Source organism: Chenopodium quinoa, unplaced genomic scaffold, assembly GCF_001683475.1.
Source record: "Chenopodium quinoa cultivar QQ74 unplaced genomic scaffold, ASM168347v1, whole genome shotgun sequence".
Classification (NCBI taxonomy): Eukaryota; Viridiplantae; Streptophyta; class Magnoliopsida; order Caryophyllales; family Amaranthaceae; genus Chenopodium; species Chenopodium quinoa.
Window position 1 is genome coordinate 3,512,304 of NW_018743894.1, and position 72,089 is coordinate 3,584,392.

Here is a 72,089-nt window from a genome sequence, read left to right on the forward strand (position 1 = left end):
TTTATTCTTAAATGTGCCTATTTTCGTGTTTATTATGTTTTAGTTGTATTTGATCAACCTAGATTTAAGAGTATAATTTATGTACCTCTTCTATGGTTTAAAAAGAAAATCCCGAGAGCTTTACTTGGGATGATTGCCTCACACACAAAAAAATAGAGAAATAGAACGAAAAAAAAAAAGAAATGTCGTTCTTAAAAAAAAAAGAGTATGATACAAAAAAAAAATATTATTCTCAAAAAAAGGAGAGAAGATAATGAATGATAAAACCGAGAAAATGATTTAATTATTTCCTGGATTTTACATTCGGAGGCCATCATTCTTTTTAAACAAATAGTAATATATTATCCTTTAAAGATAAGCAATATGAGAATCATAATTAAAAAAAAACGATATTGATCTCTATTGTAATCTAAATGATCAACAAATACTATAGTATTTTTGATCATTTTAATGACTGTGTTCGGGTCGATTAATATTTCTAAAAATTTGATGCGGACTTTCAATCCAACTTTCTTCTCTTTTTCTTCTACCTTTTTCGAAAACAATTCATTTAAAGTAAAATCCTTAGATGATTACCTTTTTGAAGTCAACACAAATCATGACCTTCCATTAATGGTTGTTCGTGAATTTTTTGACATTCTTCATCAACAAACTTGCTTAAAGTGAATTCGTATTACAAGGATAAAAAAAAAATCCTTTTTGACTTTGGATCATTGCTTGAATGCTTGGCAGAAAAGGTTTAAGTGAACGCGCTCAATTTCTCGTGACACACATTACTAGGTCATATTCCACATTCGCATACTAGTCCAATCATGGGTGACAAAGCAACATTGGAGAAACTTAGACAGGAACTCCAAAACCTAAAGGCCCTACAGGAAGAAAAAGCGCAATTAAAGGCTCATAAAAAAACCAGAAAAGGCTAAAATAAAAGCAGAGAAAGTAAAAGAAAAAATTCTGCAAGAAAAGGCAAGAGCCGAAAGACTAGAGGCCTTGGAGAAACTCGTCCTTCGAGCTAGCTCAGGGACTAAGTACTTCAATTATGAGCTTGCACCACAACCTAATGGCAAGACTCTTCCAAAAAAGTTCTGGACTACGGATTTACCAACCTTTAAGATTATGGACAATCCTAGTTCTCACTTAATGAGCTTTATTGGAATCATATCATTGAAAGGGGTTGAGAAAAGTCTATATAAATGTACTTTTCCTCTTTCATTGGACCCAACTGCTAGATCATGGTTTTATATCCTCAATGAAAAACAAACTTCCATTGGGAGTGACATTGTAAAAGCGTTTTTTTAACTCAATATGGGGATAACATCGAGCTCACAAATACCTTGCGCGATCTTGAATTGCTTAAGCAAGGGAGATAAGAAGGCTTCATTGACCTCTTTTCAAGGTGGCGATCAAAGGTTGCTCTTCTTTCAAAAAAACCTCCAGATCATGAACTTGTCCCAAAGTTCATAGACAATATGTCTCCGCCATACAAGTGCATTTACAATACCTTGGTTTAGACACATTTTAAAAAGTCAATACTGTGGGAATATTAATTGAAAGGGACTTGATAAATGAAACCATGAATCATATAGATGGACTTGATTTTAAGAGAGGATTTCACCTACGTCGGATACGGACAAAGCTCGAAGACGCGATCTTAAGAAGTTGTCAACAATTCAAGATGTAGCACTCTAGGTCTTGTTTTGTTTCTTTCCTTTGTTTTTTATGATAGACTAAGATATTCATGCTGTCGAATCTACTTATTTTTTACTGTCATTAATTAATGAATAAAAAATATATTTTCAAGTACGTCTATCTTGTTCCCTTTTCAATCTCTTTATTGTTATTGGCTCACATTAAATAAAATGTATACATACAAATAGGCAATATCAAAAGGCATATATACGCAACACTTTAAAGAATCTTGATGAGCTTTGGCTTACAATATGTATTAAATGAAAAGAGGCCCATCTTATGCCCACAAATAAAGGATATGATGATTTCACCAACACAAGAGGCAACTTGAAAATCTACAAATATAATCCCATGTTTTTAACCTTAGAGAAAATCCATGTTTTTGGCAGCCCTTTTGAGCCTCGTCAATTAAGCCTTGGTTATTCAACCTACATTATTCCATACCTTGGGATGGGAATGGTGCAAAGATACAAATAGGAAATTGGGCGAACGAAGCATAAGAGGGGGACACAAAATTAGTCTAAACCCAAAAGAAAAGATAAAAAAAATCGTTTTAAACACAAAAACAAAACTTGTCGATAAAAAAGTGAGAAAGAATAAAAAAAAAGAGAGAGAGGACAAGGAAAAGGCACCTAATGTAGGACATTTCCACACAAAGCATAAAGGTTTTAATTTAAGAAGCACCAAAATTAAGGGATTTTGGGAGTATAATTGAGCCTATCCATTCTTCATAACCCCAAGCCTAGCCACGTTACAACCTTGGAAAGGCCCTCCTTGAAGTAGACCATAATCATGTACCAAAATCATCCTTCCATGAAAATATGGCCAACCTTAGGCCTTTGCACATATGGACCTACTATTGAGTAGTCATGCCCATATATAAAATGCATGAAGTGTTAAGTTATGATTATAAAATCATAAAAAAAATCAAATGATTTGGATGATTTGATAGCCATTGGCTTGATGACATCATGTTAGTAAAGCAATCGAATCAAACCAAATTCGATGTCCATATCTTTTGCCAAAGAAAAATGAGATGATTATCAATTTTAAAAAAACAAACAATCATCTTATTTTCTTTTAATAATAGGGCTATTTATTACCAAGGTAATTCAAGTTCTATATACATTTCCTAAAAGAAAAAGAGTTTATACAATAAATTGATTTGATATATCGACAGCCTTGACGTCAACTTTAGATATATTTTACAACTCTTGAGAATTGGTCTTTTCACTTGTCATGAGCAACTAAAATGTCTGCCTACGTGGGATATCTCCATCTTCTCTAAGCGAGTAATATTGATTGAACATGATAGCAACATGAAAAAAAATGATCGTTATTTCTATCACACGTAAACCTCACTGCCAAGTCATCACGACGATTCAAATATTAAGTCAATAATCCTTGATTTTCGAAAACATGTCTAATTTTCTTTCTTTATTCTTCTATGGGAAAGTTGGATTCCCCTTCCTTTTTATACAAATCCATCTTTTTTGTTCATTTCTTTTTTAGGGGGAAAGTCGGGATGATCCCTCCCATTTGGCAAAAAAAATACTAAAAAAATAGTATAATTTTTTGCTCTTTGCATCAAACTGAGGGCTAAAAAGCCAAGACATCCCCACTTCTCTCTATTTACAGATTTGAACATACTATTTATGCTGTGAAATCAATGTCATGCAAAACTTATTACGAACCATCTTAATAACTTTAAATGACAAAGGGAAGAATACGACTTCCTATTATTTGACCAAGATAATTAATTATGATACTTGATCAAACAATTCATGATAAACATATACAATATTCCACAAATTAAAAATACAAACCTTGGGGCTTCAAATAAACATGAGAAACATCCCCTAGCATGTGTATACATGTATTGTAAAAGCCACCTAATGTTACACTTGGGGGATACAAAAATATAGGTCTCACCTCAACTTTCATTTTGAAATAAGACCATATTTTGGAAAGTGATTTGAATGTTTTTATAAATTATTCTAACACTCCATCAAACCTAAGTTTGGTAAATATTCATTTTAAAACTGCGACACTTTTTAATTGGAAGAACTTCACTTTCAATTATCAAAGTATGACAATGATGACAAACGCTGAAAAGGGAGAGATGACAAAATTGGATATACAAAAGTTTGCTCACATTTTCATATCTTTGTTGAAATAAGTTGCAAATTACAACTTACCTTCATCAATATTTGACAAAAAAGTCACACTCAATTACGAGCTAGACTTTTCTTTCCATTTTCGGTCCAGTTTTGAAAATAATATGATTATGATTTTTGCCTACTAGAAAACGTTGCTATTCAAAACAAACTATTGGACACATTTAAAATTTTGAATTCTTATAAAAATAGTATTTAAAATTTCCTTTCTAAATTTTTGTTTTCTCAAAATGAATAAATTTTCAGATTCTCAATAACCGTTTGGATAATACATATATATACATAAATATTTCCAAAAGGAATGAATTAAGATTCGACTTCATCTTGACTCGAACTTGTTCTCGCTTATTGGCTAAGGGATGGTAAACGAACCACCTACAAGACCAAAATCAAAGATTGACAAGAAAAAAGAAAATATTTGATGTTCTAAATCAACTTTGAAGAATAAAATCACCGCAATGATCTTTACAAACGTTTAGACATTAGGTAAGATTACTAAACCTTAAACACAATTGTTTTTGGTCTATAAACAAGCAAAAAACTAACTTGCTTTCTTGAAAACAACTTTAACAAAAATGTGAAAGCCATATCACTGTCCTAAATATTTCAAAAATAAAAATAGGATATATACACAGGTCCATCTCAATATCATAAGAATGGCCTATATGATAGAAAGTCATTAGAACTACCCCAAATTGGGGGACCCAAGACTTGTGAAATAGAAAGAATGCGCATAACCCGACACATGGGGGCTCCAATATCAACAAAAAAATAAAATGAGATATTTATGCCATTCGAGCAACATTCGAGAATCGCCTAAAATACAAATGGTTTACGTAGATCTCGAGCCTTACAATTCTCAAATGTATCAACATGATATAATAATTATGTTGTTCCTTTGAAAACTAAGTTTGCAACTAACTTGGCCATTAAACAAATTTCATACTCGAGCCATTTTTAAGTTCAACTTCAAAAACTAATCTTAGTGCATAATTGTTGTTTCAATACTTCAATTTACTCTAGAGATTAGAGAGTATGACTAGTATAAAGCAAAAGAAACAAAATCATACTTGCTCATACGAAAGTTTAGTACTCAATAATTCATCATGAAAATTGTATCAAGACACATTATTAATATAAGACAAACAATTTCATGAGTTAGAATGTAAACAAAGACTCCTAAATACGAAATTAAAGAGTCTTCATTTCAAATTATTCTCCATTGTTGCACACATTGGAATTTCGCACGGAGGATAACATATTTTTTTTTTAGCTTCAAAACAGTGACAAAATTTGAACTCAAAAGAAAGAAGTCAAAAATAGCAAGAATAGACGAAAATTTTATTAAACAACATTTCATTTTTCCTCTTACTTGTTCTAATGAATGACCAATATTACTAGACTTAGAAAATTTCTTTGTTAAAAATAAGAATGGTAAAAAAACAATTTAAACACACTAGTTTAATAATCGTTTCCAAGATCTTAGTTAACACGGGATTTCTAGACCCATTTCAAGAAACATAAAAGGGTCTAATTGTTAAAAACAAACAAGTCATCGAAGTCACCCAACATTGGGGGCTACAATATTCGATAACATAAAATGGGGGCTCAAAAGCCCGAATTATAGCCAAACTACTCTAGTTCGATGTTGTCTTCAAGAATTTTCTAAACCAACTAGTTTTGTGCAAATCTTGAGATCACATTTTTATAAGTGAATAATAATAACCATTGGTTATTTTTATCATTGATAAAACTAGTTTTGCAACTTACGCATGAAAAAAATATATAATAATAAACACGAGTCACAAGAACAAATTCATGCTATTATAAAAGTTCAAAATTTCATTGATAATTCTAATACATAATTGTTGTTCTAAACACTTCAATTTACATTAAAATTAACAAGTATAGTCTATGCAAGCGATTCTCTTTTTGATGACTTAAATGTCGCGCGCGACTGAATTAGTTATGCGTAACAGACCAACGCAACTCAGAAAGATGCGCGCGCCTGGCCACCGCGACCTACTGAGTTGCGCGCAAATACTGGTCACTAAAATGACCAATATCCGGATTTTGATCCGTTTGATCATTTTTTCAACGGTTTTTTGCTCGTCATTAGACATAGTGGCGCGCAAATTTTTAAAAACTTTTAAATTGCTTTGCATTCTGTAGTTTATTTCCTTCTTTATTAGTTTTTTGCATCATCTTGCATGCACACTGTGCTTTGTGCCTTCCCCAAGCATACGTTTTAAACGTTTTTCATAAGAGTGCCTTAAGACGTTCCGTGGTGGTGCTTTACGTAAAAGCACCCATAGACAGGTTTGTCATTTTACTATACTAACGTTACAAATGTTCGGGTTTTCTTCTTTTTTCACGTTCGAAGCAAAAAGGAAGGCGTTTTCATGCAGCGTAAAAATGCAAATGGTGTATCGTACGACGCAAAATTGTACGGCGTAGGTGTTGCGTAAAATTTCACTTTAGCCCAAGCTTTGTGAGATCTACCTCTCGGAACTAAAAGGTAGAGATTACCGTAGGCGTTAGCTCACAAGTCGACAGGCGCGCCGAACCTTCAGGAACATGCACTTCTTTAATGGGTGCAGATACGGTAGTTAGTGCGCTTACTAATTTACTGGACAGTTAGGTTGTCGAATCCATCCCCCGTATAAAGAAGCGACGAGACGATATCGCGCCTATGTAGTCACATACCCCCAGTCTTAAGACACGTGTACTCATCTTGTGGACAAAACTGATGAGAGAGTTTCTGACTTTCTTCCCTCTCACTAAATTTGGATATAAGCGTCCAGTCCTGAGACATGTATTTCTATCTAGTGGACTTCCGGCTCGAATACCGGACCATTTCGGCTCTAATACCGAAAACCCTTTATAATCCTTTACTTTGTTAAACTAAGGATAAAGTTTCAATGACATGTCGAGGGACTTTAGACCAACGATGACACGTTTGAGAGGAAATCTTCCCCTTGTATCCTTTTAAAACCGATCTCTTCTCATGACTTGACATCACCCAGAACACCTTTACTTGTAAAAGCGTTCTACAATTGCAAAGGATCAATCTAGATTCTTTAGCGCGTTAAGACTAGGAAGAACTTTTTTCTAGCCTTAATAGTTACTTGTTTCAAACACTTAGTGAACCAAGGATTGTTTTACATCCTTAAACATTGCTGAAAGATTCTATATCCTTAGAGAACTTCGCAGAATGAGTCTCGGATTTATTTCCTTGACTACTTTGATCATTATATATTCTAGACTCGATCAAAGTGGGGGCTTACTGTAGACATCTACTTTTGGCCTCCTATCCCGATAGGAAATGCAGTGACGATAAATAAAACCATCTTCATGTTGGATCAAAGTTAAGAATACTTTTGGATAACTAGTTAAGCCACAAAACACAAAAGACTAGCCTAAATTAAAGAAAAAGCAAAACAAAAAGGTCCAATTAACTAAACCCGATCATAATTAATCTTAATCCCGTGCTTAAACCCTAATAATGATGGATTTAGGACCGCCTAGGTTAAATCTTAGTGCTACCGCAAAAAAAGCTGCGCACATCTCAAAGAGTCGCGCTGGGCTGCCGCGCGCAACTAATTCAGTTGCGCGCGACACCCAGCGCAACCCCAAGAGTTGCACTGCAGAAGATTCAGAATTATACGGAAATATAAAATCGAATCTTACCATAAAGCCGCGCGCAAGACAATTAATCACTTGCGCTGGGATGCCGCGCGTATCTCATTCTGTTGCGCGCGACACCTGCTAGGGCAGAATGCTCGAAACCCTTAACCTAATCATTCCTTATATATACGATATTAGACCGTGGCTTAAACAGACAGAAATTAACCTAAAACTCTGGCAAAATACTTGGGAACTTGTGCAACCTAGCCCCTCTTGTCCTAAACACTCATCCTTTTGATACTTTATTACTACGGTGGAGGTTCCCCAACAAGAAGGAGTCCATAAGTGTTCCCTAAGAAGAAGGAGTCCATAAGTGTTATAAACGGAAATCTAGCAATGAGAAGTGGTAAATTCCCGAGCACTTAGTTAAATCACCTTTATTTTCTTGTTTAAAAGAACTTTAATTAATTCATTAGTGTTGTTTGATCACCTTTACAATAATTAATTAATCAATTCCACATAGTATCTTGCAATAAATAAAGATTAGAATTGAATTAAATAATTGTTGGTTGATCACTTAATCTAAGGCGAATCTTGTTTATTTTCTTTTTCTTTTCTAGAATTTGATTAAATAAGAATAACGACATTACGATGTAATTCCTATGTGAATTAATGCGTGTAAATAAAACCAATTCACATAGTTTTAGGTATCATGTTGTATATATTTTTTGGTGATGAAATTGTAAAAAAGGAAGAGTTAGTAGAGGCCGCACTAGGGCTAGGATAACGATTCCCCTCTAAAAGGAACTTTATTTTAGTAGCCTTGCTCCCGAACTCATTTGTGGTTTATAGACCAATTTGGGCGTGGTTAAACTTATGATTTGTGCTAATTATTCCATGAACTTCAAATGGAAGAAAGGTATGAACGAGGTTTATGAGTTTTTTCTAAAACTTATTGGCGACTCCTACTTGTTTCTTACAAAAAAGCGTAATGATAGAATCAATTCTAATTTAAGGTCCCCAAAATAGTAAGGAATTTAAATCCTACTACACCATAACAAGTGTAAATTCCTAGACTTTTAAGTGTCCATGGGCATCTAATGAAGGACCCCCTACGATAGAATCACCCTCCTTACAACAAGGCTGTCGCCATACGCCAAACGTGTCGCCAGATGCCAGGTCTGTCGCTAGGCGACAGATGTGTCATACGGCGCTGCAATAATTTTTTCCACGCGTTTCTTATTTTGATAAAATTTAAGCGTACGAGAGGGCAAAACTGTAATTTCCTTTAAAACACTTCTTTTATTCTAGTTAAAACTCTTAAAGTCAATTTATCAATGCTAATTAAATTAGGATTCAAAAGAACCTTCTAGAAGATTCTAGAAGACTATAATCAATCCTAATTACATTAGGAATGATAAATCATAATAGGCCCTCCTCTAGATCATTGGGCCGCATGTAAGAATCAAACCGGGTCCAATTTAGTAATTTGGCCATAACTTCCTCATTATTCATCGGAATTGGGCTTATAATATATCGTTGAAAAACTCTTTTCGAACCCGATCAAAATACACTATTATTGGACCCTTGCCATGGACCAAACTAAACTGAATTGGATATTTTCAGATAATAGGTTTTCAAAAATAGAGAGAAAGAAGAGAATTAAAAAACTAACGCAACACTAGACTTTCCACACTTTCACTTCATTCGATTATGATTCGACGTGAAAGGTACTCATCACTGGGTTTGGTTTTTTGAAGACACAAATGGGTGCCTACACACATACTTAACGATTAACCTTGAAGCGGTAATATCGTTTTCTCCGTATGATATTGCTCGTAACGAGTCAAAGTCAACGTAGAACTGGGGCGCGCGTAAGTGATCCGTGCCATTTATGGCACCTTTAGTCTATGTTTTCTTTTTGTATTTATGCTCGTATTTAGTCATTTATGTCGTGTTTTTAGGAAATAATGCTCGATTTGCGTGTTTGTGTGTTAGTTTAGAGAAATGCGTGCTTTTAATGGTTTTGTTATTATTTTATTCATTTCTCGGCTATTTCTCTCGCTTCTCCGTTTCTTTTTCTTGTTTTGTAGGTATGTCGAGTTCCCCGGAATAAAGGAATTTAACGGAGCCAAGTTAGGGAAGCCAAGCACGCAAGTCAAGCTAATCCAAGCAAGCTCCGCAAGCACGATTTCCAAGGTAGCGATCCCGAGCATCAAGGAAGAAAACCTGAGCTCCTAGCCGCAGCAGTCCGAGCGTTCTTGCACGTAGCACGAGCAGCCATGCACCCAATCGCGCAACAGCACAACCACAAGCTCGCCGCATGCGCGGGGTTTGCCGCCGCGGGCGCGGGTTGCTGCAGTCCAAAACTGCCCTATTCGAGGTAGGGACTTCCCGAGGGCTGGCCGCGGGCACCCCGAGGGCGCGTGCCTAGCCCCGTGGGCGAGGGTTCCAGCCGCATGCGCTGGCTTGGGGGTCTTCTCCTCCGCGGGCGCGGGTTTCTTGGTTTTACTTGGGATTTCATTTATTTTCTCTTTTAGTATATATATTGTACGACTTTCTTTATTCTTCATACATGAAATATTTTAGATTAGAATAGTTTCTCTCTCCTCTAAGGAGGATTAGCTTATAATAGGAGTTTCTCTCTCTAGAGTAGAAGTAGTTTTAGAGATAGAAAGTAAGGGATTTCAATGGTAATTGAGTGATTGAAGATACAAGGGTGAGAATTGTGTTGAAGATCCTCTCTATTATCAATGAGCATTCTTAACACTATCTCACCTTATTGCTTTGTTTAATTCTCATGTTTGTTTTGTTTGATTTTGATGTGTAATGCTTGATTGTGTAATTGTTCTTCACATATTGTTGATTCTTGATTTCTTTAGTTGTTTGTTGATAAATGATGATATTTGAGTAGTTGTTAGGCTAGGAATTGGGTGAGACTTGTATGATTGATTAATTGTGATTAATTTGGGAATTGTGTTGATTGATTGTTGAGATTAAAATGACTAATGAAGGTTTGCATGTGTGTAATTCGATTAGGCCTTGAGAATTATGCTAGATTGCATTGTAATTGCTAATGACACGAACAATTGATTTATGAATTGCAATTATTGATTGACTAATGAAGTGAGTCATGGAGTCACATCCGCCCGTATTGGCCTCTACTCGATTCGTATAGTGAAAAGTGATTCCTGCGATCTCAAAGGCATGCAAACAAAGATTCAATTTGCTTCAAACTATTATTATGCTAAATTAGTTGAATATTAATGCAACATATAATTCTAAAATATTGGTATCACTTGAATTAAATAACAAGATTAAAAAGGAAACTAAACCGGTTGTCCAAATTATCTTATTAGGCGTGATTTTCAATTACATATTACCTTTAAACATGCAATATGGTGATCATAATAAAAACAATAGAATTAACATTAATATTGGAAGCAATTCAACAATAATATCGTTAGTCAAATCAAATCATAACCCTAATCATGATAATAGAAATATTAAAATAAGAGTAATTAAGAGAATCAATTACTCACTTTTCCGCGTTTCCTTGAATTGCTACATCATGACTAAACTGTTAGTAACTTAAATTAAAATATAAATCGAATTGAAATAATTAAATTAAATAAATGTAGAGTTGATTTGGTCCAAACCCTCAGTTAATTATAACTTTCACGCCTTGGTTTAAGTATAGATATTCGGGTATTGTATGGACTCCTTGGAGCGCTTAGGGGAAGTATTATGAGAAAATAGGATGGCTAGTGTTTAGGCTAAAGAGGGAGAAAAGAATTATTTTGTGATCAACCTTATTGATGATTGAAAAAAGGGGAGATATGACCTCTATTTGTAGAGAAAAAAGAAGGGTCGAAAAAAACAAGATAAGATCCGAATTAAATCGGAATAAAACTCGATAGACTGCAGTTTTTACGATTTTTGTTTTTATCATATCTTTTGATCCATAAATCAGAATAAGATAAATAAGACATCGTTGGAAAGATATGGCCGAAATAGTGAGATGGTGTCAGTTTTGGATAGAGTTTGATATCTTATTCATATCTTTTCTGTTATAGCTCGGAATTGATATTATAATATATCATTGGAAAGATAATTTCAAGGGGTATCCAACCATGTTATAATATAGTATCTGTCTATCTTTTAAAGTGTTTCAATTCGAATAAGATTAGGACTTTCAAAAAAAGGAGTTTTATTCAATTTCAAACTCTTTAATCTTATCTTTTCAAAAAGAATAATTAGGATCTTTTAGAAACTTATAGAAGTTTCTAATTAATCCTAATTGGTTTAGGAATTGGATTAAATTATTTGTACCCTCCACATGATCATTGGGTCGTAGGTAAGGTGGGCTTAGGTTCGGTTTGGGCTCAGTTTATTATTTTGGCCATAACTTATTCGTTATAACTCGAATTTGGGCTTATAATATATCATTGGAAATCTCTTTTCAAACCCCATCCAATTATTAAATCATTGGACCCAAATAATGGACCAAAATAAACTATACTAAACGTTTTTGTAAAAGTACACGAAATGAATGATTTTAAAGGACACGAAATGAATTATTTTGGGTTTAAAGGCACGAAAAGAGGAAAATAAGTTATGGTTTAGGGAAATGGGCTAGGAATTGGATTGTTTTTATGAAATGAAAATATGGATTTAAGTACTCTAAGATTAAATACTCAACTAGGCCAATAATGGCGGTGAAAGGTTGTTGTTCCTCATCAGGTTTGGTTTTGGGGAGACATTTTTAGGTGTCTACAGAAGCCTCCACTTTGACTGAGTTTGCAGAAACGTCAGTTTCAAAAACGATAGTGAAAGTAGTCGATAAAGACGAAGAATGATTTAAGACGTTTTGCGATTCTAAATCACTCTGTATACGCCGATACTTGCAAAAAATGTTAATTCCACATATAAAAGAGTAAAGGAATAGAATGCTTATCTGAAACCAGTGTATCGGTTACAAATGAGTTTGGTAGTTTCCTATGCCTGAAGGAATCCACTGGATGACGTTTGTTGAAATACTTTCCATGCTTGAGGAAAGTTGACATATGAATTTGGGGGTTTTCTATGCTTGAAGAAATCCACCGGATAATACTTTCCATGCTTGAGGAAAGTCGATAGATGATTTTGGCAGCTTTCTATGCTTGAAGAAATCCACCGGATAATACTTTCCATGCTTGAGGAAAGTCGACAAAAGATTAGATTGCAAGTCTCTGTGTTTCGAGAAACTTGCGCAATGAAATAATGGCGGTTCAATTTTCCTCGAACTTGGGCTGTAAATGGTTCGCTTGTCCCCGAACGTGGGCTTTAAATGGTCCGCTTGTCCCCGGACGTGGGCTGTAGATTGTTCTCTTGTCCCCAAACGTGGGCTGTAGATGGTTCTCTTGTCTCCGAACGTGGGCCGTAAAAGGTTTGCTTGTCCTCGAACGTGGGATGTAATTGGTTCGCTTGTCCCCGAACATGGGATGTAGATGGTTCTCTTGTCCCCGAATTTGGGATGTAGATTGTCCTCTTGTCCCCGGACGTGGGCTATAGATGGTCCGCTAGTCCCCGGACGTGGGCTGTAATTGAGACCTGCAAAATAAAATTTGCCAAGGGACTCGTATAGACTATGATTAACTTGACCAACTGAATTGACCAAGCCTGACATGACATGACATGTGTATAACTTGTGGTTGTGTGTGTAACTGGTGTGTGTGTGCAAACACAAGCAACAGAAAATGTAAAAGCAAAATTTTTACGTTATTTTTATCATGAGATGAGTGGAAGGTACTGACTTTCTCCCGAAAAAGAAAGACGTGAAAAATGAAGTTTTGTTTTCTAATTTCCCTCGATAAAAATTTTGAAAAAGTTTTTGAACTTCCCCAAAAGAAAATAATAAAAAGGGAAGAAGTTATAAACTTCCTCCTTATGCAAGACGAAATGAATCATACGGATTGAATTTCTTATCTTGAAAATAATGTATGCATGATGAATGTTCTTAGGCTAGGAGGCTAAGGACAATTACATCATGTGACACGATCGATGAATGAACTTAGGTCATGGAGCTAAGCATCATATATGGTGTAAAGAAGCGATCTCGAACATCACTTAGGTCTGGAAGCGAAGTTTGTACATAGATGAAATGATTGATGAGTATTGCATAATGAATGTTTCTTAGGTCAAGGAGCTAAGCATGATATGCGTTGTATTAAAAAAAAATATAAATGTTGCTCAGCACATTATGCGATGCGTGAAACAATGTACATTGCTTGGGTCAGGAAGCTAAGCAAGTATAAAATGTTTCTTCTAATGAATGTTGTCTTGAAAGATGATGAAACATCCACAGTGTTGAAACAAGATTTCATGAAAGAGGGTTCCTAAGGGAAAGATGATATGGATGTGTGAGTGAAGTGTGTGAATGTGATACTAAGGATGGCTGCAAGGGTTATGGTGATGGAAATATGTGTGAGAAGAGTCAAATATGATGACTCCTTAGGCTAGGTAGGCTAAATGATGTGGGTTCAAGCCCCCAAGTCTAGCTCTAGAGGAATAAGGTCATAGGGATAAGCATTGGATATTCTTTGACTCGATCATGCATGTGGCCGCACCTCAATGTGAGGTTGCTTACGTATCCGTTAGGAATCAGGCCGAACGTAGCTCTAACCGAACTTTGCACAAGTATATGTACACCTCAAAGAGGTCTTTCTAGGGTCGTAATGTGGTTAAGCTTATGGTTTAAGGGTAAAAGGCTCAAGACCTGAGCTAAGCCCCCAAGATATGCAATTGTGTATTTGAAAATTTGAACTATGCAAGTTTATTTTTCATATTTTTTTTATTTGAATTTATTTTCTTTTTTTTTAATCAATAGGCAATCTCAGATCATGCGGTCCATCACTCAATTAGAATTCATGTTTCTCAGTCATAGTACCAAGCACTCGATGAGAGACGGAATTTGAGACGTGTTCATATCGAAGACATTGGAACACTTTCCTTTAGACATTTTTTTTACTTATTCTTTTCTTTTTTATTTGAACTTGCTTTCTGAATGTTACACAATTTGCACACCTTCCCATCCCAGGGTTTGGTGAATGTGGGTTGAATAAATGATGCCAACCGTTAGATGAGGCTCAAAGTGGTTGATGAAGAAATGGATATGTGATTGAACGGTTAACAGGGATTGACAAGGTTGCAAAGGTGCCTCAAGTCATTAGTGTACCTTGTGTTTAGTTCGGTAATTAATTTTTTTTTTTGGCGAATTACATGATCGAATGCAAAGGAAAAGAAATACTCATTGATGGAACTTGGCATATAGACATAAGGATAAGGAGAACCTATGCTAGACTTATTAGGGGAAAAGGGTTGAAACGAAAGAAGAAAAAAAAAGCATGAAATCTTATATGGGAACTTGTTCTGTGCTTCGTCTTCATGGTTTCTTATGAATTTCTTCTTGCCGCCTGGTACTCAGATTGGAAAGGAAGAGTGTATGAAAGAATTTTGAAAACTTATGGGAAAAACTCTACTCATTCCTATTACGACGGAAAACGACGCATGCATGGTCCTAATATACGATCATAAATAATATAGTGCATTACTCGAAGACAAAGTGTGTGAAACGACTCAACATGTGTGATTAGGTGAGTTTATTAAGACTCGTGGTATGATCGCATGGCTAGACATGAGGACGTTGTGAAAAACAAAGGACCCAATTCAATGACCAAATAGCACGGAAGACTAAAAGACAAACTAACTTGATTATTTTTGTCCAATTTTAATGTTTATGCTATTTACTAGGTGAAAAGGGTCCATTGGCAATCATTAGTAAAAAATAAGAACAACCACAATCAAAGACAAAGAACACATGTGTCAGGTTAGCACAAAAATCGATCACAAGAAACTAGAAAGAGGACTAGAATTCTACAAGAGTTAAGACTTATGGGTATAAAAAAATAAATATAAAACCCTTTAAAAGTGAGAAGTTGAGGGAGCTTAAGGGTTTTGGCAAAGATCAAGGCTTTTTGGCAAAATTAGTGAAAGTGAATAGTAACTTCAAAAGGAATAGTGCATTGACTAAATTTTTCTTCTTTTTTATTGGTAATTTCGGTAATGCCATCAAGAATTCTTTACTTATGTTGATTTTTGTTGACTTTTGTTGACTTATTTCACTTTTATTCATAATAGTTACGGTTTATGTGACTGTGAAAGAATTAGCTTTGTGCTTGTTTTAAGGCATGTGTTTTTTGGGTGGGCTAGGTATTTTTATTTTTCTTTAAAAAAAAGAGAGAAAAAAAAGGCTATAAAAGAACTACATTTTCAAAATTTTTGATGCATGAAAAATATTAAGTTATTGAAGCATTTCCGATTCACAAATTTTTTTGGAGAATATTCAGGTAATTTTCAAGCATCCACTATTTTTTGAAGTTGATTAATGCAAGATTAATGGTTGTTTTTTTGTTAATTATGTTTTTTTTTTCGAATTAAGTATGTGGTCTTACTTGGACATGTTATTTGTTTGTTTAATTTTAAAATTTGGTATGGTTTTAATTCAATTCTTGATATCAATATACTAAGTTTGATTTTGCATGCAAGCATATTTATCTAATTATTATTAAGTTATTTTTTCGAATTAAGTTTGTGGGCTTACTTGACCAAGTTATATGTTTTTTTGGAATTGAAATTTTGACATGGTTTTAATTCAATGCAAAATTAATGGGTGTATTTTTTTTCCTAATTATGTTATTTTTATGAATTTAGTTTGTGGTGTTACTTGCACATGTTATTTGTTTTTTAAAATTTTGGAATTTTGTTATGGTTTTAATTTAATTCTTGACATACTAAATTTGATTTTGCATGCAAGCATATTTATGTAATTATGTTATTTTTTCGAATTTATTTTGTGGGCTTACTTGGACATGTGATTTGTTTGTTTGATTTTGAAATGAAATTTTGATTTGGTTTTAATTCAATGCAAAATTAAAGAGTGTATTATTTTCCAATTATGTTATTTTTTCGAATTTAGCTTGTGGTATTACTTGGACATGTTATTTGTTTTGTAAATTTTGAAATTTTGTAATGGTTTTAATTTAATTCTTGATATACTAAGTTTGATTTTGAGATTTTGTTATGGTTTTAATTCAATTCTTGATATACTAAGTTTGATTTTGCATGCAAGCATATTTATGAGTGAAACTTTTATATATTATGTCATTTGCTTATATTTAGTGTGTATGTAAAATTTACGTACGGGTGTAATTTTTACTAATCTAAATTTTTGTTGCATGCAAAATTTCAGGTGATTGAAGCATTTCTGATCATAATTTCTTTTGGAAAATTTTCAGGTAATTTTCAAGCATTCAATATTTTATGAAGTTGGTTGATGCAAAAATTATGACTGTAATTTTTTAAAAAATTGTGTTATTTTTTCGAATTTAGTTTTTGGGCTTACTTGGACATGTTATTTGTTTGTTTGATTTTAAACTTTTGTTATGGTTTTAATTCAATTCTTGATATACTAAGTTTGATTTTGCATGCAAGCATATTTTTGAGTGACATTTTTATATATTATGTTATTTTTTCGATTTTAGTTTGTTGGATTTTTTTTAAAATTATGTTATTTTTTCGATTTTGGTTTGTTGGTTTTCTTGGACATGTTATTTGTTTGTTTGATTTTGAAATTTAGATATGGTGTTATTTTTCGGAAATGTCATCTAGAGTTGTTTACTTTTGTTGACTTTAGTTGACTTCTTTCATTTTCATTCATATTATTGTGGTTTATGTGATTAATAAAATTGGTGATTAATAAAGTGGTGAAGTGGACATGTTTTTCATTGTGTAATACATTGTGAAAGAAATAGCTTTTAGCTTATTTTAAGGCATGTGTTTTTTGGGTGGGTTAGGTAATTTTTTTTAAAAAAAAAAAAGAAAAAGGCTATAAAAGAACTCCATTTTCTAATTTTTTGTTGCATGCAAGATTTTAAGTGATTGAAGCACTTCCAATTCACGATTTCTGTTGAAAAAAAATTTAGGTAAATTTCAAGCATTTAGTAATTTATGAAGTTGGTTAATGCAAAACTAATGTGTGTAATATCTTCTAAATATGATATTTTTTTCGAATTTAGTTTGTGGGATTACTTGTGCATGTTATTTGTTTGTTTGGTTTTGAAATTTTGATATGGTTTTATTTCATTTTTGGATATACTAAATTTGATCTTGCATGCAAGCATATTTATGGGTGAAATTTTTATATATTATGTTATTTGTTTGTGTTTAGTGTGTGTGCAAATTTTTCTGTAATTATATTGTCTTTTCGAATTTAGTTTGTGGGTTTACTTGGACATGTTCTTTGTTTGTTTAATTTTGAAAATTTGATATGGTTTTAATTTAGTTCTTGAGATACTAAGTTTGTTTTTACCTGCAAGCATATTTATGGGTGTATTTTTTGTTAGTTATGTTGTTTGTTTAATTTTAGTGTGTGAGTCTACTTGCATATATTGTTTGTTAAATTTTGATGTTTTTAGATTGTTTTAATTTATAGTTATTTTTACAATTTTAGTTTGCGGGTTAAATTAGACATGTTGTGGTTTTATTTTATCAATTTTAGATTTGTTATTGAGCTTTAATATTTTACATGCATGTGTGTGGTTGAGGTGTAATTTTTTTCGAGCTTTTAAAGTTGTCATGCGTATATGTGGTTGAAAGTTTTTGTTTTATTTTTTAAAAATTGTAGTGTGATAGTGTTTTAAGTATAAGATTCATGTTTTGAGGGTAGTACAAATGAGAGTGATACGAGTTTTAGATTCGTTATTCTGATTGGTTTATATTGATAAGGGCTTGACATGGTTTACAAGTTCTAAATTGTTGCTTGCAGTTTATGTGAAATTTGTGGATTGAATTAATGTTAGCATTATGTATAATAAATTTTGGGTTAACAATGCTTGTTGGTCAGTTGATAGCTGGTTTATATGGTTTGGGTGTCAAGTGATTGATCTTTGGTGTTTGTAGTTGCATTTTAACTAGGCTGAATTTAGTCTGAACTTGTTGATTGTACGTGAATTACAGGTTATGGATGCTTCGCTCACACAAGTAGTGATATCATTTCGTCCTTTGTTGAAGCAAATTACCAGATGCTTTGACTTCTCTGATCCAGAATACTAATATCTTCATCTCCGAAAAAGCATTGCTTGTGTGGCTATAAGGAGCGAGAATAGTGTTGTTCCTACTGTTTATCTTGGTGGAGATACGGATAATGTAGATGAATCGTGTGAAATTGCAGCTAAAAAGGCTGTGTATGATTTTATAAAAAGATATAACATAGTTGTTGAAGATGTAACTGCTTTACATAAACAAATGTATGAACGTTGTGGACGATTGTATGGTTACAAGAAAGAGGAATTGGAGGCAATTGACAAAGGAAAATCAAAGGTTTATTTTCATGGAGATATTTCTACTGAAATTGGTCATAATCAAAGGAAAGTTGTTATAGATTTCCTTGAGGTTTTGAGGTCTATTTTCAGATGTGTTGATGTAAAGTGCACTCCAATTGAAATTAATGAACAATTCCCAAATCAATATGCTTTTTGTTTACCATCATTCACCATAGGAATAGTTCAGGATTTAGGTGTTTGTTCAATGATTATTGTTTGAGTCAGGCTGCAGCTAAGCAAGACCTAGATAGAAAAGCTGTTGATAATCTCATTGATATGTGTAATCTTGAAATAGTGGATGCTAATTATAGGGCAACAACATGTAGGTTTGATACTTTGTTATGTGTACTGGAGAGGGAAAGTTATTTAAGTGCAAAGGAACGTGTGTTGGGCGTTAAAGAGCAGCTGGAACCTTCTTCAAGTCTTGTAGAGCAGGATTGCGTGGTTCTTGTTGGAGAGGATTTCCAAGCTTCAATTCCTAATCCACCTGTCATAGCTTTCAACAAGATTGAACTTAAGTCTCAAGTTGCAGAATCATTTGCTATTTCTGATTCTAGCATTGCAGAAATTCTAAAGGGAGCAGACTTAGAAGATTTACATGGACGTTTTAAGCGTGTCAGGCTTTTAAAGGATTAGATGTTTTAGGTTTAGCTTGGAGTCGAAGGAGTGTTAACTACTCACTGTTTGGTCTTTTGCTGGTGAATGCTTCAACTAGGATAGTTTTGTGTTAGAGCAAGAAATTGAAATTGTCTAGCTTTTGTATGTTGCACATGATAGTTTTTTGTGATGCTTGTGCATTAGACTCTCTAAAGTAAATATTTAGGTAGTAGTTTGTATTTAAAAACTTGGCTATGTGATGGTTGTAATAGATTATATATAATTAATGACATTGGAATTTTTGTGGTTTTTGCTCTAATCTTTTTGTTTTAAATTACTTGCTGTTTGTTATGTTGATTTATGCAGTTTTAAAGCTTATGGTATGTCTTGTTATGAAAATACAGGTTACTTAGATCACGAACTTTGTGTAGTAAAAAAATATATAAAACGCTTGCAAAGACAACGTATCGTGGAATTTGCAAAGAAAAACAGGACATGGGTGAGTTTTTTCATGTATATAACAAAATTTCAATTTAGGAAAGTTTCATTTATAGTGAAATGATATGAGGTTAATAGTTTACTAAATTAACCTTGATCACTAATTGTCTAGATCGATTATTACAAGCATCAACGACATCAGAGAAATACAAAAGTAAACGTCAAAGAGGGTTAGAAAGTGGATGTGATGAGGTAGAGGCTGGTAATGAGTCCAAGAAAAAATCAAGGAAAAAAAAATCAAGTGACAAGTAATTTTAGAACTCTTATTTGTAGTAAACATATTGTATATTCAATTGAATTGATGTGGAGATAATTGCTTATAAATTTGATGTTCATTATTAATAAGCACCTTCATCGACAAGAAGATACACCAATAGGCGCCTTATGGATTTGGAGAGAGGATGTAGTGATCGAATGCAAAGGTACTTAGAGGTTGAATACGTTGGTATTATAGAAAAGTTTATTAAATTTTGCTATGTTTTTGTTAATAATTTATGTTCTTAAACTAAAACTCAATTTGTGTTTTTGTAATTTTGTTTTAATGGTTACAAGAGCAATCTAATGAAAATTCTGCAAAAGCAAAAGGGAGCACAATTGAAGTGTCAAGTAATTAAAGTGTTATTCTTTGGGAATTTGTACATGTTTTTACATAAAAAAAATATATTAATGTAAAAAAAAAGTATTTTAAATTTCATTGATCACATTTTATACAGATGGTCTTGTTTCAAAAACTGGTGAAAAAGTTTTAGTTCAAGTTTTTGCATTACCTGCAGTTCAACTGACAGGTAATTTTAGTGGCTCACTGTTGATGTTGCAAAATTTATTTTATATTCAATTGAATTGATGTGGAGATAATTGCTTATAAATTTGATGTTCATTATTAATAAGCACCTTCATCGACAAGAAGATTCACCAAAGCCGCCTTATGGATTTGGATAGAGGATGTAGTGATCGAATGCAAAGGTACTTAGGGGTTGAATACTTTGGTGTTATAGAAAAGTTTATTAAATTTTGCTATGTTTTTGTTATTGAATTACGTTATTAAACTAAAACTCAATATGTGTTTTTGTATATTTTTTTTAAAGGTTACAGGAGCTATCTAACGAAAATACTGGAAAAGAAAGAGGGAGCATAATTGAAGTTTTAGGTAATTAAAGTGTCATTTTTTGGGAATTTCTACATGTTTTTACATAAAAAAATGTATTAATGTAAAAAAAAAGATATTTGAAATTTCATTGAATCACATTTTTTACGGATGGTCTTGATTCAAAAACTGGTAAAAGACTTTTAGTTCAGGTTTTTGCATTACCTGCAATTCAACCGACAGGTAATTTTAATGTCTCATTATTGATGTTGCAAATTTTATATACAACTGGTTTGGAGATTCTGGCTTTTGAAATTGATTTGATGTTTACTAATATAAACAACTTCCTCAGCAAAGGGTGACAAGAATAAACATCGTACAAATTTGGAGGGTGGATGTATTGTTGAAAAACAAAGGTTTTTAAAGACTTTATGGTATATTATTGATATTTTTTTTCATAGTTAGAATTTGACTGAATATGTGTTTTAAATACTGTCTTGAAGGTCAAAGGAACAATCTGATGCAAGTTTTCAGAATAAAGAAATCAGTGAAGTCCAAGCGATAAGTAATTTTTTTATTTTACTTTGTTGATATTGCAATTTTACACTAAATATTTGTATTTTAAAAACCTTGAAATGAACATTGTTCATATTTATCACAGGAGGATGTGTTTCTCTCATTGGAAAAAAATTCCTACTATGTCTTATCTACTTCCTGCACCTACTTACAGTCATAGGTGTATGGCTAAAAAATTTGCTTTTGAATCACTTCACTTATGTTGTGATGATGGAGAGATCAAGATTGCTGTTAATGAGTACCCTGCACTGCTTGTGTGGTTATTAACTTCTACAAATGAAGAAGCAAAACATTTTAGGAAGTATGTGCGATTGTATAATAATGTGTTCGCTTTCACTTCATTGGGCGGTGATCACAAAGCTGAAACAAAGAATGGAATCTATGTTTTTAAGTTACATGGACAAATCTATCACAATATTCCCAGTTTAGTTCCTGGAGAAAAAGGGCAACAATATATGCAATTGTACTTTTATGATGGACAACAGGAATTAGCTAATCGTGTAAAGTGTTTTTCTACATTAAGGGAAAATATTTTGTCTATGTTGATGGAGATTACAAATCTGAATCCGTATGCCAGGTTCTTTCGAAGTTTGAGGGAAGTTACAATTAGTGATTCAACACAGATTCTGTTGAATAAGACTACAGTTCCAGATCAGCGTGTTTATAATGCTCCAACTTCAGATGAGGTTGATGTTATTTGGGCAGAGAATACTTCTTCTAGTGATTCTGAAAGTCCACACATATTAGTCATTAGTGTAAATGATTCTCTTCATATGATCAAACACTATTATGGTTGCTATGATCCTTTACAGTATCCATTGCTATTTCCATATGGTGATTGTGGGTGGACTCAAGGTCTAAAGAAGATGTCTATGGGTGGAATACAGCAGTTACAGTCTCAGACAGATCCAGTTTCTTCTTGTAGTATACATACAACTGAAGAGTTGTTAGATGAAGAAGCTAGGCGTATGAGTTCATATCTTTTATTCTTATTAAAGTATTTGATTTTATATATGTCATATACATGCCTTTATTACTTATTTTTTTCCTTTTTTTTTCCAAATATCGATTTGTAGGTGCAAATGGAGGTTCATCCAAGGCAGATAAACATATTTCAGCTCGAGAATATTATGCATATAGACTTCAGTGTCGTTCGAGAAATTACTTGCTCAGAGCTGGAAGATGTTTTCAGCAATATATCGTTGAGATGTATGTCAAGGTAGAGAATACACGCTTAGATTTTTTTTCTGAAGAAACCAACTGACAATAAAAGCTGATCTTTATCAGGGACTTCTTGACACCATAGACTGTGCAGAAGAATGTGCAGCAAATGTTGGAAGACGAGTTATATTGCTTGCGACATTTATAGGTGGTCCTCGAGATTTGAAGAAGAGATATCTGAATACGATGTCATTAGTTCAGAGATTTGGCAAGCCTGATTTGTTCATAACTATGACATGCAATCCTAATTGGCCTGAAATTAAACAAGAACTTGCTATTGTAGAAGAAGCACAGAATAGGCCCAATATTGTCTCAAGAGTTTTTAGAGCAAAGGTACTTGCTTTAAAACACTAAATCAAGAAGAAAAAAAATATTTGGAGAGGTAGCTGTACTGATATATGTTATTGAATTCCAAAAAAGAGGTTTACATCATGCTCATTTTCTCAACATTCTGAAATCAGAATTCAAAATAAAGACTCTTGATGACTTTGATAAGTTTGTTTGTGCCGAAACTCCATCTTCTGAGAATGAATATTTAAGAGAAATTGTGATCAAGCATATGATGCATGGTCCATGTGGTCATCTTAATCCAGAATGCCCTTGTATGAAACATAAAGAACAACGTGGACGTTGTAAGTATGGTTATCCAAAGAAAAATTGTGAAGAAATAAAGAGTAATGGTGTTGGTTATCATATGTATCGAAGGAGAGCTACGTGTGATATTGTTAAAGTTCGGGGTGTTGAAATGGATAATTCATGGGTGATTCCATATAATCCATATCTTTTAGCATATTTCAATTGTCATCTAAATGTTGAAGTTTGTTCAACTATTGAAGTAGTGAAGTATCTGTATAAGTATGTTTATAAAGGACATGACAAGATATCTTTCAATATTGTGCAGACAAAAGATGGAGTTCCTGTGCATGATGAAATTAAACAGTATCAATCAGGCCGATGGGTTTCACCCTGCGAGGCTATGTGGCGCCTTTTTGGTTTTGATTTATATGAAATGTATCCTCCGGTTTTACCTCTTCCAATTCACTTGCCTAACTCTCAGCTGATACAAATGAGACCTCATGAAAATCTTACAGCAATTGTTTCAGATGATAAGCGTACTAGGACCTGTTTAACAGAGTTCTTTAAAATGAATTGTAAATTAGCTTTGGGAACAAGATGGCTATACAATGAATTTTCTGAGCATTATCGGTGGGATGCATAAGATAAGCTGTGGTATAAAAGAAAGAATAAGAAAATTCAGGTTGGAAGGTTAGTATTTGTTGGACCTTCTGAAGGTGAAAGATACTATTTACGATTACTGCTTCACAATGTCAGGAGTCCAAAGTCGTTTCAAGATCTACGAATAGTCAATGGTTATGTGTATGACACTTTTGAGCAGGTAGCACTGAAGTTGGGATTAATGGAAGATGACGATGCAGTTGAGTTGTGTTTAACTGAAGGATGTGCCATTCAGATGCCTCATGTTATTCGAAAATTGCTTGCTACATTTCTTATTTTTTGTCAGCCTAGCAATCCTTTGTCTTTGTGGTTGAAATATTATGATTCATTTTCAAAGGATTTCCGACATAAACATCCTACAGATGCTGGAAGGGTGAAACAGCTAACCATAAGATCAGTTGAGCAGTTTGTTGAGTCAATGGGAAGTACGTTAAAAGCATTTGGATTACATAATTTAGTATAAGTTGATGATGATTTAATACGTGTAACCAAAGACATAGAAGATGCAATGAATTCAGCGATACCACGAGAATGTCTAGAATGTAAAGATAAGTTAAATCAGGCTCAACGAGTTGCATTTGATGTCATTATGAATCATGTTATAAAGGGAACGCCTGACGCTTTTTTCATAGACGGTCCTGGTGGAACATGGAAAACTTTTTTTATATAATGCTCTATATGCAGAAATCAGATCAATGAATAATATTGTTTTACCAACAGCCACTTCAGGTATTGCTGCAGCCAATATTCCTTCAGGTAGAGCTGCACATTCACGATTTAAAATCCCTTTAGATCCTTTAGGATCTCTTGCTTGTAATGTTCCTAAGCAGGGAAGTCTAGCTAAACTTATAAGGGAAACAATGTTGATTATTTGGGATGAAGCTTCTATGGCTAAAAAGGAGAATATCGAATCCCTTGACTCACTACTCAGAGATATTTGTAGTTCAAGTGAATTATTTGGAGGCAAAATAGTAGTTTTTGGTGGGGATTTTAGACAAGTTCTTCTTGTTGTTCCACGCAAAACACAGCGAGAGGCAATTACTGCGAGTTTAGTCACTTCTGCTCTATGGCCACAGCTGCTGAAGTTCAGGCTTACTGAAAACTTAAGAGCTAAAGATGATCCTACGAAAGCCGCTTTTTTGTTGGCACTGGGAAATGGTGAATTGCAAAACACCGAAGATGCATTTGTTGAGCTGCCACCGGAAATTGTTAAATCATGTTATAATAGAGAAGCTGATAATATACATCTAACAGTTGTAGCATTTCCAGAAATGGATATGCTTCCATTCAGCTCAGATATTTTTACTACAAGAGCTATTCTGACACCGATGAATGAGGATGTTGATGTTATTAATTCAAGCTTAATTTGCGAATTCCCAGGTGAATTAGTAATATATAAAATCTATGATACAATGATTGATGAATATTTTGCCGTATATCTACTGAATTTCTAAACAAGCTTTGTCCTGGTGGTATGAGTCCTCATATGCTAGAGCTGAAAGTAAATAGTCCTGTTATTCTGTTAAGAAACATTCTGCCATCATCTGGTTTGTGTAATGGAACAAGACTAATATGTAAACAATTTTTTCGTAATCTCATCGAGTGTGTTATTGCTGTTGGATTTAATAAGGGTCAGCATGTGTTAATTCCGAGAATATCCTTACGCCCATCAGACTCAACAGGCTATCCTTTTCAATTTCAGAGGAAACAGTTTCTTTTGAAACTTAGCTTTGCAATGACGATCAATAAAGCTCAAGGACAGACACTTAGTCAAATTGTGGTTTTTCTACCACGATCGTGTTTTTCACATGGACATTTATATGTTCGCTCTCTAGAGCTCGAAAATCAGCTAATGTCAGTGTAATAACTAAAGCCAATACTAAGCAACAAGATGCAACAAAGGTGAAAAATATAATATCTTATGATATTCTTCGTTTGGCAGGAATCATTTAGCAGAATCAAAGGGTAAGTTATCATCATTTTTTCATACATAATAGTTAGGAGATCGTGTATATTTTTTTAAAAACCATTTGTGAGATTATTTTAATTTATATATAACTTCTAATTGTTTTCCCATATGTTTGCAATAATGTAACAGCTTGGAATTCAGCCTAAGTAGTTTATTTTTGGGTTATTTTTCAGCTAATCTCATGTACATATAGATTGAAAAAATCAAGAATAATGCCACATATTATAATGTAAGTGAAAATAGTGGAAAATTAGATATGTTAATTTTATTTTCATTATCAAGGAGAATAAAAGGGAAATTTTTTTAAAAAAAAAGGCAAGAAAAAGGAGGAGACAAGAACACTATTACATGCTGAGATAGCTATGCATGCTTGCAATTTTCTTTTAGATTGGAAAGGGGATGGAAGTTTCTGTAAGATTAATGCCACATATTATAATGTAAATGTAAATAGTTGAAAATTAGATATGTTAATCTTATTTTCATGATCAAGGGAAAAGGGAAAAAAAAAATTTTAAAAAAAAGAAAAAAGGAGGAAACAAGAACACTATTACATGCTGAGAGAGTTATACATGCATGCAATTTTCTTTTAGGTTAGAAAGGGGATGGAAGTTTCCCACATCAACTTGTGCATGCATTCTTTTTTCACTTAATTTTCCACTATATAAGCAATGTATAACATCATTTACATTCTCTAAAAAAAACCTCTATATTTAAACTTATGCTATACATATCAAAAAATATCAAATACAAAAACAATTGGTTAAGTTGTACCAGGTTCAACACACAACAATCAATTATTGGCTACTTCATAGGTATGATCAATTTAATTTTCATGTTTACACCAAAAAATCTGTTTTTTTACTTCATGAATTTAGATAGATTTGCATGTGTTGTTATTTTTCATTATATGAACTCTGAATTTTCTCTGTTATAAACATTCTGCATGCTAATAATTACTAATTAAATTTGCAAACCATCTGTTTTAAACATGCAGTATGAAACTTTTATTTTTAAATCATAACATGCTTCAAAAATTTTACAGATTTTGCATTATAAGTAATACATTCTGAATACCTACAAGTACATGCATAGTTTTCTTACCTTTATGCCTTATAAACAATAATTTAAGGAATGCAAACTGATTTATAAATCATAGACATCAGATATTGTACAATAAGAGCAATGATGAATTGATGATATTTTCATGTCTAACATTTTGTATGCACAACAATTGTTTATTTAATTTTGCAAAACATACACTTAAGACATACAATGTAATACTCATACATTTAAAATATACATAATACACAAAAAAAAAAAGTAAAAAACTACAGAATTATAAATGTATTTTGAACCTGTACATATTGCATGCATTATTATATTTGTTTTCTTCTTCTTGAACATCAAGTTAAGGCATATAGAATGATTTTAAAATCATCTACATTAGATATTTTGCAATTAAAATCAAAAGACTTATGATATTTATATTTCAAACATTTTTCATGCATAAAGATTGTTAATTTAAATTCAGATTTCATCCACTTAAGGCATGCAATATGAGACATGTTTGTAGTTTCTAAATATATTTACTTTGATCATGTTATTTCAAAATTGTTACACACAGAACGGTTTCATGGCGCCACATCGAAAATTCCTAGATGAAATTGATACTACTACAAAAAATTTTAAGGTCAAAGTAAGAGTTGTAGAAAAAGGTCGTCCACAGACATTAGAAAAAAAAACACGATATCAGTGTATATTTTTAAATGTTGACAAGGTATATCAATTTTATTGTACAAAAATTTTCAAACTCAATACTCATTTTGCACAAGTTAATGAAAACACTGAAAAAATGAACATTTTCCTGCTTTTTACAGAAGAACAGAATGAAGATGACACTTTTTGGTGACCAAATTCAAGCATACTGGGATGTTATTAGTTTCAGAGGAAATTATGAAATTGCTGTTGTTGTTGACGTGGGGTGAACTAGGTCGTTGGACTAATCCTCCCTAAGACAAACAAAAGTTATAAACACTTAACTAACCTAAATACAAGTATAGAGGTAAGTCAAGGGTCAAACCCAAAGGAACGGTAATGTCTAAGTGCTTCCAATTATGTGCCTAAGCTAGGTCGAAGTCTAAGGATAAAAAAGGACACTAACAACTACTAAGACAAAGAAACCAAACAAATAAAGTGCTAGGGACTAGGATTAACAAGTATCATGACAATTAGGAAATTTTGACAATTACCACCTTATGTTATGTCCATTTTAGCAATTACCTCCTTCTATTTTTTTTTTTGAAAATTACCACCTTCTATTTTCAAAAACATCAAAAGTTACCACCTTCTTGACTCCCAACTACCACATGATGTCATTATGGGCTCATTCTTTCCTTTTCCTCCCTATTTCCCTCACATTTCTCATTCCTAACTCGATTCTCATCCCCCCCTTTCACTTTTTCCCCCCAAACAATCAAAAACACTTCAATTCACTCCTCCAAATCAAAATTGACAAACAATTATTGGTGGTTTGGGGGGAAAAAAGTGAAAGGGGAGATGAGAATCCGCATAGGAATGAGAAATGTGAGGGAAATAGGGAGGGAAGGGAAAGAATGGGCCCAAAATGACGTCATGTGGTAGTTGGGGGGCAAGAAGGTGGTAACTTTTTATGTTTTTGAAAATAGAAGGTGGTAATTTTCAAAAAAATAAATAGAAGGTGGTAATTGCTAAAATGGACATAACAGAAGGTGGTAACTGTCAAAATTTCTTGACAATTATACCAACCCGGAAACATGCGCAAACCAACAGTTGTGAAGACCAACAATAAGCTCAACCAAAAGAGCATATCAAGCTATTTTCCTAGAGGTCTAACTAGCGTCAACTACGATAAACTCTAGCTAAGAACGTCACAAGACACCTCAATCGTGTAAATGCAAGCCACAAATCAATTGTCCGTATCAATGTGAACCTACAATTCAATCTAACATAATTCTCAAGGCCTAATCGAATTACACACATGCAAGTTTCCATTAATCACTTTAATCTCAACCATCAATCAACACAATTTCCTCAATTGAGCACAATCAATCAATCATACAAGCTTCACCCTATACCTCGCCAAACAACTACTCAAACATCATCATCTATCAACAAACCACTAAAGAAATAAGAATCAACAAATTATGAAGAACAATTACACTAATCAAAGATCAAATATCAATATCAAACCAAACAAACATGAATTAACTAAGCAAAGCAATAAAATGAGATTAAGTTAGAATTCCTCATTGATTGATTTGATGATCTTCAATACAATTGTCACCTTCAATCTTCAATCACTCAAATCACCATTGAAATTCGTCACTTTCTCTCTCTAAAATCTACTCCTAAAACTAAACCTAAAAACTAGAGAAAGAAGCTCTCAACTAAGCTAAGGAAATAAGATCTAATTGTAATTCTAATTCTACTTGTTTCCCTCTCTACCCAAAAATGGGTATTTATAAATACAAAGATTAAAAGAAAATACAATAGAAAAGAAAATAAAAGAAAAGGAAAAGAAAAAAAAAAGAAAAAAAATAAAATAAGAAAAGAAAATGGAAAAGAAAACTAAGAAATAAAAAAGAAATAAAACAATGAAAAATCCAAAGAAAAACGGCTCCTATGAGTCGGTTTTAGCTGCTCCAACAAAGGGAATTATCCCCTGCTTCTCACGCACCCTCAAATCATCATCAACAAGGTCCGATCAACAAAATTCATTAAGATCAACGGCCGAAAGTAAATCCCCTGCCATGCACCTCCCTCAAACCCACAAACGCGCGACCGCAAAGGAAGCAAGCGCGGCCGCGAAGGTTGCGAGCGTGGCCGCGTTGAGTGAGGTCTGAATTGAGTGCATTTGCGGTGGCTGCTACTTGGTGTTGCTGCCGGAAATCGCTGCTAATTATGGTGGTGAATGCGGGGAAGGAGATGAGCAGGGGCAGCAATTGCGGAGGAATAGGGAGCTGAATTGGGGGCGCAATTGTTGCGGGATAAGGGTGGTGCTGGTCGTTTGTTAGGGGGAAAAAGGGGGCTACTTTGTCGCTGTGTTTTGCGGAGGTATAAGGTGGCGTTGGTGGCTGATTTTTGCGGCTTGTGGCTGGAGATTGTTGCGGGACTAGTGACATTAGTTGCGGCTGAGCAGGGGGTTGCTTTATGAGATGTAAAGGCTGCCGGAAAACAGGGGAAAGTTGGTGCGAATGGTGGTGGTGTGAAATTGGTGGAAGATTGGTGTTGTGGGGAGGTGTTGTTGGAGTTGTTGCTGCTGTTGTTTGGTTGGAGTTGGGTAACAGGGGAAGCAAGGAAAGGAGCTTTGGATTGAGTAGTCGTTGGGCGCGAGCATCACCCTCGTAGCATGATCTTGATGAACACTAAAGTATGCAGTAGTGTAGACACCCATTTGTGTCTCCCCAAAACCAAACCCGGTGATGAGTACCTTTCATGTCGAATCATAATCGAATAAAGTGAAAGTGTGGAAATTTTAGTGTTGCGGATAGTTTTAATTTCTTTTCTCTTCTCTCTGTTTTTGAAAACTTATTTTAAGAAAACAGTCAATCCAGTTTGGTTGGTCCATGATATGGGTTCAATAGTAGTGTATTTGGATGGGGCTTGACAAGAGCTTTCCAACGATATATTATAAGCCCAATCCCGATGAATATTGAGGAAGTTATAGCCAATTTACTGAACTGGGCCCGGTTTGAGCCTTATATGCGGCCCAATGATCTAGGGGAGGGCCTAATATAGATTTATCATTCCTAATGAAATTAGGAATGGTTTTAGTCTTCTAGATTCTTCTAGAAGTTTCTTTTCATTACTAATTCAGTTAGCATTGATAAATTGACTTTTGTTGACTTTTCAGAGTTTTAATTAGAATCAAAGAACATATTTTGAGGAAAATACGATTTTATCCTCCTGTACGGCAATTTCTATCTGATTTTAAGAAAACGCGTGAATTTCCAGATCAGCGCCAAACGCCAGCTGTAGCGCCTGACGCTACGATTGGTGCCTGGCGCTAGCATTGGCGCCTGGCGCTAATGTTGGCTTCTAGCGCCAATAGCCAGCGTTGGCGCTAATCAGATTTTATCTGCGCTAGAACTCTGTTTTGATATTTTATCTTTTTGGCTGATTTTCTCTATAAATAACTTATTAAAAACTCCGTTTTCGATAACCAGTTTTCATCTACAATAATCAGTTTTCATCCACATTCATCTACGATCTACCATTACTCTCTTTCTCTCTCTTTTCTAAACTAGCTTTTCTCAAATACAAAATTCCGCATTCATTAGATCTAGATACACCTAGCCATATTCGAAGTTGCCTTCGCCCTAGACGTGAAAGGTTTTAATTTCTGAGGGTTTGGTCCCAAATCTCTCTTTCTATTATTTAATTTAATTGTTATTTGTTTATTATTTTCCTTGAAGTTACTAACGCGTGTATTTTGTTATTAGAAAGAGGTGCGAGGCATCCAAGTAAGTGCTTTAATGGTTTTTATTGATGTTAATATTATATAGAAATCATGCTTAAGTTATTATGATTCCTGGTATCATGTCTAGGGTAATTTTAATACCAAGTATGATTAAAAGTATGATGTTTCCTATGTTCTTCCTAATATTTATGATCGTTAGTATCATGTTAGGGCTAAATATATGATTTTTATTGTTTAGTGACATGCTAGAGTTTGTTATTAATCTTGTTAGTATCATGCCTAGGATCTTGCTATTATTATGCTTTAACATGATTATGATAAATATAATTATTATTATTATTTTTATTGTTATTATGTTGCTTGATATATTTATTGATATTGCTTGATCACACTTTTTATGCATGTTTGAAGGGAATTGGTACTTGTAATCACGCTTATATAAGATATTAATAATCTTATTTAGGGTTAATTTGATTATTATTCAAGTGATCGCCAATAATAGATTTATTTGTGCATTAATATTCAACCAACATAGATAAACAGGTTTAGGGTAATCCTATTGATTGCATGTTAGTCAACAAGCGCACATGAATACGATCAGAATAAACTAGAGGCCTATTATTAGGGTTGGTTCAATGTCTTTTAGGTTGGATTTGTACCTTCATCCCCGAACCCTTATTTGGTTCAAGACCTTATGGAGTTGACGATCTCTTGGATCGTTAAGGGGTGTAACCTTCACCCTTTGAACGGTTTACAAGTTCCTAAAACTTTTTGGCGACTCTTTTGCTCTATCTTCTTTCCCTTTGGACGCCACCGTACTTTAGTGTATGATCACAGTGGGGTTCAAGCTAGGGTTAACGCTTGAAATATTCCCTACAAGTAGCAAAATACCTTTTTAGTGGGTTCAAGACTATCCGGTTTGCATGCGCAACTTGAGAGCGCAAGGACTTGAACTTGGAACAACCACCTACAAATCACAATTAAAACCAAGGAAGAAAATCTAGTAAAATAAAACTTAAACCAACAAATAAAATTAAAAGAAATAAAATGAAAATGACAATAATAAAAGAAAGAAAATATAATAAAATGAAAAGAAAATAAAAGAAAGAAAATGAAATGAAAATGAAAATGAAATAAAATAAACTAAAATAAAATAAAACTAAATCTATAAAATCTAAAATAAAGGAAAAGCAACTAAAATAACGAAAATAGAACAAATAAAGGAGAAAATACTAGAAAAACCATGAAAATGCACAAAAGCCGTAAAATACGAGAAGAAAGGTAAAATAGAGAGAGAAAGCATAAAACAAAACATTTATTGAGCAAGAATGCTATGAAAACAGGATAAAAACGACCTAAATTCTCATCAAATCACTACGTGAAAAAACGAATTTGGCACCGGTTCAAACCCGGCCTAAGGCACCGACTTGAACCGGTGCCAATGTGGAGGGTGCCAAAAACCCAATTTCTAGCACCGGTTCAAAACCGGTGCCATAAGGTCAAATAGGCACCGGTTAACCGGTGCCATAACTTCTCTTTTTTTTTTTTGGGAATTAAAGTCAATTGGTACCGGTTAACCGGTGCCAATTCATGTATTTTTTTTTAATTTTTTTTAGTTTGCTTTATCCACATACACACATAATATTTTATCCACTTAAATGAAATAAATATTAATCAAAATTGATCATAAAATAAGAAATATAATCAGAAACATATAACAAGCTTGAATACGAAATATATTGATGATTAAATTGTTATTTTACAATACAAAAAAATAAAATAAATTACAACATCAAAATCCAGGAAAAAAAAAAATTATAACATTGAAGAAAAAAAAAATTACACATCGAAGAAAAAAAAAATTACAACATTGAAATCAAAATTCCAAAATCAACAGCTTGATTCTTCACTTGCATCAATTAAAACACCGACATTAATAAAAACTCACTGTAAACTAAAATTACGAAAATTAAGATTCAAATCCAGAAAAAAATAGAAATTCAAACCCAGAAAAAAAATTAAGATTCAAACCCTGAAAAAAAAATTAAGATCAAACCCAGAAAAAAAAATTGAAATCGCAAAAAAATTAAATCGAAAAATACCCAGAAATGGAAATAAATTGAAATCGAAAAAAATTTGAAATCGAAAAAACCCAGATAAAAAATAAAAATTAAAAAAAACCTAGAAATCGAAAAACAAAAAAACAAAATCGAAAACAAAATATATTAAAATCGAATAAACAAAAACAAAAATCGAAAAAAATTCAAAATCAAACATAAGAAAAAAAATGTTACAGAAATCAAAAAATAAAAAATCAAAATCGAAAACAAAATATATTAAAATCGAATAAACAAAAATCGAAAAAAAAATCAAAATTGAAAACGGAAAAAAAAATAACCCATAAATCGAAAAACAAAAAATCAAAATCGAAAACAAAATGTATTACAATCAAAATCGAAAACAAAATGTATTAAAATCAAAATCGAAAAAAATAAATCAAAATCAAACCGGTTCGTGGTGTTGCATGTGCTCGTGGTGGTCTCCATGGTGGTGTTCGTGGTGGTCTCCGTGGTGGTCTTCGTGGTGGGCTTTAAGGAGAAGGAGAAGGAGAAGGAGACGTGGTAGCGAAAGGGAAGGAGGAGGAGATGAGAAAGGGAAGGAGCATGAACAACCATTTGATCCCCATCAAAGTCTGCATTGAATCCTTTACAAACTAACGGATGCGTAATCTCAGCATTCAATGTGTATTTACAAACTGGTGAATGATGAGCGAAAGAGGAGGAGAGGAGAAGAGGAGAGAGAAAGAGAAGGAGAGAAGAGGAGGGAGAAGCAGCGAAATGAGTTTTAGGGTTTGGGGGGGTTTATATATGGGAGGGTTTTTTTTTATTATAATAATGCTAAACCGGTTTTTTTTTAATTAACGAGCGGTTCAATTGGCACCGGTTCAAACCGGTGCCCTTTTTTAGTTTTTGGCACTGGTTTGGTCTGAACCGGTGCCTTTTATATTTGTGTAAAATGGCGTCCAAATTTGGGCCGGTTTAGGGCATCGGTTTGGCCTGAACTGGTGCCTTTATGGGGGTGCCTTATTGTATTTTTCTACTAGTGAATGGGTGCCATTTATGACACCCATCAAATGCCCCCAAGCTTATCTTTTGCTCGTCCTCGAGCAAAACAAAACCAAGGGAGTGAAAATGACGAGCTTATTCAAACGAACAAAAGAAGAGACGAGATGAGAATATACACTAACTCACTCTCGTAGGAATCACGGTCAATTTTAGCAACTAAAGACAAGACATTTAAACCCCTACCGCCCTAGAGGACGAGTGATGCTCTCGTAAGGGTTTCCTAAGAGCTTAACACATAACTCTCGTAATAATACAAACAAGGCAAAGCATGAAAAACAAGTCAAAAAGAAAGCAAAACAAACAAATGTTCATGAAAGGACTTTTCGAAATGTACAAGCACAAGTGAATGCAATTCTTTCTAAACAAGTAAGGGAGTGCACGTTCCAAGATACCAAGGTTGATTGAAACATAAATATGCTAAGCATAGGAACTAGCTTTCACAATCCACTTTCATCCCAAACGATCTTACCACGTTCTTCCTAATAGTCTCATATCAACCTCTAGTGAGCATCCCAATGATTTCTCGAAGGAATCGAAAAAAGAGAATTTTTAGGCTACTCGACATCTTAACTATGCATCCCTTCTCCTTAGGCTAAAACTCACATTTCTCTCCACCGATGAATGACTCAACCACTTAGGTCAAAAGGGCTTTCCCAAAGGTTGTAATGCAAGGGCGAGAAAGGGTGTAGGTTGGCTAAAAATTTGAAATTGGTGGTTTTAATAATCAATGAAGCAAAAGAATGGCCAATTCTTAGGATCACAATCAAGTAGTCACCAAACCAAACAAAAATACGTACACCTTATACCCCCAAGCTTATTCAAAGCTATAAACCACAAACATATACACAAAAAGCGTGAGAACGCTTCCCCCAAGCTTAAATGGAGCATTGTTCTCAATGCTCAAAAAGGAGGAATACTCACATCAAAATATTTTTGAATTTTTCATTTTTCACGTTTTTTTTTCTTTTTTGCTTTTCAATAGTGCTTTGTTCTCGCCTCTTTTAACTTTGGACGACTTTTTCAACTTTGCACTTGTTATGTCCATGCCTTTTTTTAACTTTGGACGGCTTTTTCATTCATTCACTTGCCATTATTCACAAAATATACAAAAAACACGATCTTGCTTTCATTTTGAACTAATATCCACACTAACATACCACAAACTCCAAAACATGACCATTTGCTTTACAAAAACCAAAAATGGAACAAAAAGAAACAATAGGCTCAAGAATCTAAAGATGTGGCTTGAAAAGAAGGGAAAAGGCTCAAATGGTTAGCAAGTAGGCAAATGTAAACCCAAAAAGACAAAAATAAAGAAAACTATCCTAGAAAAACAAAGATTACCACCCCGAAAAGATGCCTTTGTCCTCCCTAAATGGTTCGGTCTCGGTCTTACAAAATATGATTTAAGATTCTAGATTAGGTTTGCAATAGTCAAGGATCCATGCCGCTCATGCAAATATATGATGAAGGCTTGAAAAACAATGAACCTCACATGGATGTAGCAAAAACTCACTATTGGTGTCAAATCGACTATAGGAAGCAACTACCAAACATGTCACATACAAGTAGAATCCGACTTCATGGTCCCACTAGTTCTAACCAACTACCTTAGCATGCTTTATCCTAGAATCAACCAAGCATACTCTCAAACCGTGCACACCGTTACCATTTAAGAAGAATAGCATTCAAATATACAAGTCCAAATGTTATTATGTCCAAAGTAAGAACAAAACAAAACACATTGCAAATTTGCCTTGATAGAAACAAAAATCTTTTTGGAGTTTTTCAAAATATAAGAAACATGGAAAAGCATATACAAGGGTGCATAGCATATATGAATCAACATCCCACCAAACATGATAGAATACCCTCCCCCAAGTTTGAATGAGACAATTGTTGGGGTTTGGTGAGTCTGACTCACCGCGGAAACAACCCCGACCCAAGGAACCACTCGTAATTAATAAAACCATACAGCATAAATAAGTAAACACAAGAAAAGGTAGAACGAATCATACCCTTGAAGCGAGCTTCGCCCTCTCAAAACGGGCTCTTACTTGAAAGGCTTGAGCACCGCAAATGTCGTGCCTCCAACGGTATACAGCCACAAAGGACGAACACGATTTTTTAGGTCAGCTACCTTGGAGTTAGCAAGGTCCGACAAAAACCCAAGTGTTAATGGAGTTTAAGAGTTTTTCCATAATATGGAATGCTCTTTCTAACTCCCACTCAAGCACTTTACTCCAAATCCCAAGGTTGGTATTTATAGAGGAAAGTATGAGTGGGAATTTCTATCCCATCAATGTGGGATTCATGAAATTCCACAAATTAATTTAAAGCTAAATTAAATTAAATATATAAGCAAGTAATAAATCAATAAGTGTCCTATTCATATGTAAAGAGGAGTATGGACCACTTGGAGAGGAGGGGACCATACTTGCTCCCCACTCCTTCCTCTCCTTGTGACACTTGTCCACACCAAAAAGCAAGCATACTTACTAGTTTCCCCTTTCTACCCGACCTAGGCCCACGGCCCACCTAGCCTCGCACAGTGCGGGCTTCTAGCTGCTGCTAGCTCGGCCCAGCACGCCCACGCACATCAATGCGGGCTGCTGATGCCGAGGGCGCTGCTAGCTAGCCACACACTACTTGCGGGCTGCTGGCCGTGTTGTGCTAGCATGCCTCGCACATGGTGCGGGCTGCTAGCCACGCCTTGCTAGCATGTCTCGCACATGGTGCGGGCTGCTAGCTCGGCTAATCCCCTAGCACTCGGGATTCCGATGCTAGGGGTATTTTGGTCATTGTTGATTTATTACTAATTTGGCATCTCATCTTTTTATTATTTTTGACTCGACTTCTGACACTCGGTTTCGACGCTCTAAGCTCGAATTTCCGACGTCTAAATATTTAACACTCGGACGACAAATTAATTTCTTCCGAATTTATTCGTCGAGTCGGTTCGTATATTTTGCTTGGGTGTGACCCGAAGGGTTCAGTCAAGATTAAGCTGTAATATTAATTATATTAATATTACTGATCAGAAGTGGCCTCCACCCAGGCATTCTGATTACTTGACCTTACTGAATATATTAGCTTTCTAATAATTTTGAATCGCTATCAGAATAATACACTTGTTCGAAGTACACCATTCCTTTTAATCTCCCACTTGTCCTTCCGGACAAGTGTGCATATAGTGTATAGCCCCTTTCCTATGTCTCTTCATGTCTCTTCATGAACTACAGAGTAAGATAACTCGTCATCTCTGTTACGTCCAGAAGTGTTTCTCGGAATCCGAGTTTGACTATCAATAAGCAGATGATTTCTGAAACCCATCTGAGCACGACCATGCATTTTCACAGTCTCGCTCTTCGAGAGGCCTTGTAAACAACAAGACATGTTCCCTATTGTTAGTAGGGGGACATTTCCAGTCTTGTAATGTAGCTTCTCTTACTAAGAGGACCTAGCTGCCCGATATCTGTCGTTATAATCCCCAGTTACGGCAGACGTTTGGCGGATAAAAAAGCGGACTAGTACACAAACAAGAGACCTCCCACTACTCATGGTCAAGAAAAAGAGTTCCGATAGTAATAATGAGAAAAATACTTATGACGATTTTAAATCTTTTAAAGTATTCTCATAGGTCGATCTAGTATGGTTCTAAACCAATACCTGTGCAAATGATTTATATCCTCATAGCACAAGAAACGGTGCTATAAATCATACTACACACTAATCTCTAATGGTCATTAATCGTCCACAAAAAATATGACCTTGTTTAGGGATAATTTTCGATTAAAATATTAAATTTTCACTTAATAGGTGTTTCTTTATCTAAGCCATTGACTTTATACCCTATTTTGAATATTTATTAAAATTGAATGGACTCATTATTTAATTCTAAACCATAATTAAATAGTTTTGTGGAATATTTAGAAATATTTTATTCCACTATGAAACTTCACAATGTTTCATCTTATGATAAATGGTTTTTCCCAAATGTTTTAAGAGTAGTACTCTTCATAAAACATTTAGAGAAATCACACTCATATTTGATATGCTTGATTTCTTTCATGCAATTATGAATGTTGTCGTTCACTTATTGCATAGGTTTAGTTATAATTACTTTGCAAACCTTAGCATCTTCATTATCCACCATTTCCATAATAAGATGATAAAATTTTTAGAGTGTTAATGGATTACATGTGATTCAGGATTTATTGTCCAAGCAATGGCTCCCACTCATTTTCATGATTAGACCTTCTACTTGAGAACCTACAATCATCAATGTTCAACAACAAACTTTTCCATTTAACGTCTATCTTATTATTGCCTTTAAGGCAACAATATTCTCAACATATGTTTTAGTAGACTCTCCGATGATGCCTTGTATGGATTTCACTCCAAACGACTCACAATGATTTGGAATACTTAAATCACTTACAATCATGGTAATTTATCTTAAATTTCCGCACATTATACATGGATGCATATCCATGTTACCATTCTCAAGCCACGACACTTCTTGCCTCGTGCTTATAAATGGCTTCCTTGCTAAGGATCTAATCCTTGTTAAGGTTTGTGCTTGCAACATCAAAACTCAAGTTGTATTTGTTTCCATGCGTCAAGAACTCATCCAACTACTTATTTAAGTGCTATGGATGTTCTTGACTATAATCTAATGATATAATACTTAGATTAATGTCGACTGGTATTATAAACGTACTTCACATGCTCTAAGCAAGTAAGTCGTCTGACGATTCCATATCATAGCTTTACATGATGGATTTAATTCTAGAATGATTCTCAATTCTATTCCTTCCATGTGACATTTAGCTCATTCAGTTACACTGAGTCTTGCCAAAATGTTCGCTATGTGATATGGTTGAAAGTCTCTTACTAGAGTCTTTCTTGGTTGACTTAGCATTTAGCCTAGCTTATACTTAGTTCAAACATTTACTAAGCTTCATACAAATATGGGTCGAAAGCCTTTCAAAGTCCTTCATGTTTAACATGGTAAATTTCTTTACTAATTTAAACATTTAATTAAGTCATACCATAGAACTTAATTCCCAACATGTACTAAGTATTGTCTTTAGCTTGGTCCATTGTCGAAAATACTTTCAAATCTAAGCATTTAGTATTTGATAGTTGTTTCACAATAGAGTTCGTAAAATTTTCGTTGGACCTTTACTTTTGCTCCCACTAAACTTCTTGTTCATCAGAATTTCTATGTTTCTCCATAAGTCAATCCTCTTATTAACTTTATGAGAAAACACGTTCCAATTCCTTCATGCAATGCTTCCTTTAATCCCATGACGGATTCCATGTGCTTGCTTTCAAATCTAGCATTATTTAGATTTTCAAAACCCTTAGACTATTCCATAGTCACTTCCAAGATCCTATTTTGGGAAGGCGGTTTTGGTATCTATTTTGCCATATTTCATATGTGCAATTTTGCTAGATCTATCACAAGACTTAAGCATTCCGATTGGTGAATATTAAAATCAACTCCTTGAAATTAATTATATCCTTTTCAACCAATCTAGCTATGTATGCATATACATTTCCACATTTGTTAGTTTTCTCCTTGAAAACTTATTTGCAATTGATGGATCTTTCATCCTTCATGCAAATTAATCAAGTTTCGAACATGATTTTCAAACATGGAGTCTATTTCGGATTTTCATGGCCTCTAACCATCATTCGGAATTTGGATTTGACGTAGCTATCTTACAAGACATTATTCCTTTGTTTGTAAGTCTTAGGTTTATTTCTAACTTAATAGAAAATTTATAGGATTCAATCCAAGCCTTTGGTGAATTCTATACCTATACGGGGTAATTGCATCAAACACTGAGTTTTAAGGTGCTTTCAAAGCCCTTTTATCATGTTGATCTTACTCCAACATTTTTAATGTTTTGTGAGTAATGAATTCTCTTTTAAGGCACTTGTAAAGTCCTTTTGAGTATTCTTGATCAAGCATTCTCATGAAGTCCTTTAAGGTCTTCTGAGATTCTCAGTTCTAGTTTGTTGCTAAGCTCGATGGTCATCGAGTTCATTTTCCTTCCACTTGTCGTTTTGGAAACGTGTTACTTTCCAGAAAGACACCACTTAGAGCAACAAACATTATGTTCTCAATTAGGATGTGGAGGTAATGCCCGTAGTCTCAATTGAATGCTTACAAAGAGACATATATATTGTCTTTGGGTAAAAGTTCGTTGTGAAACAAACAGTTAGCTCCCACTTAAGCTATCTTTAGTCTTTATTGATCCATTCAGCTCCCACTGAGCCACCTAGCTCCCACTGAGCCACTTAGCTCCCACTGAGCTAGTGAACTCCCACTGAGACTAAGAGCCTTAGACATATACTTGAAAAGACTTTTAGAATTTATTTCTATCCATAACTGAATATGGCGTCCTTTCTTAGCTTCGACATATTGTTTAGTGTAACATTAGTCATTTGTGCAAATCTTTAAGAACTTTATAGGAACGGTTGTTAACCATCATCGTTTGAGTCATTTTCCAATGACATCGAGGTCTCCGTGAGGACACACTATGTTCTTTGTGGAGTTCTTTATGAAAATTTCCATTCATAACTTTGAGATGGTCACGCTTGGCTCAAGCAAACATTGCTCGATCTAATCTAGAAGTTTTGATATCTTGCCAAGTCGATTCTGTACTTCACTAGACTCTTGAGTTACTCAGGTCAAGTTTGTTCACATTTGATGAATATAGCCATATCCTTTCAAATTCTTTGTGAAACGTTGAAGTAATTGATTCCTCTTTAGCCTTCGGAGTCAATTGTCTATACCAAGAACAATAGCTCTCTTCTTTGTCGGTTTCAACAACTAAGACTTGCTTGTCTTAGAATGATTCCAAATCAAGCAACTATCAAGAGACTATCTAATAGAATCTTGAGTACGTTCTTGTCGATATGACATTGCTAAAGATGTTTGGAACGCAAATCAAGCCCATGACTTGAACTTAGTGAGTTAATCATGTTAGGAAATGTTTGTTTATAATCAAGCATTCTTGACTCAACGCTTGGATAACCATGCCATTCAAATAAATCTCGCAACTATTGCTCATTACTTTGAATGTGAGTCTTTTCGTGTGTAAACGGATCAATTGCTGATTATGGAACATAATGACCATTATTTGTTCCAGCCTTTGGCTTAAAAGGTCTTTAAACAAAACATACGACCTTACAACTGATGTACCTCTTCTTGCTTCATTCTAAGCTTGTAAGTCGATAACTTAGCTTAACTTCAATAGTTTGAGGTCACTATCATAGTGGAACACTCAAGCAGTATCCAATACTTGTGAAGATAACGAATTTCTAAGTTAACTAAAATAACATGAACTCATGAGTTGAAATGGAATCTAATTCCTTTTCTTTGTTCCTTCTTTCCTATATTTCTTATCATACAATATCTCATAATCTTACTTTCATAATTATTTCTTTAAGTACCTTGACTATTATACTTTGTTAGGCATAATTAAGCACCTAGTGCGCCGTAAAACAAAGTTACATCTTTCCCATTAGTTCTTACTCGAATTACTACATCAATGAGTCCTACTCAATTATGTATGATGCGAAAAGATACATTGGTTGTCAAACATTGACAATCTTGAGTTTGCAACTCAATACCTCATGTTTTATCAAAACTACCTAGTATTTTGAATACATGATGTCCAACCGTCCTTTCGGACTTTGTTATAAAAGTCATTTATGAGAATTGTATTTTAGAAATGCTTTTCCTGTCTTTGAGAACTATTCTCAAGGATTTCCTTTACCAATCATGGAAACAATATTATTTGATTTAGAATACTATAAATATAAGTGCAAAGTATAACCATTTATCAAGAACATAATAAGTTTGAAATTTAATAGCATTCATGCAAACTTCAATCTTATTAAACGTCTTATTTACGCATAAAAATTGTCCCTATTTGGCGAAAATAAGGCGATTCCAAGATCCGAAGAAACAAAGAGTAGTTAAGCATGCTTTAGCTTGTCTTAACACTCAATCTTCTAGGGTAAGCATTGCCTTGCTAATGGCTCTAAGCCACTCTTGGTTAGACAATCGTCGCATCTAATGCATCTTTGACGATGTATCTCTTTTGCCACGGCATGTGAGGACTCCTCACTCATACCGATGAGTTAAACCAAAACCAACGTGCACACCCGGTGTGCCTTATGAGCCTTGGAGAAGTGATGGCACCTCGCTTTGGCATAGCCTACCATCACCCTCGTTCGGTTGGTAAGTGTTGTTTTGGAAAGGCAAGTTTGACTCAATATTATTACGGACCTAGGATTTCTGTGTTGGTTGATTTAAGTGAACTTAACTAATCATCGCAACATAAAGAAAACCTAAACATGCATCTAACGAATAATTCACATGTATATAAGCATAAAATATAAAGCGAAATAATAGATGCATATTGGCAACTAGCATGACTCCTTGAATTTTTCAAGTCTTCAAAAGGTCTTCATTTGCAATTCAAGGCTTTGTCTTCCAAGATACGCCGTCTTCAAGACCTAACCAAACTATGCAAATACTAGTGTCTACGACTAGGAATAATCTAAATATTAAGGTACAAAAATACTTAACGATGCGTAGACCGTATTTAGATTTACAAAAATACATAACGGCACGTAGTCCGTATTTTCTATCCTAATCGGGTCCCACTAGTTGCCATTTCATGAAACCTGTGAGAGAGAATATACATTCCATTCATCCATTCACTATTTGTGAATGACCTATGCAATTTACAATATCAAACAAGTAAAAAGCATTTAAACAACGTGCGCACTAGTAACTAATCTAGGTGGTTAATCCGATTAACACGCCTAATTAAAACTAGTCAAAGTTGTTTAACCGATTATGTAATTGACGTCATTAATAATTGAAGCTCCCACTAAATTCCGCATTTCCCTTAATTAATCCAATTAATTAAGTCGGTAGTACCCAAACTTGTCAAAATAAAATTTTGCCAATGCCACTAAAAACCGAGGCCTAGCCTCCCAAAATTTTAATTAAATTAAACAAAATTAATTAAAATAAATAAAACGGCAAAGTAAGAAAATATTAAGCCAACCGCATTTCAAGTGGCTTTCGCTTTAAGCGTTTTGGCAAAAAAAACTCAAATAATTGCGGCTCGTGCAAACCAAGCACACTACGACCATTCGCCTCACTGTACCAAGCACATACACACACAAAAGCTCCGCACACACGGCCCGCGGCAAGCAGCCTTGAGCTGCTGCCATTGCCGCACGCACGCGCACGCACAACCATGGCTGCTGCTGCGTGGCTGCTGTGGCCGTGTGCTGCTGCCGCGCATATGGCCGCACGCAAGGCGGGGCAGCCACCTTGGCAGCCAAGTGTGGTTCTTTGCCTCGTTTTGCGTGCCATGGCCTCGGGATTTTAAACTAACTTAATGAGCAAAAATGAAAAAATTTTAAACAAGTCCAACTTAATAAAATTTCAAAGTGCAAATAACCAAAATAATTCCAAGAACCATTCTTAATTAAATTAGTTTAGCTTGGTGCAATAACAAAGTTGAGGCAATTTCTCACTTTTAATTTAATCAATTTAAATTAAACTTGAGAATTTGACGAAGTAAGGGGAAGTTAGAAAATTATGAACTTTAATGTTCAAATTCTAACATCTAAATTTTGTGAATCCTTGAAAATTATATCTTCCAACATGAAGATAACCATATTTCTATCACAAAAATTGAAACTTTATGTTTCCAATCAACTCTAAATGGTTAAAACAACAAAGTTTAACACAAAATAACATGGAATTTAGTGGTTTTTAAAGTTTCAATCACTTATCACAAATAAAGATTGAATCTTTAACACTTAGGAAGCCTCAAAACAAAAATTTTCACACTAAAAAGCAATTAGTTTACAATTATGTTAAAATAAATCAACCTTTAAACATCAAATACTACCAAGTAAGTGTGCTTTAAGGGGACTTAAAAATGCAAAAAATAATGCAAATAATCAACTACATAATCAACAAGTTATGCCATTAATTTCAAGGTTAGAAAAGACTTAAAATTTTTCGTCAAAAATTCACTATTTTGGGCGAAAATCTGGGTTCTAGGCCAAATTCGACATTAAAAACGGGATTAAAATAAATAAAACTGAGCTACTAATCTAATTAGCAACTTAAACCAGAAAAATAAACCAAAATAAACCTTGAAAAACATGATTATAAAAATAAACGAGCGGGGCTCCGATACCGCTGTTGGGGTTTGGTGAGTCTGACTCACCGCGGAAACAACCCCGACCCAAGGAACCACTCGTAATTAATAAAACCATACAACATAAATAAGTAAACACAAGAAAAGGAAGAATGAATCATACTCTTGAAGCGAGCTTCGCCCTCTCAAAACGGGCTCTTACTTGAAAGCCTTGAGCACCGCAAATGTCGTGCCTCCAACGGTATCCACCCACAAAGGACGAACACGACTTTTTAGGTCCGCTACCTTGGAGTTAGCAAGGTCCGACCAAAACCCAAGTGTTAATGGAGTTTAAGAGTTTTTCCAAAATATGGAATGCTCTTTCTAACTCCCACTCAAGCACTTTACTCCAAATCCCAAGGTTGGTATTTATAGAGGAAAGTATGAGTGGGAATTTCTATCCCATCAATGTGGGATTCATGAAATTCCACAAATTAATTTAAAGCTAAATTAAATTAAATATATAAGTAAGTAATAAATCAACTAGTGTCCTAGTCATATGTAAAGAGGAGTATGGACCACTTGGAGAGGAGGGGACCATACTTTCTCCCCACTCCTTTCTCTCCTTGTGACACTTGTCCACACCAAAAAGCAAGCATACTTACTAGCTTCCCCTTTCTACCCGACCTAGGCCCACGGCCCAGCTAGCCTCGCATCGTGCGGGCTGTTAGCTGCTGCCAGCTCGGCCCAGCACGCCCACGCACATTAGTGCGGGCTGCTGATGCCGAGGGCGCTGCTAGCTAGCCATGCACCTGTGCGGGCTGCTATCAGCAGCGCACGCCAGCACGCCATGCACTACTTGCGGACTGCTGGCCGTGCTGTGCTAGCATGCCACGCACATGGTGCGGGCTGCTAGCCACGCCTTGCTAGCATGTCTCGCACATGGTGCGGGCTGCTAGCCACGCCTTGCTAGCATGTCTCGCACATGGTGCGGGCTGCTAGCTCGGCTAATCCCCTAGCACTCGGGATTCCGATGCTAGGGGTATTTTGGTCATTGTTGATTTATTACTAATTTGCCGTCTCGTCTTTTTATTATTTTTGACTCGACTTCCGACGCTCGGTTTCGACGCTCTAAGCTCGAATTTCCGACGTCTAAATATTTAACACTCGGGTGACGAATTTATTTCTTCCGAATTAATTCGTCGAGTCGGTTCGTATATTTTGCTTGGGTGTGACCCAAAGGGTTTAGTCAAGATTAAGCTGTAATATTAATTATATTAATATTACTGATCGGAAGCGGCCTCCACCCAGGCATTCCGATCACTTGACCTTACTGAATATATTAGCTTTCTAATAATTCTGAACCCGCTATCAGAATAATACACTTGTTCGAAGGACACCATTCCTTTCAACAATACACTCAAATCATAAAGCATAGAAACCATGGGAGGGGAAAACAAGGAGATCAATCCAACAAACCAACATATGTCCAACAAGTCATCATCCACTAGAAAAAGAGCAAGGAAGGATATTACCGGATATTAGGTTGGTGTGAATACCCGCAAATGACCCACTTAAACCTTTCAAAGCTAACAACCTCTAATATTGAATCTTGCCTTCCATATGCTAGAAATTGTGATGTCAATCTTCTTTGATTCTTGATCCAAACCAATGCATCAATGTATATCAAGCCATGTACCTAGCAAAAGGCACACAAAAATTTCCATGAGAGAAAAGCTATTCTAAAAAGAAAAGGAAAATCTAATCTAAAACATGGGTAACTTCCCGAAAAAGGCTTGCTTAAGGTCCAAGCTTGACCGCTCTAGTAAAATAATAATTCATCACACGCAAGAGCTTGTCAAATGCACTACTACACATGTCATAAGAAAGCAAGTATGCACATGACAAAAATAAGGGATGCAACAAGCATAGTGCAAACCTATGAGGAGAGAGATGCCAAGAGAAGGAAGAAGAATAAAAAGAAAACTCAACAAAATAAGAAGAAAAAGGAAAATAAGAAGAAGAAGAAAAAGAAGAAAAAGAAGGCAAACTCTCCTCAAAATATTTTTGGGTGGCAACATCACCCTTTTCCTCAATTGGGGACAATTGAGCCACATACAAATCATCATAGACAAGAGGCTCCCCAATAGGATCATTAACAAAGGAAGGGAGAAAAGTAGAGCAATAAGGGATGTGGTCAAACTTTTGAGAGAAAGGGGTATGAGAATTAGGCAAAGGGATAGCTACTCCCTCAACACAAGGTCTCACATCGCCAATGAAGGCATGAAAATCAATCATAGAGTCCTCAAAAGAGGAACACTCATGATCACCATCTCCCTCAAACATCCAACTCCCAAGAGGAACCACATAATCTCCTCCACTACCTTCATGAACAACAACTCCCTCAACTTCCTTAAAGCCCAAAGTCTCAAATCCTTACATGAATGGATGAAAATATAACTAAAAGTCATCCCTCTCCCATGAAGCATCCTCAATGAACTTGCTTAAAAGGCTACGGCTATTCCTTGTACACTCAATAAACACATTGGACATAACCTCAAACGAGTCCAAATACTCATGGATAGAAGAGTCACATTAATACACTTGAGACTCATAACAATGGGTGGGAGGGTTGGGATTTTCAAATTCAACACTCTCTTCGCTCTCAACTCCTTCACCATCACTCAAATGCTCTCCAATGGTATCCTAACACTCTCTTGGTTGCTCAAAATCACCATCATCATCATCAACACACACATTGGATTTGAAATTTTCCCACACAAGCATTAAAGATGACAATTGGCTTTCTAACTCTTCATTTCTCCTTCTTCCCTCCTCAAGAGGCTCCTCACTCTTTTTCATCACCTCCAATTGACTTTTCATAGAATTAAGAATCGACTCCTTTTTAGGCCCAAGATCGTCACTAAGCTCAACATGCCTAATTTGAGTTTCCAAAGTAGCAATAAGAGATTCAAAAGCTGTAGGAGATTGAGGCTCAACAAGAGAAAAAGAAGTACAACCAAAGGTAGGATCATCATCATTACAAACATGAGCATTTTCATTAAATAAGGGATTGAGAGCATTTTCAAATGTATGAGATTTGTTAGCTTGAACATGAAACTCATTATCATGAACAAAAGAGGAAATAGAATTGGAAGCATTTGTTCTAGGTTCAACTATGGGATCATGTGACACATCAAGGTAAATCATGCTAACATTGGAAGAATTAACACTTTGCACATCAAAAGTAGAAGCACGACGACCCCTATTACAGACATCCCTAGCAAACCAAGCATAGAAATACCAAGCATCATCAATTGACAATGCTCTAAATCTACCATTATGCATGCATTCAACTTCATTCCAAGTTTGTTTATTCAAACCAAAATAGAAAACCTCACAAGCCTCCAAAAGATTACAACGATTGTATTTCACAAACCTTATAAGTCTATGAAAATAGGCATGAAAAGACTCACCATCATATTGAGGAAAAGAAAAACGTGCCATTTTTATACAAAGAAAACAAAAATCAAATAAAAGAAAAGTATAAACAAAGACCTAGACTCAAGCAATAAAAAACACTCAAACATAGACACCGTTCCCCGGCAACGGCGCCATTTTGACGTGGGGTGAACTAGGTCATTGGACTAATCCTCCCTAAGCCAAACAAAATTTATAAACACTTAACTAACCTAAATACAAGTATAGAGGTAAGTCAAGGGTCAAACCCATAGGAACGGTAATGTCTAAGTGCTTCCAATTATGTGCCTAAGCTAGGTCGAAGTTTAAGGATAAAAGAGGACACTAACAACTACTAAGACAAAGAAACCAAACAAATAAAGTGCTAGGGACTAGGATTAACAAGTATCATGACAATTATACCAACCCAGAAACATGCACAAACCAACGATTGTGAAGACCAACGGTAAGCTCAACCAAAAGAGCATATCAAGCTATTTTCCTAGAGATCTAACTAGCGTCAACTACGATAAACTCTAGCTAGGAACGTCACAAGACACCTCAATCGTGTAAATTCAAGCCACAAATCAATTGTCCGTATCAATGTGAACCTACAAGGCAATCTAGCATAATTCTCAAGGCCTAATCGAATTACACACATGCAAGCTTCCATTAATCACTTTAATCTCAACAATCAATCAACACAATTCCTTTAATTGAGCACAATCAATCAATCATACAATCTTCACCCTATCCCTAGCCAAACAACTACTCAAACATCATCATCTATCAACAAGCAACTAAGGAAAATAAGAATCAACAAAATATGAAGAACAATTACACTAATCAAATATCAATATCAGACCAAACAAACATGAATTAACTAAGAAAAGCAATAAAATGAGATTGAGTTAGAAATCCTCATTGATTGATTTGATGATCTTTAATACAATTGTCACCTTGAATCTTCAATTGCTCAAATCACCATTGAAATTCCTCACTTTCTCTCTCTAAAATCTACTCCTAAAACTAACCTTAAAAACTAGAGAGAGAAGCTCTCAACTAAGCTAAGAAAATAAGATCTAATTGTAATTGTAATTCTTATTCTACTTGTTTCCCTCTCTACCCAAAAATGGGTATTTATAAATACAAAGATTAAAAGAAAATAGAATAGAAAAGAAAACAAATGAAAAGGAAAAGAAAAGAAAATAAATAAAATAAAATAAGAAAAAAATGGAAAAGAAAACTAAGAAATAAAAAGGAAATAAAAAAAAGAAAAATCCAAAGAAAAACGGCTCCTTGAGTCGGTTTTAGCTGCTCCAACAAAGGGAATTATCCCCTGCTACTCACGCACCCTCAAATCATCATCATCAAGTTCCGATCAACAAAATTCATTAAGATCAATGGCCTAAACTGAATCCCCTGCCACGCACCTCCTTTAAACCCACAAACGCGCGGCCGCAAAGGAAGCAAGCGCGACCGCGAAGGTTGCGAGCGCGGCCGCGTTGAGTGAGGTCTGAATTGAGTGCGTTTACGGTGGCTGTTACTTGGTGCTGCTGCCGGAAATCACTGCTAATTGTGGTGGTGAATGCGGGGAAGGAGATGAGCAGGGGCAGCAATTGCGGATGAATAGGGAGCTGAATTGGTGGCGCAATTGTTGCGGGATAAGGGTGGTGCTGGTCGTTATTTTGGGGGAACAAGGGGGATGCTTTGTGGCTGTGTTTTGCGGAGGTATAAGGTGGCGTTGGTGGTTGATTTGTGCGGCTTGTGGTTGGAGATTGTTGCGGAACTAGTGGCGTTAGTTGCAGCTGAGCAGGGGGTTGCTTTGTGAGATGTAAAGGCTGCCGGAAGACAGGAGAAAGGTGGTGCGAATGGTGGTGGTGTGAAATTGGTGGCAGATTGGTGTTGTGGGGAGGTGTTTTTGGAGTTGTTGCTGTTGTTGTTTGGTTGGTGTTGGGGAACAGAGGAAGCAAGGAAAGGAGCTTGGGATTGAGAAGTCAGTGGGCGCGAGCATCACCCTCGTAGCATGATTTTGATGAACACTAAAGTATGCAGTAGCAAAACACCTTTTTAATGGGTTCAGGACTACCCAGTTTGCGAGCACAACTTGATAGCGCAAGGACTTGAACTTGGTACAACCACCTACAAATTACAAATAAAATCCAGGAAGAAAATCAAATAAAATAAAACTAAAACCAACAAATAATATAAAAAGAAATAAAATGAAAATAATAAAAGAAGGAAAATATAATAAAATGAAAAGAAAATAAAAGAAAGAAAATGAAATGAAAATGAAATAAAATAAACTAAAATAAAATAAAACTAAATCTATAAAATATAAAATAAATGAAAAGCAACTAAAATAACGAAAATATAACAAATAAATGAGAAAATACTAGAAAAACCATGGAAATGCACAAAAGCCATAAAATACGAGAAGAGAGGTAAAATAGAGAGAGAATGCATAAAACTAAACATTTATTGAGCAAGAAAGCTATGAAAACAGGATAAAAACGACCTAAATGCTCGTCAAATGGCTGCCATTTATGAAACCGATTAGCTGTAGTAAGGAACTTGGATGCACAATGGAGAGCTAGAGAAGATGATCTTCCATTCCATTTGTCATTAGGAAGCAAAACTGTCATTCGGTCTTTGGATCCTGAAGGAGAAACAATTTACCCTAGATATCAAACACTTGCTTCTAATCCAAGCATCCCTGTCGACGATGACAGAGATTGTAAATAGACTATATAATTTACATATACAACCATAAAATCTGTAAATTATATTAGAATGGCATAATACAGAATATAAATATTTAGTTTTTTTACTTTTCTGTTTCAGATATTCTCGTGATAGTTCTATATGCATCAGAAGAGCCAAGAAGAATAGTGACAGCAGCTAACAAAGAGACATCAATTCGAGATCTTATGGTGATATATCACAGGTAATTGCTGATTAAGACAGACTAACAACTTTGCATTCATTTCAGTACATGTTATAATAACACAAAGTGAATATTTTAAATCTTCTAATTTCAGTACTGATCAGCCAATGAAAGTATGCACTTAGAACGACCTTGCTGGAATACAACCTGAATCAATTGTCTCAAACAGTGACTCTTTCAAAGTAATTGGTATCACAGCTCTACGACCTGTTACTCGACAAGGTGATATAACAACTTAGATCATATTTAAATGTTCAAATGACAAACATATATAAAATATTAGAATCATAACATGAGCTTTGGTATTTTTTAAAATATCAGGATTTTCTCTTGAATCAACCATGTCAACTTTCATTCTGAATGAAGGACCCTCAAGGTGAAAAGGAAGAAGCTTTAACTGAATGGTAAATTTTTGTATAAATGTCCTTTCTGAATATAGAAAGTGTTTGCATAATAATTTCTTGAACATGAATTCGAAAATTTATGAGAAATTCAAATTACAGTCTTGGTGATTTGTATAAAACAAACATTGATATTTCACCTGTTAATTTAATTTACTAATAATAGCTTAAATGTTGAAGTTTTTCTCAATATTGAACATACAGTGATTTACAAGACCATAATCTTCTTACGATTTTTTATTATTCTTGAAAAAAGGGCAAAAAGACATCGATGTATGCTGATTAATGAATAACACAGAATCAAGGAAGTCTTCAATCCAACAGCAGAAAAAACTGTGACAACTATTGGCCGCCTAATATAGAATTTGAAAGATTGAGAGCATATATAGGATGCTCCCACCGTGGAAAGCGAGCAGATCTCGCTCTTGGAACCGTCTACAGCTGCAAAGCATGCTCGAGGAAAGACATACATGCTTCTCACAGGTGTAATAATCATTATAATAGTATATTCAATAATTTTTTCACAAGAATGTTGTTATGCATCTAATCATGCTAACACTATTGCTTTCATTGAGCAGGACAACCCTAACTTTCAATGTCTCTGATGGAACAGGATCATTGGAACTCATTGCATTCACTTAAGTTTGTGATAAGCTTTTTCGAATGTCAATTCAAGACATCTATGAAATGAAAACAATGGTATACAACATGTTTTTCAATAATTACCACTTCATTATACAACACTAACCTCACTACATATTACAAATGTGAATTTTTCTTTATCCTTGATTTTTATGTGATCAGGAGCTGCTCGACAAATTCCAGGAGGTAGTTTACAAGTTAACTACAGAGCATTTCCTGATTAAAGTTGGACCCACAACTTCACTGTCAAAGAACAAAGTCTTGCGATGGGGACTTAAGGGTGTGCATAGGATAGTGGAACCAACAGCAGCCACTAATGAACAAGTGAGCGCATCAAATGTTATTTCTGGTTCTGAAAACAAGAAAGCAGCGACAGACATCAGCACAAAGAATACAGAGGGTGAAGTGATTCAGAAGAAATTACTCCAGTCAGCTAAACGTGCAAGTACAACTGACACGAAAGAAACGCCGCATGAGGATGATCTTACAAACTCCAGCCAAGAGGAAGAAGATGCTTGTGTTTTTGCGGAATGTTTGATTACAGGTAATAGTGTAATACCAACAACCAAGACAGTGTTGAAGATATCAGCCAGAAACGGAAGAGACTTGAAAATGAAGCAGAATCAAATATCCAAACACCATCAAAAGAAGCGATTGAAATGGCGGCTGAAGACATAGCTACCAAAATAGTCATTGACAGTGCAGTGGAATCAGATCAGGCTTCTATAGGTGAGAGGGAAGGAAAGGCTATCGGGTTTGAGGAGCAGGTGAAATCTGAAATCATGTTACGCAAAGTCAAGAGGGAGAGGGTTACCAGGCGCCGAACACTCATATTGCAAGATGATGATAAAGATGATTCCTAGAATCATGAATCTACTCTCATAGAAGATCATGTCAACAACAGCTTCAACAAGTATCAATAGTCTCAAAAATATATTTTATAAATATTTTGTAATGTGTGGCATTAACTAGGAACAAGTACACTAAAATTACTTTTTCCTAAATAACACCACTTATTAAGGAATTAGCCTAAACTAGGCACCTAAATATTTTGCAACCGACTAGGAACTATAATTCTTTTGGGTGTTGAGACTAATGTAATAACTATATAGTATGCTATATGTGTAAATAAGTAGCAATCTACAATGTTAAGTATTAGTTATATAAAAAATCAGCAGCTATGTATATATTATGCTTGAAAATGTAACCCATGTTTTTAGTTATATAAAAATATATAATCGGATTATAGTATATCATTTTCCACCTGTACTTATCAATAGCTCCCTTTCAGCTCACTATGTATTTTCATAATTCAACTAAGATAATGTGTTGTTTGATAAATGCAATATAAGATCTCATATCACCAAATGAGTGATTTCAGTAGCTTATGAGTTTCTCTTAAATTCAAGTGTTTGAATGTTCATTTGGTCTTCTATACATTGCTTTGCAGGTATATGATCTGTGAGACTGACATTCTTCATTTATTTGTAGGTTTGTAGGATAAGTTTTTTTGGTAGGCTACAGGAAGTAAAACATGCTTCGGAGAAGACATTTGTAGTTGAATATACTAAAAAATTATTGAGTACCTAACTCAAAGACTAGCATCTCAGACATCCATCTGTTTATGAGTTGAGTATTATAACAAAAATATGCCTCACCCCACAGGTAATTCAAGAATTTAAAAGCTTACAAAATTACAAGTAGAGTAGTAATTAAACATCATTATATTAGTTCATTTTTCATAAGACAAAAAAAAACTTGATTAAATAACTTAATTTACAATAAGTATTTTTTTGCAAAAGTAAATCTAAGGTTTTACAACATAAACTACAATAAAACATCAAAATTCTTACATAATCTTCCAATAACAGACTTACAATACTACCAACATTAATTTAGCACTAGATCAATATCAAATATATTAGGTTCACCTTTTATAAACTTGATAGGTACATTTTCATCCACTTGAACATTGTATTTTTTTTTAAAAAAAGGGAAACCTAACAATAACAAGGCCTTAATTAAGATGGTCATTCCGTAGTTTTACATTGAAACTAAATCAATGTCAAACACAATAGATACTCCTTTTCTATATTTAATCAAAACACCTACATCTACTTAAACATTATAAAAATCAATGAACTGACTAACACCATTTCTAATGGAACATTTACTGATAGCTCCTTGTTTCTTCAAGACTTTCAGCTGCACGTTGAAATATGTATCGCCAAGCTGAAGAATGACATCAGTAGTTTTAGGGAAATCAATGAAATGTCGTTTAACAAAATCGAATGGAACATTCTGTCATTGAAAATAAAACACAAAATCAAATAATCATGCCAAGAGAAAGAAGAATAGTAAAAAATAAAAAAATAAAAAAAAGATAGTTAACAAAAACCATACTATAATTACTTGATCAACATAAGCTTTGGTAAAAGTGAATTAGTAATGATGTTCACGACATGCAGTTGCAAGCTTGGCAAGGTAAGCATTAATTTCGATCATTTTAGATGAAAGCCTCTCAATAGTAGGTTTTCTCCCATGCTTTTTACCTGAAGTACCCGAACTTCCACCATATCCAATTTCCTCAGCTCTCTTACTTCCTCTAGGTCTGCGGATTTCAACATCAAATGAGCTATCCCCTAAATAAGTAAATATCAAAGCATCACCAACATCTACACCATTATCCTCTACAAAATCAGACCACCCTGCATCAAGATATGTTCCCCATCCACTACCACACTCTTCATGCACTAGAGTAACAAACCATGACTTGTCATTACCATCCACTAACAACTCTATGTTTAAAAAACCATCATCTAGGACATCCCTGAAGCCATCTGGAATACGCTATTTAGAGGCACACAAAAAACACACACCACAGTATAAGCATAAAATCAAAATCCAAAATCAAAATTCCAAAAACTAATCATCAACAAAAATGAATTAAATAGCACAAATTAGCAATCACAACACAACTAAAGAAAACAAAAACAGAAACAAGAATGCATACCAACTTTTCATGTTGCTGAATATCATTTTCATATAGAATGGTAAACGAAAGAGAGATTCTGTCCATGAAAATTTCTAATGTCAGAATACTTAGAACTCAAAACAAATGAATTAAAATGTAAGTCTATGTAATAGCTTTACTCATAATACTTTATACCCTTCACAAAATTATTCAATATATAGGCTAAGTCAAAACTTTGAAACTACAACACCATTAATTAAATTCAAGTATGAACTAAAACTAACACTTCTACAAGAAACCTTCACAACACAAATATAACTTCAGATTCCATTTCATCAATAATAACAACAACAAAAACATAAAGTCAAGTAAATGCCATAATAGTCAACTAAATTTACATTTAACTTACAATATTATAAATAAATGCCATAATCTGTATTCATGGACAAATTGTGATGTGAGATAGAATCAAATAGCAATTACAACATTCATACACAGAAGAGCAGAAAAACTCCTTGTCAGCACATTCACACAAAACAATTTAAACCCATATTTCCTTCTAAAACTAAGAGTTCTGCACCGGAATTAGAAATCAAGGGTTACCAATATCAACTCTTTTAAATTATCTACACACTCAACAAACCACTAATGTGTAAAGCAAATTAATTTTACAAATTTGGATCCTTTTTCAAACAGACTTTTGATTAGGCTTCACACTCTAATTATCAAGCATTCATTTTTAGCATTACCTATCAACAAACTTTTCATTAGGCTTAACACTCTAAACTTCTTCTCTAACTTATAGCTTCTGACTACTGCAATCAGACAACGGATATAGGAGCCTAAGATGAAGATATTGACACCTTTGACAAGTTATTTTAAAGACAACTAAACAGTAATATTTTAAATGTCATTAAAACAGCCTAAATGTTTGAAATGCTTTAAATATTTCACTAAGTTTTTTTCCCTAATTTGTGCATGCATTTAGATTATTGTAATATATGTGATTTTACTCATATCTTTTAGCCTTAGATTATGAAAACTAATAAACTAACAAGCCACAATATATACCATTTAGACATAAATTTACTAATATTATACTCTCTAAACATCTTGATATTAAACATTTTCAAGTTATATTATTACTAATCACTAACCAACTCTGCCATCTTGCCCTAGATATCTTAATTGCATTTTAAATTATCACTATATCCCTCCCTCTCTTTTTCGCAGAACCTCTTTTTTCTCTTAAATCATCATTACATCCCTCCCTTACTTTATCTCAAAACCTTTTTTTCCCTCCAATATACATTTATTTTTCTTTAAATAACTAAATTATACATTTCTTTCTCTGTGGATCTCAAAATAACTCCTGAATATGGATAGAAAGACAAATGCAACAATATAGATAGTGAAAATTTAAAAAATGAAATATTTGATTAATAAATGTAGAAAAATCTCAAACAGAACTAAAAACAATAAACATCAAGTCATGTAAAACTTAAGCTTTACAAAATTATATAAACAAAAAAACCAGAAACATCAAAAATCTTAAATTTATTAAGTCATCAGATATAACAAGTTCAACACTCTTGCCTACAATATTAATACATCAAGAATCATTAATCAGCTGTAAATTTACATATAAAACAATAGGATTCCGCTGCAAAAGCTCAATTACAACACCTTCATCAACCTGAACTTCATACTCATCGATCACTGCATCAACTCCATCCTTAATAAAACATTGCACCATTATTCCATCGTGACTCTTTATCTTTAATTTGGCTTTGAACTCTGTATGATAAAGTCGCAACACAACATCAATCGTCTTCCCAAGTCTACGAAAATGCTTTCTAGCAAAATATATTGGAACATTGTGCATCGCGAAAAAGTGTTAATGAAAAAACAAACATATGATTGACTAAAACATAAGAAAACTACATTATAGATACAATTGTCCAAACAACACATACAATAATTCCATTTGAATGGTAGCACTCTGAAAATACAAAATGAAAATCTGCCCCTTCACAACTAACTGACATACTATTTGCCCAAGCATTGGCCTCAATCATCGAAGACGACAAACCTTGAATCAAAGGCTTTCGCCCACGTTTTATTTTTACCATCCTTACCCAAAGAGACCACAAGACCAGAAAAAAAAAAAAAAAGAAGTATTCAATTTATATCCAGAATTTCAACTAACAATAAAAGAGTTTAAGCATAAGTCAAACATGCTCTTAATTATAATAACATCTCCAACATAAATATTTGACTTAGGAGCTCATGCAACCTGATCACACTCATCTAAAGGCATAAATGTAGGAGTTTTTGATTCAGACTTTGTAGATTGATAAGAAACTTAATCAAAAGACCTGAAAATCCAGAATTTCAACTAACAAACAAAGAGTTTAAGCATGAGTCAAACATACAATTAATTATAATAACATATCCAACATAAATATTTGACTTAAGAGCTCATGCAACCTGATCACACTCATCTAAAGACATAAATGTGGGAGTTTTTGATTCAGACTTTGTAGATTGATATGAAACTTAATCAAAAGACCTAAAATTTAGGAAAAGACCCATTTTTTCAAAGGCTGACATTCTATACTTAGCATCAAGTTCCATGGATTCAGCATACAGATATTAACCTTTCAAAGCTTTTAAAACTTAGTTTCTCTAAAAACATGTATAGCATTAGACGATCTTTGAATTATGTCACCATTAAAATTTCTGATCCAATACTTAAGAGTGCTCGAATAGTCTAAAATTTTTAAAGCTACTACCACTCCGCCATAATGTTAAGTTAGGCCTCATTTTTTATTACCTTGACACTCTCATCCATATTTTCAAGATAGCTAATCAAAACATAAATTTGCTTGAAATGCAAAATGACCCTAATAAGCCATACAAGTTCAAAACAACAAATCTTTTGGAAGAAAAATAATAACATTCTACGTCAAGACCAATAACACGTCTCAAAATACTATCACAACACACAATGTTACAAAAGATACATATACTATTTTTAAAACAAAGAAACAGAACAAAACAGAACTCCAAAAACAATAATCTGAATATTAACCATATTTCATTTATTTAGAATTTTCAATTACAACCTACTACCTAATAAAGCTATATAGATTTACATCTAATAAACTAAAAAGATACTAACAACTTCAAACATATACCAAAAACTATAATCTAAACTTCAAAAGCTTGCCAAAAAAAGACAACCTAAACAAGCTACTACCCAAACTACTAGGGCGACGGAAACTTATATGCTTCCGAATCTACATCAGAATCCCTGGGAGAGTAGTGATATATGTTACCACCAATTTCATCCTCAGATTTGATATCCCACTCCCCGGGATCCACTTGTTGTCCCTCATCATCATCATCCCCTGCCTCTTCTTCAAACACTTCATCCTGCACCTGCTCCTCCTGAGGTTCAACCTCCTTATTCACCTCATCTTCTTCTTCCTCAACTCCTTTTTCATCTTCCTCATCTTCTTCATCATCTTCCTCCTCATCTTCTTCCTCATCTTCTTCCTTATCTTCTTTCTTCTCCTGTTCTACTTCAGGGTGAACTTCCTCGTGAACCACCGGTGGTTCCTGATGAACCACAACAACAGCCTGATGAGCATCTTCTACTTGCACCTCCTTGGCGACTCGACAAGGGACCTCTGCAATAAACTGAACATCCTCATCATCTGAGGAAATGTCCATATCAACAACCCCACCCTCGACATTAGCCACCGCACCCGACATCTCTCCTAAAGCACCCACAGACCGAGACGCCCTTAACTTCGAACCAACTTCCGCCTCACCATAGCTATCACTAACAATTTATATAACAGCAACACAATCACTATCAATCCTAACCCTCTTCTGCCCTGTTTTTTTTTCAAGACCCTGAAATTGAGACACTTCAGCCTCCAACACATCCAACTCCCGCCGTAAAACTTTACATTTCCAATCAGCCTCTGTACGGACATGCAAATTCACGGCTAAAGAATCTTCATGTTCAGATTTTCTCCTAGCCAACGACAAAAAATACGATTTTTGATGTTCGCTCGAAACAGGAGGGAACTTTAACGAAGAACCGGCATTAAAATCAGCCATTTTAAGCAGCAAATGATAATTCAGAGGAAATCAAAGTTTTTTTTTCTCTGAAATCGCTTTTGTGAAGTAGAATTTCACAAAGAAAACCACTTATGAAAATAAATATACAGTAAACTGAAACCATTATATCAATTACATGTCTCTTCATCTGCAATTTGCTACAGTGAAATAGTGCAATTGAAAATCGTAATGCATGTATCTTCATATTCTGTTTGTAATAACACTGCAAACGTACTACACAAGAATAAGAATAAGAACATTCTAAAAATAGCTTTTATACAATCAAATTAGTACAAAATTAGTGTACCACAAAAATATCGCGCCAAAAAATCACCCGGTAGCATAGACTTCTAAATTTGAATGGTTCATTCGAAATTTTAAATTTTTTTCGTCTTTAAAAAAAAGGCACGACAATTTCCACTTATAACTAGCAAAACCTTTACACACACTTTAAAATCACACGGTTTTTTTTTGTTTTTTTTATTCTATTAAAGTAATCATAACTGATACGCGCCCTTTCAGTAAAATAGGTTGGAATGCCATTACACAATACGAAGTATACATTTAACCAATACATCAAAATATCATTATTGTGAGATTGAAATACCACTTATTTTAATAAAATAACATACTTTATTCCATTATACAATACAAATTATTCCTACATTTAAAAGAAAACACTAAATTCTCAAAGTAGATACAAAAACTTAAACTAAGAAAAACGATAAACAATATCAACTCCCGATTTTAACCATTTTGGACTATAATCCTATGGGACAACTAGTATAAATAAAAATCTATAATCCTATGTTATATGATTTGACACAAATTAAAGGACTTGGCTAATACTAGCTTGACACTAAAAAATATAAAAAAAATAAAAAATAATAAAAGAAAGAAAGTTGAAGCTAAAAAGACAACTAAACTGGACAGGCTGTAGTATATAAGTTATAACTTTTGATCTGTGACTCTGATTGAGACGAAACCAACTCTAAATGAATGATTAAACTCGGGGCTACAGATCCATATTTGGCACGACATGTAACTCTTTCTAGAACTTTGGCTATGACCAAAACAAGTTGACTCTTGTACAGGATACGAGGAAAAATATCCGGGTTGACTCAAAAAAAAATTTCTTTTAAAAAAAAATCTATGACTCGACTCTAAAAAAAATAAAAAGGGTTTGATAAGAGAAAAAAAAATAAAAAAAAGTCAATAAAAAAATGTACATATAAGCACATCGTCAAACATGATGCAATGAAGTTCGCAACCTAAAGTCAAGATCTATGTTCCACTATGGTCAAGCTTTTGGGTGCCAAAGGGTACCATGGTTAAAAGTTTGGACGTGTTAGCAAGGCAACCTCCCTTGAGTGTGTATGCCAACGGGCGGCTCCGTGAGTTCGTGATGAAATCAAACTCGACTCCATGGTTTGGGTGGATTTAAAAAACTCGGATAAACCCTTATTGTCATGAACGTTTTCGGGTTGATATAGCTTAAATCCTTCGGGCTAGCCACATACGTAGAACACGTACTATAGTGGAAAATTAGGTGACCTAAAATTGCATATGAATATGTGACAATGCCAATTAATAGCAGGAATACAATTCAAGAATATTTCAAGTCTCATCCACTCTTCTCAATTAAATACCGATCACTCAAATCAATAAATAACCAAGAATCCTCCCTAGTGGAGTCGCTAAATTGTAGGCATCGTTCGAAGTGCGCCTACGTTAAATCATGTGTTGAATATGCTTGGAACTCTTAGGAAGTGGGAATTGACATATACGATTAGGGACAAGAAAAGTAGGGAGCCGCCAACAAGTGTTTAAGAAACTTGTAAACCATTCACGGATCATAAAAGGCAACCACGAATAAAGGGACAACGATAGGCAACAACGATTGACCCGTGAAGGTTACACCCCATTCATAATCCATGAGATTAGAAACTCCATATGGTTCGGAACCACAAAAGGAGGATCGGGGATGATGGTACGAAGTGAGTCATGGAGTCACATTTGCCCATATTGGCCTCTACTCGATTTTTATAGTGAAAAGTGATTCATGCGATCTCAAAGGCATGCAAACAAAGATTTAATTTGCTCCAAACTATTATTATGCTAAATTAGTTGAATATTAATGCAACATATAATTCTAAAATATTGTTATCACTTGAATTAAATAAAAACATTAAAAAGGAACCTAAACCGGTTGTCCAAATTATTTTATTAGGCGTGATTTTCAATTACATATTCCCTTTAAACATGCAATATGGTGATCATAATAAAAATAATAGAGTTAACATTAATATTGGAAGCAATTCAACAATAATATCGTTAGTCAAATAAAATCATAACCCTAATCATGATAATAGCAATATTAAAATAAGAGTAATTAAGCGAATCAATTACTTACTTTTTCACGTTTCCTTGAATTGCTACATCATGAATAAACTGTTAGTAACTTCAATTAAAATATAAATCGAATTGAAAAAATTAAATTAAATAAATGTAGAGTTGATTTGGTCCAAACCCTTAGTTAATTATAACTTTCACATCTTAGTTTAAGTATAGTACTTCGGGTATTGTATGGACTCCTTGGAGCGCTTAGGGGAAGTATTATGAGAGAATATGATGGCTAGTGTTTAGGCAAAAGAGGGAGAAAAGAATTATTTTGTGATCAACCTTGTTGATGATTGAAAAAGGGGAGATATGACCTCTATTTATAGAAAAAAGGAAGGGTAAAAAAAAACAAGATAAGATCCGAATTAAATCGGAATAAAACTCGATAGACTGCAGTTTTTGTGGTTTTTGTTTTTATCATATCTTATGATCTACAAATCAGAATAAGATAAATAAGACATAGATGGAAAGCTCTTGAAGTCTACTTTCTAAACCATTTAGAATCAGATTAATATATTTTATAGAATAAAAGATATGGCCTAAATAATGAAATGGTGTCAGTTTTGGATAGAGTTTGATATCTTATTCATATCTTTTCCGTTATAGCTCGGAATTGATATTATAATATATCATTGGAAAGATAATTTCAAGGGCTATGAGGCACGAAAAGAATATCTATCTATCTTTGAATGTGTTTCATTTCGAATAAAATTAGGACTTTCAAAAAAAGGAGTTTTATTCAATTTCAAACTCTTTAATCTTATATTTTCACAAAGGATAATTAGGATCTTTTAGGAACTTTTATAAGTTTCTAATTAATCCTAATTTTTTTAGGAATTTGATTAAATCATTTGGACCCTCCAGATGATTATTGGGTCGTAGGTAAGGTGGGCTTAGGTTCGGTTTGGGTTTAGTTTAATATTTTGGCCATAACTTATTCGTTATAACTCGGATTTGGGCTTATAATATATCGTTGGAAAGATCTTTTCAAACCCCATCCAATTATTAAATCATTTGACCCAGATAATGGACCAAAATAACCTGTACTAAACGTTTTTATAAAAGGACACGAAATGAATGATTTTAAAGGACACGAAATGAATTATGTTTGGTTTAAAGGCACGAAAAGAGGAAAATAAGTTTTGGTTTGGGGAAATGGGTTAGGAATTGAATTGTTTTTATGAAATGGAAATTTGGATTTAAGCACTCCAAGATAAAATACCCAACTCGCCCAATAATGGCGGTGAAAGGTTGTTCCTCATCGGGTTTGGTTTTAGGGAGACATTTTTTGGTGTCTACACATAGAGAACTCTAACATGCTCCACTCCCCCCGCATTCCATACATTCTTACTGCGTTCCCTCATCTAGATTAAAATCCACCCTTGTAGGCAGCGTCTCATGAATCCACAAAGGAGCCGGAACAAAGGTAAAACAATACAAAATAGGAAGCCCGACATCTTACCAAGTCATGCCTTCTCCATATGCTTGAAGTCTAGCTCCCTCCACCGACTAGTGACTCAACTAATCCAAGTCAAAAGGAATTTTAAAAGGGGTTGTAATGTAGGCTAGGGGGTAGAGGTGAGAAAAAATTTAAAAATTTTGGTGGTATCTCCTAAGTGAAGCAAAAGAGCGGCCGTCTCTCAAAAAGGAACTTTCGAAATCACCAAAACATAAAACAAAAATGCCAAACTATCATCTCCCTCCCCCAAGCTTATTCATCAAACACTCTAAACGCAAACTAAGAACCACTCCCCCAAGCTTGAACGGAGCATTGTCCTCAATGTTTAAGCTAAGGAGAAACGATCACAACTAAAAATGGTTTTATTGCCCCTTTTTTTTTCTTCTTTTTTTCATATTTTTTTTTATATGCACTTTTCTTTACTTTTTTTTGTGCTCTTTTCTTTTGTCTATTCCTGTAGCATTTGCTAATCAACTAAATATATAACTCTCAACCTTGTCATACACTTTGATCTTAAACAAACATGAAGTCACTTTCATCATCAAAACCAACATCCAACCAAAATTTGCTTCACAAAACTAAGGGTAAAGGTCGTATGGCTTGTAATGAGGCTAGTAACAAAGAAAGGAAATAAGCTCAAAGGGGTAGCAAGAGGATGAATGCAAATGGAAACAAGAATGTAACAAAAAAAAGGAACATAAAATAAAATGAAGAGGTGCCTTTGTCCTCCCTAGATTTAGTTCGGTCGCGATCTTAGGTACCTAGACGTCAAGTTCTCGATCTCAGCATGCCTTGGTAAGGATCCTATGCCGCTCATAAAAAGAATTCTTGGAGGCTTGAACAATAAAGCTCACATCGGGTTTACAAAAAGTACCTTTAGGGCTTCAAATCCCCTAATGAGAGCAACACCTTGTTACCACAAACAAGCGAATTTGGGTTCGATGGGCCTTACGAGTTCTAAACTGGCTACCTTAGCATAGACATATCCTAAATTCAACCAATGATACTCTCAAACTGTGCACACATTTACCACTTAGGAAGGTACGTATTCAAGAACACAAGTCCAATCAAGGAACGTCCAAAGTAAGAAAATACAAAACACATTTTTGCTAAACTTGTCTTGAAATAAACAAAAATAGTTTTGGATTTTCCAAAAGCATGAAAAACAAGGAAATACATGTACTCAAGTGCATGGCATAAATGAATCTGCTAGAGAATATCCATAGAATATTCTCATCCTAAACCTAGGATGAGAATATTCTATGGATATTCTCTATCAGAATCAACATCCCACCAATTATGATAGAATACCCTCCCCCAAGCTTGAATGAGACCAAGCTCTCAAATCATAAATAATGAAACCAAGGAGAGGAAAACAAGGAAAAATTAATCCAACATTACCAACACCTGATCTTCAAGTCACAATAAGTAAGAGAGAGGGAAAAGATGGATATTACCGGATATGGGATAAATGCAAATTCACACAAAAACCCGAAATAACTTCATAGGAGCCACAATCTCTATAAATAAGGCTTGAACTCTACATGATAGGCAAGTTGAGGTAGATTTCCTTGATTCTTGATCATCACCAATGCGCAAGAGTATATCGAATTGTGTACCTAGCAAGGAACACAAACACGTCCATGAGAGAAAATCTAATCTAAAAAGAAAAGAAAAAGAAAGCAACTAAACACGGGTTACTTCCCGCAAAGGCTTGTTTAACGTCCAAGCGAGACTGTTCTAGGAAATAATAATTCAACGCACGCAAGAGCTTATCAAATGTACTACTTCACATTTCATGGGGATGACGGTAGGAAAATGACGGAAATAGAGCGTGCAACAAGATCATTGCACGCAAGTGAGAAGGGAGATGCAAAAAGAAAGAAGAAGATGGATCGAAAGGAAACTCAAGAAAGTAAGAAGTAGAAGAGGGAATAGAAGAATGGAAAGAAGAGTAAAAAGGCAAATCCTCCTCACTAAATTTTTGGTTGACAAAATTCCTCTCGTCCTCAACAATGATGGAATGAGGGACATGAAAATACTCCATAGAATGCGACTCCCAAATAGGCACTTTGAGATAGGAAGGGAGAGAAATAGGGCAAGGAGGGATATGGTCGAACCTTAGAGAAAAATGGGTGTGAGAAACAAGAAAAGGGGTAGCTACTCCCTCACCATAAGGTCTCACATCGCCAATGAGGGATTGAAAATCAATCATAGAATCTTGAAATGAAGGGCACTTAAGATCTACACTTCCCTCAAGCTCAAAAACTCTAAGGGAATCAACCTAAACCTCCTTTTCATCACAATAAACAACCTTTCCTTTAACTATCACAAAACCTAAGGTCCCAAAATCGTGCATGAATGGAGGTAGATTCATCTCAAACTCATCTAAGTCCCAAGGAGTGTTCTCGATGAAGTCATCCAATAATCTATAAGTCCTCATATGACTCTCGAAAAATATGTGGGACATTACCTCAAAAGAGTCTATATACTCATAGATTGAAGGGTCACAAACATACACTTGAGACTCATCAAGATGGTAGAGAGGGTTAGGGTTCACAAATTCAACATTAGCTTCATTCTCAACTCCTTCACCATCACTCAAATGCTCTCTAATGGGATCCTCACTCATATGGGGGAAGGGAGAAGAATGAGGGGCAATAGCTCGAGATTGAGCTAGGTGGGAGATTTGGCTCTCAAGCACCTTCATTCTAGCTTCCGTCTCCCTATTTTCAACTTCCCTCATCTCTTTATCAATCTCCATCATCTTCATTAACTTCTCCATAATCTTTTCTTTCCTTAAATTTTCCACAGAATTACCCTCATCAAAGGATTCATTAGAAACATAAGGGAAATCATTTGGAGCAATGAAAGAACAAGATGATGAGGATGGAGGATCCTTCACATTATAAACATGAGCATCATCATATTGGGGAGAGGGGGCATAATCAAGCGAATGAGATTCATCATCAACAATAGGAGAATAAGAGTTAAAATCACTTGTTCTAGGTTCACATACGGGATCACAAGACAAATCATTGGGATTCATGCCACCAATATAACAATTATCACATTGAGAATCAAAATTACATTACATGCCCTATTGCGTACATCCTTAGAAAACCATATAAAAAAGTTCCAAGCACTATGAACCAATAATGCTTGAAATTCGCCATTAAACCTACTTTCAACTTCATATCTCGTTTGTTCATTCATGCCATAATAACAAATCTCACAAGCTTCACATGGATTCCAACCATTATAGTTCAAGAACCCTATAAGTCTATGGAAGTAGACATAAAAAGATTCACCATCAAATTGAGGAAAAAAAAACATGTCATTTTTCAACCACAAAAACAAAACAAAGAAAACAAAAACAAATCAAATGAAAATTAAGTACAATGGATTAGTCTCAATAAGATAACACAACGGTAATGGAAGCCGTTCCCCGGCAATGGCGCGAATTTGACAAGGGAATAAACACGTCGTGAAATGTTTATCCCTAGATCAAATACAATTTATACAACCTAAACAAACCTAATACGAGAATAAGGCAATCATAGGGGGTCGAACCACAGGGAACGAGTAAACACCACAAAATGTTATCAACAATTAAGTTAGTCTGAAATAAGAGATAAATAAACTAGAGTCTAATGATGCTTAAACAAGAAATAAAACATGAAGGGAAATGGTTTAGGTATTGCATTCCCTTGAACATAAACAAAGGCATAGAAGTTGAATTAATCATGAACTAAACATGCATGAATATCGATATAAAGGATCCAATCTAGCCGCCTTCCGGGGTCAATTGGCTTCTCTTAACATAGCCTCTATGCTTCAACATTAGAACCAAATGCTAGGAGGTGCTATCAAATAACGATCGATACAAATGAACTTAGCTAAGGTCAACTTCCGTTTCATATTAGCAAAGATTCACTCCCAATCAACTAGCAACATGCATTTTGCAAGTAGATTGAAGAATATCAAACATGTAAAGAGTTTAATCACAAATAAATCATTTCCAAACCCTAGAACATGCTCAAGGTCCAACTACACCATAACCATACCCTTAATGGGGAAATTACTCACTAATCATGACAATAACAAGCTTAATTAACAAATAATCAAGAATCAACATGATTAACAATCAATAATAACAACTAAAATAATAATCAAAATAAAGAAAATAAAACAGAGGAGAGACAGTTAGAGATTCTCATTGATTGAAGATGAAAGTCTATAAACAAGATGATCAATCTTCTTCTTAAAAATCCAAGCTCAACAATGGTGAAACCCTCACTTTCTCACTCTAAACTACTCTAATCCTAACCTAAACCTAGAGAGAGAAGCTCTCCTAAAACTAATTAAGAAACAAATAGAATAATTAGTTCCTCCTTAATTACCCCAAAAATGGGTATTTATACTAAGCTAAAAAAATATAAGAGAAATAGAAAAATAAAGAAATAAATAATGAAAACAAAAAAAAAACAAAAAGGAAATAAAAATGAAAATAAAATAAAATAAAATAATAAAGAAAGAAAGAGAAAAAGAAATAAAAATAATAAAACCCAAAAATCCAATCCAAAATTAAAACAACAAGACTCCCCATTTCCTTCGCATTTGGCTGCTCTAGACTCCATTGAAGCGTATCACCATCACCATCGTTCAATCTTCGACCTTCCATATCAACCGTTCGATCTTCATTAAGAATCACGCGTAGAGCTCGTGGAGTGGTTCGGTCGAACCATGGGTTGGTGTGGCCGAACTACGGGTGTGTTCGATCGAACCATGGGTGTGTTCGATTACACCTCTACAATTTAGAAAACTTCCAATGTTTCTGACTCTTTTGGCACTTCGACCAAACTCCTCAACGGTTTGCCCGAACCCGATCAATTTGTGAATTACTCTTATTATGGTCGTTGCTTGTGCAAATTAGTGGTTTGATGTGGCGCAATTGCTGCTGTAATTTAGGGGAAACGAGAGGAGAGATGGGGTTGATTTGGCTTTGCACTACTAATGCCTGGAGACAGTTTGAATTGTGGTGGCTGCAGCGGTGGTTGGAGTCATGGTTTGGTAAGGTGCAGCAGGTTGGAGCTGTTGTAGGTGTGGCTGAACTGAGAGCACGGGAGTTTGGTGAGGGAGTGGCTGCGAGGTGTTGCAGCTGTGCTCGGTTTGAATGGCTGAATTGATGCGCAAAGGTGGTTTCAGGTGTTAGTTGATGCGTGAGTGAAGGATGAGATGTGGTTGTGAGATGTGGGGGTCTGGTTGTGGTCGTGTGAGGTGGTGGAGCAGGTGGTGCTGCTGATTGGTGTATTGGAGGTGAGTGGTGTTGTGAGGGGGCACAGCAGCTCGGTAAATTGGAATAGGGGATAATTGGGGTGTTATGATGATGGTTAAGGGATAGTGTGGTGGAGGATAAGCTGGCATCATGCTTGTGAAATGGGCATTTGTCTTTTGACTCAAATTGGTACCCGAACTCACTTGACATGAATCCCGAACCCCTACACACAAAACCGAAGGAAGGAATTGGGATAAATAAAATAAAATAAATAAAATGGAAATAAATAAAATAAAATAGAAAATAAGAGAAATAAACTAAAACTAGCAAAATTAAATAAAACTAGCAAATAAAGTAAAATAAAATAAGAAAATAAACTTAAAACTATGAAAAGAACTAAAACATGCCAAAATAACGAAATAAACAAGAAACGTTATTAAAGAGAAAACAAGAGAATAAAAGGGGAAAATAAGTGAAGCCGAGCACAAAAATGACTCTAAAGCTACTCCTTAAGAGTGACATAAATGTCACTCATCAATGTTTAATGGTAGATTTCGAGAATTGTCGATTGATGATGCTTGGAACTTTTATGTATGGTTTGCTAGAGATACTTATGATCATGGTTATGGTTATTCAAATGTTTCTATTGATAATTGTGATATTCCATGTTCCATAAACGATGAATCTTACATGCCTACTTGTGCCCCCAATTCCCCAATTCGATGATGCCACTCATATCTCTAATGTTGATCCTCGCATGCTTGCACATAAATATTTCCCCCATGATGCTCCTCAATGCTCTTCATCTTTCCAATATTTAGATCCTACCTTTGAGTCTTCGTATAATCAAATTGGTGGTACTTTGATAAATTGGAGATGAATTCTAATTTAGAACCAAATTGAGATAAGATATTTGGAGATTGTGAGAAGCCAAATAGAAATGTTGAAAAAGTTGGAAGAGAGTAACGAGGGTGTTTTTAGGAAGAATGAGGAGATGGAGAGTCAATTATCATAAATATTGAATGTAAATGAAGTTTCTACCACATTGGTATATATGGAGGATGACGACGATAATTGTTTTGAGAGCTCAAAAGTATGCGAGGAGATTGTTAGAGAGCCTATGAGTGAGGAAAAGGGTGTAGAGATGGATGTTCCTAAAAAGAGTTTGCATTTTGAACCTCCTTCCAAATTTGAATTTTGTTCCATTGAGCCTTTAGATGGAGTTGAAGAGAAACTAAAATTTTTGGCTTCTCTTAATGTTGAGGAAATGGTAATTCAAGTTATGAAGGATGGGACATTGCAATTTTTGAAGCGTGAAGAAGTTGTGCAGAAAGAAAGTGAGGGTGAGGAGGTTGAAGTAGTCTCCATGGGCGATCGGATGTTTGAGGGTGATGAGGACCAAGAGGTTTTGAGTGTTGAAAAACCAATGGGTGAGTCAATTCCCCCACCCACCTCCCTTGATTATGATTTCATTCCTTCATTCCTTAATTTCGCAAACCAATTTTCATTCACTCCATCTCCTTTGATTAATAACCATGGTTGCTTTGTGGGTGAGGCCTTAAGCTTTGATGATTTTGATAAAGAAGAGGTTACATATGACAAGGTTGAGGAGGTAAAGCCTACTTTTGATGATTATGAAGATGAGAGTGAAGTGTTTGGTGAGGTTGAGTCTCCAACTCCTATCTCAAATCTTAAACCATTACCTTTATTTTTCACCTTTGATGAACCTTTCTCTTCTACATTTTCCACCATCGAGATGGATGAGGCCTTTTTGGAGGGAGATTGAACTTCTCATGTTTATCTTGAGCTACCTCCCAAGTTCGACCCTCAACCCTTTGATGAGCTTCCTTTAAACTTTAATGATGATTGAAGCTTTTGAGAGCTCATTTAGGGTGTGAAGTTAATGAGGAGGATGTGATTGAGAATGAGTTTAATTTGAATGATGATGAGTTGAAGGAGAGCCCTTTGGATGTGATCTCATTGGATGAGAGAGCTTGTGTTTCTATGGTTAGTGGTGTAAGTGAGCAACCAATTCCTACTCCTTCACCGTACACCTCATTTTCAAGAAAGCTTGATCTTGTTCCCTTCTATCCCATGTCATTACCTTCTTTTCTCAAATCCCCTTCTCTTGAAGAGCCTTTTGTACCCCAAGTGCCTCGTTTGATGACCTTTGAGGATAATGGTGGGATCTCCAACCAAAAATATTTTGTTGAGAAGAGTATGTCTTCTTCTTTTTCTTTTATTTCTCTTCCTTTTACTTATATTTTTGTTTTTCCCTTCTTTCCTTCTTCTTGGCATACCTCTTCTCAACACAATAGGTGTGCATTATGCTTGTTTCATGCCTTTATTTTGTCATGTGCATATTTAATTTCCTATAAAATGTGTAGTAGTGCATTTAACAAGCTCTTGCGTGCATTGAATTATTATTTTCTAGAGCGGTCAAGCTTGGACCTTAAGCAAACCTTTCTCGGGAAGTAACCCGTGCTTTATTGCTTTCATTTTCTTTTCTTTTTAGAATATATTTACTCTCATGGAAATGTTTGTGTGCATTTTTCTAGGCACATGACTTGATGATATACTTTGGTGCTTCGATTTAGATCAAGAATCAAGGAAGTTTGACTCCTATTTTTACTAGCACATGGAAAACAAGTTTCAATTCTTGAGGAAATTAGCTTTGAAAGGTCTAATTAGGTCATTTGCGGGTATTTACACCCACCTCATATCTGGTAATAAATTTCTTTGCTCTCTCTCTCCATTGGTTGATAACTTGTTGGACATATGTGGGTTCGATTGGATTGATCTCCTTGTTTTCCCCTCCCATAGATTATTTGATTTATGTTTGAGTGTAATGTCTCATTCAAGCTTGGGGGAGCGTTTTCCATCATGTGTTGGTGGGATTTTGATTCACATATGCCATGCACATTTGTATATGCTTTTCCATGTTCTTTATTTTGAAAAAATCTCAAAATAGATTTTTGTTTCTATCAAGGCAAATTTGCATTATGTTTTGTTTTGTTCTTGCTTTGGACATAATACTATTGGACTTGTATAGTTGAATGCTTTTCTTCTTAAATGGTAACGGTGTGCATGGTTTGAGAGTACGCTTGGTTAATTCTAGGATAAAGCATGTTAAGGTAGTTGGTTAGAACTAGTGCGACCATGAAACTGGATTCTACTTGTTTGTGGCATGTTGGTAGTTGCTTCCTATAGTCGAATTGACAACAATAGTGAGTTTTTGATACATCCATGTGAGGTTCATTATTTTTCAAGCCTTCAACATTTATTTGCATGAGCGGCATGGATCCTTAACTATTGCGGACCTAATTTAGAATCTTGATTCATAATTCTCAAACTCAAGACAGGGCCATCTAGGGAGGACAAAGGCATCTTTTCGGGTGGGTAATTTTTGTTTTCTAGGTTAATCTTCTTTATTTTTATTTTATTTAAGTTTACATTTTCCTTCTTCCTAACCATTTGAGTCTTTTCCCTTCTTTTCAAGCCACATCTTTAGATCTTGAGCCTTTT

General features: G+C 34.6%; 1 protein-coding gene across 1 annotated transcript; it reads left to right on the forward strand.

Moving 5' to 3' along the window:
* Window positions 1–20,005: 20,005 nt before the first annotated feature.
* On the forward strand, window positions 20,006–52,319 carry LOC110686798. Its single transcript, XM_021863387.1, has 14 exons — window positions 20,006–20,009; window positions 20,121–20,210; window positions 20,561–20,614; window positions 20,722–20,793; window positions 21,445–21,526; window positions 21,754–22,634; window positions 22,745–22,887; window positions 22,956–23,222; window positions 23,365–24,095; window positions 24,222–24,550; window positions 24,810–25,505; window positions 50,890–51,066; window positions 51,174–51,276; window positions 52,256–52,319. Exons 1-14 carry the CDS (start codon window positions 20,006–20,008, stop codon window positions 52,317–52,319), a joined length of 3,693 nt encoding a protein of 1,230 aa, XP_021719079.1.
* Window positions 52,320–72,089: the final 19,770 nt, after the last annotated feature.

Bases quoted from the DNA above. Each gene is read 5' to 3' on its own strand.
- LOC110686798 (XM_021863387.1), top strand. The intron at 20,794-21,444 runs GTAATTTTAGTG...CAACTTCCTCAG, and splicing joins ACCTGCAGTTCAACTGACAG to CAAAGGGTGACAAGAATAAA. The intron at 51,067-51,173 runs GTAAATAGACTA...TTTCTGTTTCAG, and splicing joins TGTCGACGATGACAGAGATT to ATATTCTCGTGATAGTTCTA.